The sequence below is a fragment of the Nerophis lumbriciformis genome, linkage group LG26 (genome assembly GCF_033978685.3).
Source record: "Nerophis lumbriciformis linkage group LG26, RoL_Nlum_v2.1, whole genome shotgun sequence".
In the NCBI taxonomy this organism is placed as follows: Eukaryota; Metazoa; Chordata; class Actinopteri; order Syngnathiformes; family Syngnathidae; genus Nerophis; species Nerophis lumbriciformis.
In genome coordinates, this window is record NC_084573.2 from 19,267,692 (window position 1) to 19,339,780 (window position 72,089).

Here is a 72,089-nt window from a genome sequence, read left to right on the forward strand (position 1 = left end):
GAACTGAGGAGACACATTTTTTAAGCTTCTCAGGTGGAATTCTTTCCCATTCTTGCTTGATGTACAGCTTAAGTTGTTCAACAGTCCGGGGGTCTCCGTTGTGGTATTTTAGGCTTATAATGCACCACACATTTTCAATGGGAGACAGGTCTGGACTACAGGCAGGCCAGTCTAGTACCCGCACTCTTTTACTATGAAGCCACGTTGATGTAACACGTGGCTTGGCATTGTCTTGCTGAAATAAGCAGGGGCGTCCATGGTAACGTTGCTTGGATGGCAACATATGTTGCTCCAAAATCTGTATGTACTTTTCAGCATTAATGGTGCCTTCACAGATGTGTAAGTTACCCATGCCTTGGCCACTAATACACCCCCATACCATCACACATGCTGCCTTTTACACGTTGCCCCTATAACAATCCGGATGGTTCTTTTCCTATTTGGTCCGGAGGACACGACGTCCACAGTTTCCAAAAACAATTTGAAATGTGGACTTGTCAGACCACAGAACAGTTTTTCACTTTGTATCAGTCCATCTTAGATGAGCTCAGGCCCAGCGAAGCCGACGGCGTTTCTGGGTGTTGTTGATAAACGGTTTTCGCCTTGCATAGGAGAGTTTTAACTTGCACTTACAGATGTAGCGAACAACTGTAGTTACTGACAGTGGGTTTCTGAAGTGTTCCTGAGCCCATGTGGTGATATCCTTTACACACTGATGTTGCTTGTTGATGCAGTACAGCCTGAGGGATCGAAGGTCACGGGCTTAGCTGCTTACGTGCAGTGATTTCTCCAGATTCTCTGAACCCTTTGATGATATTACGGACCGTAGATGGTGAAATCCCTAAATTCATTGCAATGGCTACTTGAGAAAGGTTTTTTTAAACTGTTCAACAATTTGCTCAGGCATTTGTTGACAAAGTGGTGACCCTCGCCCCATCCTTGTTTGTGAATGACTGAGCATTTCATGGAATCTATTTTTACACCCAATCATGGCACCCACCTGTTCCCAATTAGCCTGCACACCTGTGGGATGTTCCAAATAAGTGTTTGATGACTTTATCAGTATTTATTGCCACCTTTCCCAACTTCTTTGTCACGTGTTGCTGGCATCAAATTCTATAGTTAATGATTATTTGCAAAAAAAAAAAAATGTTTATCAGTTTGAACATCAAATATGTTGTTTTTGTAGCATATTCAACTGAATATGGGTTGAAAATGATTTGCAAATCATTGTATTCTGTTTATATTTACATCTAGCACAATTTCCCAACTCATATGGAAACGGTGTTTGTATATATATACATACACATATATATATATATATATATATATATATATATATATATATATATATATATATATATGTGTGTGTGTGTGTGTGTGTGTGTGTATATAAATGTGTGTATATATATAAATGTATATATGTGTGTGTGTATATATATATATGTATGTATGTACAAACCCCGTTTCCATATGAGTTGGGAAAATGTGTTAAGATGTAAATATAAACGGAATACAATGATTTGCAAATCATTTTCAACCCATATTCAGTTGAATATGCTACAAAGACAACATATTTGATGTTCAAACTCCATCCATCCATCCATTTTCTACCGCTTATTCCCTTCGGGGTCGCGGGGGGTGCTGGAGCCTATCTCAGCTACAATCGGGCGGAAGGCGGGGTACACCGTGGACAACCTCATCGCAGGGCCAACACAGATAGACAGACAACATTCACACTCACATTCACACACTAGGGTCAATTTAGTGTTGCCAATAAACCTATCCCCAGGTGCATGTCTTTGGAGGTGGGAGAAAGCCGGAGTACCCGGAGGGAACCCACGCAACTGATAAACATTTTTTTTTTGCAAATAATCATTAACTTTAGAATTTGATGCCAGCAACACGTGACAAAGAAGTTGGGAAAGGTGGCAATAAATACTTATAAAGTTGAGGAATGCTCATCAAACACTTATTTGGAACATCCAACAGGTGAACAGGCAAATTGGGAACAGGTGGGTGCCATGATTGGGTATAAAAGTAGATTCCATGAAATGCTCAGTCATTCACAAACAAGGATGGGGCGAGGGTCACCACTTTGTCAACAAATGCCTGAGCAAATTGTTGAACAGTTTAAAAAAAACCTTTCTCAAGTAGCCATTGCAAGGAATTTAGGGATTTCACCATCTACGGTCCGTAATATCATCAAAGGGTTCAGAGAATCTGGAGAAATCACTGCACGTAAGCAGCTAAGCCCGTGACCTTCGATCCCTCAGGCTGTACTGCATCAACAAGTGACATCAGTGTGTAAAGGATATCACCACATGGGCTCAGAAACACTTCAGAAACCCACTGTCAGTAACCACAGTTGGTCGCTACATCTATAAGTGCAAGTTAAAACTCTCCTAGGCAAGGCGGAAACCGTTTATCAACAACACCCAGAAACGCCGTCGGCTTCGCTGGGCCTGAGCTCATCTAAGATGGACTGATACAAAGTGGAAAAGTGTTCTGTGGTCTGACAAGTCCACATTTCAAATAGTTTTTTGGAAACTGTGGACGTCGTGTCCTCCGGACCAAAGAGGAAAAGAACCATCCGGATTGTTATAGGCGCAAAGTTGAAAAGGCAGCATGTGTGATGGTATGGGGGTGTATTAGTGGCCAAGGCATGGGTAACTTACACATCTGTGAAGGCGCCATTATTGCTGAAAGGTACATACAGGTTTTGGAGCAACATATGTTGCCATCCAAGCAACGTTACCATGGACGCCCCTGCTTATTTCAGCAAGACAATGCCAAGCCACGTGTTACATCAACGTGGCTTCATAGTAAAAGAGTATATAACACAGTGGTGAACATGCCCTTTCCCAACTACTTTGGCATGTGCTGCAGCCATGAAATTCTAAGTTAATTATTATTTGCAAAAAAAAAAAAAAGATGAGTTTGAACATCAAATATCTTGTCTTTGTAGTGCATTCAATTGAATATGGGTTGAAAAGGATTTGCAAATCATTGTATTCTGTATATATTTACATCTAACACAATTTCCCAAGTCATATGGAAACAGGGTTTGTATGTGTATGTATATATATATATATATATATATATATATATATATATATATATATATACATATATATATATATATATATATATATATATATATATATATATATATATATATGTATGTATGTATGTATGTATATGTATGTATATATGTATATATGTATAAATGTATGTATATATATGTATGTATGTATATATACAGTATATGTATATATACATACCAACAGCATCTCAGTCTGGACTGGAGCCTGCAATGCCTCAGACTGGAAGTCTTTCCAGAGAGTGGTGAGGACGCGGAAAATATCATCAGGACTCCTCTTCCTCCTATCCAGGAGATCGCAAAAAGCCGCTGCCTGACCAGGGCTCAGAAAATCTGCAAAGACTCCTCCCACCCCCACCAAGGACTGTTTTCACTGCTGGACTCTAGAAAGAGGTTCCGCAGCCTCCGAAGCAGAACCTCCAGGTTCTGTAACAGCTTCTTCCCTCAAGCGGTAAGACTCTTGAACGCATCATAATTAAATTATCCCCTCAACTTCCCCCAAAATGGATTAACTCGCTGGAATAAAAAAGACAATATAACATACATCCATAAACGTGGACGCATGTGAAAAAGTGCAATATATTTATCTGTACAGTAATCTATTTATTTATTTATATATATATATTTATTTTATATATATATATTTATATATTATTTATATATATTTATTTATTTATATATGCACCTTATTGCTTTTTTATCCTGCACTACCATGAGCTTATGTAACTAAATTGTGTTCTTATCTGTGCTGTAAAGTTCAAATTTGAATGACAATAAAAAGGAAGTCTAATTCTATATGTATGTATGTATGTATGTATGTATATATATGTATGTATGTTTGTATGTATGTTTATATATATATATATATATATATATGGAAACACCTTCTCATTCAATGTGTTTTCTTTATTTTCATGACTGTTGACATTGTAGATTGTCACTGAAAGCATCAAAACTATGAATGAACACATGTGGAGTTATGCACTTGTTTTATGTATGCACACGTTTTATATTCTAGTTTCTTTAAAATAGCCACCCTTTGCTCTGATTACTGCTTTCCACACTCTTGGCATTCTCTCGATGAGCTTCAAGAGCTAGTCACCTGAAAGGGTTTTCACTTCACAGGTGTCATAGTTGTGATGCCTTCAGTGACAATCCATCCATCCATCCATTTTCTACCGCTTATTCCTTTTGGGGTGACGGGGGGCGCTGGAGCCTATCTCAGCTACAATCGGGCGGAAGGCGGGGTACACCCTGGACAAGTTTCCACCTCATCGCAGGGCCAACACAGATAGACAGACAACATTCACACTCACATTCACACACTAGGGCCAATTTAGTGTTGCCAATCAACTTATCCCCAGGTGCATGTCTTTGGAGGTGGGAGGAAACCGGAGTACCCGGAGGGAACCCACGCAGTCACAGGGAGAACATGCAAACTCCACACAGAAAGATCCCGAGCCCGGGATTGAACCCAAGACTACTCAGGACCTTCGTATTGTGAGGCAGATGCACTAACCCCACTACCACCGTGCTGCCCCCTTCAGTGACAATCGACAATGTAAATAAAGAAAACACACTGAAATGTACTGTATGTATTTTTTTATAAATACATACAAAAACAAACATTGTTTGTTTCTAAAAATACTAACAATTTAAAATAACACACACACACACAAAAAACATAGAAAAGCGTTTTGTGACTTCTTTTAATAAGCTACTTTTAATATTATTTTATGGGGAAAAAATACTTTAAAAAAACTGACTTTAGTATTAACACTTAATTTTATTATTATGAATTGTATACTAGTAATGTAATAAAAATACATACTTTTCTTGTTAGTATGTTACTATATAAAAGTGTTTAAAACTACTATATTGATGTATTACACAATTTTTACAGGTCTGATTTGCTGCTGGTGTAGTTGTTCTGTATTTAAGTAGGATGCAACCAAAAAATAAATAAATAATAATCATTAAAAAGAAATGAAGAAGTATGTTAGTAATTATATACTAATTATAATCCACTTGTCCTAACAGTTTTACTTTAAGATAGTTCCAAGCAACGACTTTAGATGGCGCTCTTGCCCTGACATAAAAACCACTGTACAGTAGCCTCTGAAGACTGATCAAAAACAGAAGCCTGCTTCTGGCATGGACACATGGAAAGTGTCTTGTCAAGATGATGGCACACACACGCTCACAAAGGGGGTCATATGTTCCTGCCCTACGAGAGCGGACCCCCTTTAACCTGAAGTGGCCCCCTGCCTCTGGCCCCCTGCCAGGGATGTTAAGTCAGGCTTCTGACATATGATCCAGCATCTGTGATGTCACCAACAGCTGACTTGTCATAAGACCTTTGTGCAATGAGCAAGGCCTGGCAGAGGGCAAAGCAATAAGGAAAAAAAAAAGGGGGCTCATTTTCTTACAAGGCTGGAACGCCGAGTGCGTTTTTGCATTGAGATTACCAAGTGAATGACTGCCATGAGCGAGTGATTCTATAATCTATTATAATGCCGTAATCCTTGGATTGACAGACTTTGACCCCCTCTCGCAGGTGTATAATACACCCTATTCACTCTTGCACGGATGCATGAGTAAGTGTGCGCACTAATTCCTACCCCCGAGGGCATATGTTTACTTCTTAGTCAACAAAGAATCATATTCAGCGCTCGGGCGTTGAGAGCTCACCTCCAGCCAGTTAACTAACTGACAGCTTAAGGTGTCATTGGGGGTAGTGGGAGGCTTTAGGGAGTGGGTGCATAACAACTTTAGCTCCAACTAACAGTTTCTTAATATTGTCACAACCAGCTAGTGTTGTAACGATACCAATATTTTGGTACCGGTACTAAAATTATTTCGGTACTTTTCTAAACAAAGGGGACCACAAAAAAATTGCATTATTGGCTTTATTTTAACAAAAAATCTTAAGATACAATAAACATATGTTTCTTATTGCAGTTAAGTCCTTAAATAAAATAGTGAACATACAAGACAACTTGTCTTTTATTACTAAGTAAACAAACAAAGGCTCCTAATTAGTCTGCTGATGTATGCAGTAACATATTGTATCATTTATCATCCTATTATTTTGTCAACATTATTAAGGACAAGTGGTAGAAAATTAATTATTAATCTACTTGTTCATTTACTGTTAATATCTGCTTACTTTCTCTTTTAACATGTTCTATCTACACTTCTGTTAAAATGTAATAATCACTTATTCTTTTGTTGTTTGGATGCTTTACATTAGTTTTGGATGATACCACAAATTTGGGTATCAATCCAATACCAAGTCGTTACAGGATCATACATTGGTCATATTCAAAGTCCTCATGTGTCCAGGGACATATTTACTGAGTTTATAAACATAATATACATTTTAAAAAAACGAAATAAGTTTTTTTGATGCCAAAAAATATCAATGTAATCATAGTGGTATCAACTGTACTTTATATCATTACAGTGGATGTTAGGTGTAGATCCACCAATGCCGTTTGTTTACATTTTGATGCCGGTGAGCTACGGTGTGTAGTGAAGCATGTTTAGCTATTCCTCGTCCTGCAGGGATGATACTTGTAAGAGACTTCCTTTATTTGTCACCATGGAGACCAGGATTAGTGATTTAGAAGTAGCTAAAACACTGCCGACGTTAGCCGCTAGCTCGCTAGCCGTGTCTTAAAGCACCTCTTCCTAAGGGCGTTTCAGTGTTATAACTTCACTTTTATCGTTAGTTTTTAAGCCAAGATGCGTCCGTTCTCCCTTCTCTGTCTACACACTGTGTCTGCTTGAAAGTACTCTGTGATTGTGTGCCGCCGAACATGCTCGTCTGCTCATAAAATCAGCAATGTCATGACGTGACGCGGACGCAAAGGGGTGCGGGACCGGTACGTTTCAGAGGCGGTACAATACCGAAAATTATTCATTAGTATCGCGGTACTATACTAATACCGGTATACCGTACAACCCCACAACCAACACAGCAATGGATGCTGAAGGTGGCAAATGTGCACGATTATTAGACAACATTCATGTTATTTAAGCACTACAGTGCTCTCGGCCTATGCAAAAATATTAATCAAGTATTAAAAGTAACACATTAAAGTTTGATAGTGATAATAAGTATATATTGTCAGGTTTTAGTTGTGTGACATTTCACCTTTGGAGATTTTCATCCACTTCCACTAAAGCATGAACTTCAGCACATTTACCTATAATGGAGCAAGCAAACATTTATTACCCATTATTGTCAGCAGAATTATTATTTTTTTGCATCAAATCTGTGTGATTATAGGATTAGTTGTACAATTATTATATGTGGCATTAGGCCCCTGATTAACTCTGGATTTGATTTTTTGTAAAAAGTTAAGTGGAAGTCAATCTGCTACCTGAAACAATATCATCATAACTGCCCATTTTAAGTGCTTAAACATTTAATTTGGGATCAAACATGAATAAATTGTACAGTCAATTAATCAATAAAATGTTATCTCCTTAGCTCTTAATCCCGAGTCACTTGTAACTGGGAAAACGTCGACTAAATGTGCAATGTTGAGGTTTCCAGGCTAAAACATTTGCAATTGTAGGTTCTTATAGGTCACAGGTGTCAAACTAAAGGCCTGGGGACTACATCATCTTATGTGGCATGCAAAAACCTGGAAATATTGTGGGTCAATCATTACATTTATTCATTTTGACAGAAAAAAATACATGTACTGCATGCTGGTTTATATATATTTTTAACTTTAATATGATCTAATAATGCAACAAATATATTATTCCAAAAAATTTGTTAAAATTTAAATAGGTACTCAAATAGCTCCTTGACTTATACTATCCATTAAATTGTACATAATATCAATTACAATAAATGTACGGTAAAAATCTAATTTTACCGTAAAAAAAACCCAATAATATTCTATGGCAAAATGTTGGCTAGGGAGGTGCCAGGTTTTTACCGTAGACGCTACATTGTTTTTTGACAGTGAACGTAAAAAAAATATCTAAAAATAAAATGCGTAGGCAATTGTGTAATATTACAGTGAGGCGACTCCTTATTTATTTATAGTCAATTATTATTCTCTGCCATGTGGCCCTCAAAGAAAATAAGTTGTTTTCAAAGCAATGTCTAAATTTGATTTTTGTCATAATCTGTGAACAACACATTTTTTAATGCTATGATTTCATTGTAGCATAAAAAAATAAATTAAAAATGTTTTTAAAAAAGTGGAACTTACTTGATTTAGAGCAGAAACCCAAGTTTATCTACATGAATGCCAATTAATGGAGGATGACCACATAATAGGTAGACCTTGTGGTACAATAATGCAAACACTACACAATTAATACGTCTTCAACAATGTCCAATTCAGCTGTGTCGTCATCGTGCTAAAGGTAGTGCTTTTGAAATGGATGTCATTAGATTGCGCGGCGTACCTAATGAAGTGGCCACAGGCTGCACAGTGTGGGCCCTCGGGGGGAGGTCGTGAATGTTGTTTGACTTTCAGCCCTGCTTAAGGACCTGGCTTGCCTTGGGGTAAAACAGCAGAGATTAGTGCGAATCTAAGCTGTCATTCTTGAGCCACACACACACACACACACACACACACACACACATACGCCAAAGCAACACACCGTTTTTTCACGCTCCACGCTGGCCGTAAAGGAGCTCATATGACTCGGCGTGTGCGTAATGCTCTTAGCTGATGGGCCGTGGTGGCTACGCTCCATAAGACCAAAAAGCCAAAAAGGAGTTTAACGGCCGAGTATCTTTATCCCACTGTTAGCGATTAGTTGCTAATGACGGAGGAAAAGCCCCAATGCGAGAAACTGGAGGGCGACCACGTTTAAGTGCCTGGAACAAGGACCACAGGTGTGTGGAGGAGGGTACGCCCCGTACTCCGGCATTTCAGCTCTATAATCATACAATATGTACAAAACCCAAATCCAGTGAAGTTGGAAAACAATTTGATTCAATTGAATAGACTGCAAAGACAAAATACTTAATGTTCGAACTGAGAAATGTTTTTTTTGCAAATAATCACTAACTTAGAATTTAATGGCAGCAACAGATTGCAAAAAAGTTGGCACAGGTGCATTTTTACCACTGTGTTACATGGCCTTTCCTTTAAACAACACTCAGTAAACGTTTGGGAACTGAAAAAACACATTTTTGAAGCTTTTCAGGTGGAATTCTTTCCCATTCTTGCTTGATGTACAGCTTAAGTTGTTCAACAGTAGTTTCAATGGTAGACAGGTCTGGACTACAGGCAGGCCAGTCTAATACCCACTGTTTTAACACATGCAGAATGTGGCACAGCATTGTCTTGCTGAAATAAGCAGGGGCGTCCATGAAAAAGACGTTGCTTGGATGGCAACATATGTTGTTTCAAAACCTGTACGTACCGTTCAGCATTAATTACCCTTACACCCCCATACCATCACAGTTGCTGGCTTTTGAACTTTGCGCCTATAACAGTCTGGATGGTTCTTTTCCTCTTCGGTCAGGACACAACGTCCACAGTTTCCAACAACATTTTGAAATGTGGCCTCGTTAGACCACAGAACACTTTTCCACTTCGCATCAGTCCATCTTAGATGAGCGCGGGCCCAGCAAAACCGGCGGCGTTTCTGGGTGTTGTTGATGAATGGCTTTCGCTTTGCATAGTAGAGTTTTAACTTCCACTTACAGACGTAGCGACAAACTGTAGTTACTGACAGTGGTTTTCTTAAGTGTTCCTGAGCCCATGTGGTGATATCCTTTCCACACCGATGTCGCTTTTTGATGCAGTACCGCCTGAGGGATCGAAGGTCACGGTCATTCAATGTTGATTTTCGGAATTGCTTTTGAAACGGTTGCAGGCATCAAATTCCAGATGAGCTAATATTTGCAAAAAATAAAGTTTACAGTTTGAACGTTAAGTATCTTGTCTTTGCAGTCTATTCAATTGAATATAGGTTCAAAAGGATTTGCAAATCATTGTATTCTGTTTTTATTTACGATTTACAAAACGTGCCAACTTCACTGGATTTGGATTTTGTATTATAGTTGGTATGTATTATAACAAATTAAAAAACAAGTATGCATTGTATTGTCATGCATTTACTTTATCATATAATACAGGGGTCTTCAAAGTGCAAAGAAAAATAAAGAAAAACCCATTTTCAAACCTGCTCGATCCAAACAGTGATCGGGATCTCCTCCAAAATGTAATCACTCGTTCCATATCGCATTTCTGGCATTTCCTGAAAGTTTCATCAAAAGCCATCAATCACTTTTTGAGTTACGTTTCAAACAGACAACCCCCAGCGGTGAATACATAACCTCCTGGCAGACGTAATTAATCAAAGGACAAATGAACTTGCCATGTCTGCCACGTGTGTTTGTTTTGTGCACTTGCCGCTTCCATGTAGGCTGCAAGAGGGTTCGCTCTTTGCGTCAGTGTCAGCACCTGGGTGCGTTTGGTCTATAGCGGGATTAAATAAACAGAGTGAAACCTCTTGTCAGTCATCCAATCTCTTTGTCTCTGTGGGTGGAGATGGGGCCGCTAGACACGCACACGCACACACACACACACACACACACACACACACACACACACACACACACACACACACACACACACGCGCACACACTCTTATATTTGTTACCTCCTTGAGACCTCCGAAAAATGCCTACCTCTTTAGGACCACCCTTTCTAGATATATAAAGATTTGCAACATTAATACAATATACATACTGTGCAAATAGAAAAAATATAAACTTTAAGTAAACATTTTTTTTTAATGTTTTGTTTGTAATTGGTTTTTAATCTTCATTATTTAATTCAAGTTATTACAGTATGTCTCTATATACATATTTATTTTTGTTAATTAATGTTGGCCAAAAGGGGGCGTATTTCAATTTCTTACACACAATTGTTATAACATGTGTTGCCCAGAGGGGGAGCACTTTAAATTTTTACACACACTTGTAATTTCATATGTTGACCAGAGGGGGAGCACTTTTAAAACCGACACACATTTGAAAAATCCCTCCTTTTTGCGACCACCCTCACTTTGATAGATTTCACCACCAGGGGTGCAATTGAGATCTCTATTTTTTGTTTTTTGTAATGTGCTTAAGGCTGATGACAAACAAGTCACGGACCACAGATGGCCCCTGTGCCGCACTTTGGGCAACCCAGCTGTAGAAGCTAACTGTTAATGGCCACTATAGTCTTAGTACCGTAGTGTATTTGTTCATCCTATGGTCACATATGGGACGCGGGTTGTCTTACGTCAGCACCGGAAGTCGTAAAATCAGCTGTTCACCTGGCGGGTTTTTTCGAGGATGAATAGGGAAGTCCTTCTTTAGCTGCCGTCTTGTTTTATCATATATTGCTGCCTTTTCACCTGTCAAGGTTTACTTTTGTATGCACATTAAATCAACAAAAAAAAATCCTGACTTTGAAGCAATGTTCACGGACTCTAGTATTTGGCTCTCTATTAGATGCAATGGTTTTCCGTATTGGGACCATGACTTCGGTCCTAACTTCTTCATATGGAAGGTACTTTTCCTTGTTGATGTCTCAAGAAGGGAGGGGGAAGAGAAAAAGAGAGAGAGAGAGAGAGAAATTAAGTCTTGTAAGGTAAACGTAAGGCAACGGATCACCCCCAAAATGTAATCAGGTGTTCTTTTGTTCCCCCTTCTGACATTTCCTGAAAGTTAAATTAATCCGCCCATAACTTTTTGAGTTAAGTTTCAAACTAACTAACTAGTCTAGGGCTGCAACTAACAACTAATTTGATAATCGATTAATCTGTTGATTATTACTTTGATTAATAATCAGATAAAAGAGACAAACTACATTTCTATCCTTTCCAGTATTTTATTGAAAAAAACAGCATACTGGCACCATACTTATTTTGATTATTGTTTCTCAGCTGTTTGTAAATGTTGCAGTTTATAAATAAAGGTTTATAAAATTAAAAAAAAAAGTAGCCTCTGCGCATGCGCATAGCATAGATCCAACGAATCGATGACTAAATTCATCGCCAACTATTTTTATAATCGATTGTAATTGATTTAATCGATTAGTTGTTGCAGCCCTAAACTAGTCAACAAACGAACCACGGCGTGCCCATAACCTCCTGGCCGAGGTATAAGGACTTCATTGGGCAGCTTTCATGACTTACGCCAAATATTTTGAACCAAAAATGATGTCTGCCGGATGGAATTCAGTTATGGTTTGAACAATAGTTACAATATGGTGCATCACGTATTTCCAGTTTGTCAATACAAAAGGTACGAAAAGGACTAGGAAGATGCATATGGAGGGAAATGACTGCCAAAAGTCCACAAACTCATGTTTCACAAACTAATAAAATGTTTTACAAACTGAAAAAAAAAAGTTACACAAACTAAAAAATTTTTTTCGCAAACTGAAAATTTTTTTTTCACAAACACACGTAAAGGATTCGCAAGTAGAACAACTATTTTCTTCAAGTTAATACTTTTGGCACATTTTCCCACTTTTTGTTCCGCGTTTTTTGTTTCACGCGCCGAGGAGCCGTAATTCACAGTCTTCAACGACAGGTGGTGCTGCTGAGTCGATTTAAGGCCGACGGGGCTAGTCATTTTCAACACTGCCGTCAATGAGAAATAACAGAAGAAGAAAAAGAAGGAATAACAAGCAAGGACACTTCACTCAAAACATAATGTAAACATACATTTATTATCAACATCTAGACTTAGACTTAGACAAACTTTTTGAATCCACAAGGGGAATTGTTCCGCACAGTAGCTCAGTTTCAAAGGATGGAAAGGATAATGCACATATGAAGTAGACTAAAAATGTACCATAGTAGCAATATAAAATATAACATAAATGTAACATTTACATATTATATATACTTCACTTCAAGCAGATTCAAATAACTTTGTTTTTCAACAAGATTGGCATCTCTAGGTTCGAACTTATCTGAATGAAAGCGTAGATTTGTAGAAGAAGTGCTAAAGACCTCGCTCTCTGCGCTTGGCCTGCCAGATCCCCGCACCTAACTGTGTGTGATTTTTTCTGTGGGGGTATGTTAAAGACAAATTTATGTTCCACCGTTGCCAGCAAATATTGATGACATGAAAGATTGAATAACAGCAGCAATCAACACGGTGGATCGTGACATTCTGGGGCGCGTTTGGGAGGAATTCTCATAACCTCTTAATGTTGTCCGTGCTGCCAGTGGTGGCCATATTGAGCCCTTGTAAAGCATGAAATAAATACTCAAAAGTTATGTACAACACACGTGTTCAAGCTAGGTTTTCTTTTGTTTTTCATTTTTGAAATATCGAGTGATATATTTTTCTGCGTATTATTTTTGAATCACCCTGTTTCTTGCCACTTTATGTTGTATATTTATATTCCAGTTCATTTTATAATCTATTAATAGGCCCAAACATTTGGTTTATTTTACTCTTTGAATGTTTACTTCATCTATTTGTATTTGACTTTCTCCTCTGCTTATACCGAATAGCATTTTTTTAAAGTTTTACTGTGATTCAAAGATAGTCTGCTTTTTGTCAAACCATCTCTTTAATTCATGAATTTCTTCTGTTATTATCTGTATTAGCTTCTGAACAAAACACAGTCATGTAATCTGCCAGTAGGACTAACTAAGTCCTTTGTAACTTTACAGATGACAGTTACATAGAGACTGAACAATTGTGGTCTTACTATTGATCCCTGGGGTAGGCCGCAAGATACATTTGATGCTATACCGTTTTAATTTGTTGATTAAGATGCAATGGTTAATTGTGTCAAATGCTTTAATTAGATCTATAAACGCTGCAGCTGCACACTCTACAATCTATTGCGTTGGTAATTTCCTCTGTTATTTTCGATTAATGCTATTCACATTGCTCTGTATCCATAATGGTTATAACGTTCCACTTTTCTTTTTCCACTATTTTCATTTTGTTTGGGAATTTACCTGTTTGAAATGATAGGTTACTGATATACTTTAATGGTTCTAATAACCATTTTTATCGTTTCTATATCAATTCTGTTACAATCCATTGAGGTCTTGGATTTACATTTATTCACAAATGTGATTTCTGTCTATGGTATCTCTCAGATCTGGAATCTTTTCCTCCAGATTTGGTCCAATATTTATGAAACAGTTATTGAAGCGTTCAACTTGTTTGGTTATTTTTAGGTGTGGTATTTTTATATTCTGCTATTTTTGCCAGTTTAAATTTCTTAAAAGGCTTTTAAATTCTACTTTGAAAACATCGCACGCACACTACAATTTTCTTTGCATGCTTCTTTTAACCGAACCAAAAATGATGAATAAACTAAATTCTATTTTTAATGAGATTTTGAGGAAATGGAGACGCTCAGAGCTCCCGAGAGGTGACGGGACATTTGTCGCGATTCATAAAGCTAATGTGTAAATATCAGGTCATGAAAATGAATAGAGCCAAACATCAGCTAGAAAAAAAAACAGGCACAAAACACATTATAAGCTTAATGCATCCATAAAAGAGTAATTTTGGGAGAAAGGTAACATCTTCATGCACTTTTTCATTACTGAGTGCTCTCATGACTTATGTCTTGTGGTGTATTTTTTTTTTTTTATAACAAACAGCAGTGATGTGCACCCTCTTCATGAAGCAGACACATGTCACCGCTAATGGACATCAAGTACTTCCTTTTTTATGTGGCTCTCTTCTGGACATGCATTACAGACATAAAACCCATTTCTCGATCCATAACTGCAGCACACACTTGCATTCATTCATGTGCGCACGCACGCACGCACGCACGCACGCACGCACGCACGCACGCACGCACGCACGCACGCACGCACGCACGCACGCACGCCCACACACACACACACACACACACACACACACACACACACACACACACACACACACACACACACACACACACACACAAAATAGTGTGGGATCTTTGTGCAGCAACATGTGTAACTATGTAATTACTAGTCACATACTAAGAAACAACAATCCTGCCTTTTAGAAATAAAGTTAAAATGAGCCACCAGCATAGTAAATTTAATTCATTTTCTATTAAATCTGTGTAGAATGTGTATAAATGTAATAACAGCGCACTAACATTGATAAAGAGGGGAAAATGTAATTTAATGGTGACGCCTGGTTACAACTGCAATAAAAAGTCTTAGGCTATACAGACAAATGTACCGTGTGCGGTTGTTAGATAATCTATATATTAAATATATGAAGGGGAAAAAATGAGCCGAAGTCAAGACTTGATGTGCAATGAAAATTCCAGGAAGTTAATGTGCATCCTTTAAAATACTGACAGGTAAAGGCAGCCCGTGAAAAACAAGCTGCTGTTGGCCCGAGGAGCGTCAAACCTGCAAAATGTACAAAATGATGGATTTTCATCCCGTTGGCTTCAATCAGCTCTGCTTGTCCTGAATGTTCACCAGACTGGAGGAGTAGGACTTCGCCCTCTTGGCTGCAAATGGAAATAATTTATTACACTGGTGTGAGTGCAGTTCTCTAAAGTCATACAAAATGATACATGACATCAGATGAGACTACGGATGTAACGATATGGAAATTTCACATCATGGTTATCGTGACCAGAATGATCACCGTTATCATTATCATAGCGGTATTATTGAATGTGATCAAACTTATACATACACTGAAATCTTTTGACCAACTTATTTTTTTAAACAAGAAAAATACTAAATAGACTGTTAGAAAATCTACTATTTTGCATGATTTGTGTTGCTTATGCTTGACTGATAGTGTTTTATTCTCAGTATTTTATCGGTTTTAATGGCTAAGCTTTTTTTGTTTAAAATATTGGTTTGTACTGTAGCACTTTGAGGGTTTTTTTGAATGAAAAGTGCATAACAATTAAAATCTATTATTATTCATTGTCATGCTTACTCTGTTTAGTGGTCCTTAAATGCACCGGTAAAACACCCCCGTCTTGTATTCCTCTAACTATAGAACAATCACTCTGTTCTAAGAGAGTACAGCTTGTAGTTTCAATGTGCACAATTGATTATCTTAGTTGCGCAGACAGTAATGTGTTTATATAAGTTTAGATGGGGAAAGACGTTAATGTCTCCTGTTTTCATGTTCGCATTTTAAGCTAGTGAGCTAGCGCCAGTCAGTCCGTGAGCTTATCAAAGTGCAGTTATCAATCATAGGGTTTCCATGATTCTGATTTAAAACAGGAGTTTTACCGCAGTTATCATTAATACAGTTACATCTTAGGCCTGGGCGATAAAACGGTATATATATATATATCACGATAGACACGTAACTGATATCAATAAAATGTGTTCGATAAAAGGTGCCATAGTTTGTTTACTTCTTTTTTTGGAAGAAACCAGAAATTGTGAGGCAAGGTTGGTTGCATAAACAAAGGCACTCGCTCTCTGGTGACCGAGAAATGCAGGAAGTGATTACTGATCAGTGGGTGTGACACGCTTACAGCCAATCAGGCAACAGTATCAACTATGTAGTTTGGGTGGGCGATCTTGTTGTGTCGCGGTTGATTCTTTGCATGGAATGAGAAGAGAAAGTAAAAATGAGTGCTTCAGAGAGACAAAAATGTTGATAAAGCAGAAAAAGTCACCTCCACAGTATGGCAGTTTTTTTTTGTTTGTTTGTTTTTTTTAAACGGACCGTAGTCAGACAAAGGTGTTCTGTAAATGATGCAAGGCGCTCGTCCACAACAAGACCAGTAATACCACACCCCCTTAGCCGCGCTCACCCTTTAGAGCACTCCCTGGCACTAAACCTGCAGAAAATAGTTCTCAGGTTTCTCCACATTTACATTTTCACACTTTGCACTATTTTGTTGCATTTTATTTAGCAGTTCTGACATAGTCCTTATTTTTGCACTTTAATTTTAAGAGGATATTGTTAAAGGGGAACTGCACTTTTTTGGGGGGAATGTTGCCCATCGTTCACAATCATTATGAAAGACATGACGACGACCTTATTTTTTTTAATGCATTCTAACTCATTAATAAACATAAATAAAAGTCAGCTTACAGCTTACTCTGCCCATAAAATCCAATAAAACCTTTTACAAAAAGCGCCAACAATAATCCATTTACATTTTGTGACTTGAATATTAACCAAGTATTAGTGATATTGTTATATTAAGTGCTAGCGCAGACATTTACAAGCTTGAGCGGCTACGTTGAAATGATCGACTGATCAGCTGCTTCCTCGTTTCCTTGCTCGTCAAACTTTATTGTAGATCATAAATCATGCCTCTCACCTGGAAAATAGAGGGATGAGGACGTATTCCGACAAGTTGAAACACTTTGACAGCCAATTTAGACCCGAAAATGGCGAGAACGACACAAAAAGATGCTGACTTCCACCCCCCCTTTTCTTCGCAAGGATTATGAGTCATTCTTCATCTAAATGGGAATATATGAGCATCCTAACAGTCGGCATCCTGATGACAGCAGATATTGTACAGTAAGTGATGTTTTATTATGTTTGTCGCAGTGAGTAGAAATCAGTGATGTAGTGGGGGGAAAAAGCAAATGTGATGCTTTTTTAAAAAATAAATGCGCCGCATATACTTGAAATAGGCAAAATACGTAAATATTAAATGTTATTATAAATGTGCCTGTTACTATATTACATATATACTTACATCGTGTACTTAAAACCCTAGTGGAAGTGTGTAGATGTTTTTTAAAGGCTTTAGATGCTCTATTGTAAGTAGACTTTTGATCGCATTTAATTAATACTTAGAATGCAGAAAAAAAATACATTCGTCGTCTTGTCTTTCATAATGATTGTGAACAATACGCATTTAAAAAAAATGCTCTTTCCCATTAAGTGTTTAATGCGGTTTTAGAATTTTGTTAACATTGAGTATTTTTCATGGTTGTGTTGACATTTTCTTTCCTTTCCATCTTGATAGCTGAGGGCATTATAATAAGGGGAAGGTTACATTTTAAATGAACATGTTTACATGTAATGTATTTTTCTCGAGGTGCTTGTTTTCGATAGGTCATAGAAAATATCAATAATTATCAATATTGACCAATATAAGACACTCATATCGGCATACAGTTTTCAACCATATCGCCAAGCCCTATTACATCCTTATACAGAGTAAGCAGTTTGAATGTAAACGTATGCATTATTAACAACAGTTGACTTCTTTTACCACTTAAAAAAGTGAACCACAGTTGTCTTGGGTCAAACGTGCCTTAGCATTACCGCATTCGTGTTTTATTGGTGTGCTTTTCACAGGGGTTAACTTCTTCTTACATTTTTACAATAGTTGATGCTCAAATGTTACTTAGTCTTTTATGATGAACACATTATTTATATTAGCTATGTGAACATTTATTTTGAAATATAATTTTTGAGCAGTAACCCAGAACGGATTGTGTCTGGCCTTAAATGTGCAACATTTGACCAAAAAAAAGTTCCCTCCTATGCTTAATCCTTTTATGATTTTTGCAGGGGTCAGCCTTCACCCCTCCTCTTCCATCCCAAGCCAAAACTCCACGATCACAGTCAGTAAAGGTACGCCCCCCACCCCCCTCTCCTTACGAGCCCACAAAGAGCCCTCAAAACCCTGTCAAAATATCTCGGTGTGACAATGGGGGAATTAAGCTGGTTACTCACGGTGTATGAGCTTGCGTTTCTTTTGTTCCGAGTGAAGGAAGCTGCTCAAGTAGAAGATGATGGGCAGAAAGAGCATGAAGCTGGACACGGCGATGACAGGCACCGTCTCCTCCCGGGGGAAGGAACAATTGAAATTCTTACTCCACAGTCTGCGGGTCATGTTCATCTGAGAAGGAGGCAAAGTGCCAACATAAGCTTTTCGGCTCAGATGACCACAATTATGACACAATATTGCTATTAAGTCGACCCATCTTGGGTTTTCCAGAATCGGAAAGCCTCGATTTGCTGTTTTCTGCAAGGGCTTTCCACATTTGCTGACAAGTCGCTGCACAATTCAATGAATGTAATGTAATGCTGTCGTCAGCGTTGCTCAAATGTGCAACAAACAGGAAAATTGAGCCAAGACTTCAGAAAATGTTAATCACATTCAAATCCTAAAGCTAAAAAAAAAAATAACACCTTTGTGTCGTTGATTGCTTGGCTTTTCGCGACTTTCTCTAGTTATTATTCGACAAAAACGGTCGACAAGGTTGTAATAGTATTCGATTTGATATTACAACAATCAATTTAGAATAGCAGGAGAGGTTATTCAATTTATTTTGTGCTGTAAAGCTTACCTTTTATTTTGGAAGTGCCATTCATATTTCAGCTAGTGTACAAAATACAAATTCACCACAGTAAATGTGCATGTGTTATACCTAGGGCTGTCAAAATCAACAAGTTAACTCATGTGATTAATCACAAATAATTATTGCATTAATCATGTACACCTTACATTATTCATGCAATTGATTTTGACCGTGCAAGGTCTTTTACCTTAACCACTCTACAGTCAGTGATCAGATCAACACATGCGTCAGTACAAAAATGAGTGAGGAGACTCAGACTGGCAAATTGCACTCCAAAATACAGCCTTTAGATAAAACTGCTACCAGGTTCTCTCTTATATACATTTTTTGTTTTGCAATATGCATTTTACTGCGTCTAGATCAGTGTTTTTCAACCTTTTTTGAGCCAAGGCACATTTTTTTCATTGAAAAAATGCGGAGGCACACCACCAGCAGAAATCATTAAAAACTGAAACTCAGCAGCCAATATTGACAATAAAAAGTCGTTGTCGCAATTGTTGGATATGACTTTAAACCATAACCAAGCATGCATCAATATAGCTCTTGTCTCAAATTAGGTGTACTGTCACGACCTGTCACATCACGCCCTGACTTATTTTGAGTTTTTTGCTGTTTTCCTGTGTGTGGTGTTTTAGTTTTTGTCTTGCGCTCCTATTTTGGTGGCTTTTTCTCTTTTTTTTTGGTATTTTCCTGTAGCAGTTTCATGTCTTCCTGGACCGCTATTCCCCACACCTGCTTTGTTTTAGTAATCAAGAATATTTCAGTTGTATTTATCCTTCTTTGTGGGGACATTGTTGATTGTCATGTCATGTTCGGATGTACTTTGTGGACGCTGTCTTTGCTCCACAGTAAGTCTTTGCTGTCGTCCAGCATTCTGTTTTTGTTTACTTTGTAGCCAGTTCAGTTTTTAGTTTTAAGCTTCAATGCCTTTTCTTAGGGATACTCACCTTTTGTTTATTTTTAGTTTAAGCATTAGACACCTTTTTACCTGCACGCTGCCTCCCGCTGTTTCCGACATCTACGAAGCAATTAGCTACCTGCTGCCACCTACTGATACGGAAGAGTAAAACGTGGTAAGTCTGCCGATCTCCAGACAGTACAGACACTCAACAACGGCACATTATTTGCAGATTATAATTACTGGTTTGCAGAAAATATTTTTAACCCAAATAGGTGAAATTAGATAATCTCCCATGGCACACCAGACTGTATCTCACGCACAGTGGTTGAAAAACACTGGTCTAGATCATTGCAGCCATGTTTCGAAGCACACATTGTAGGTGTCGTTATGGATCGCATTGAAGGACAGCAAAAGTCAGAAAAAGTGGTACTTATTATAGTTGTCTGCTGTATGTTTCAAAACATAGCAAAACACCACAGGTAGGAGCATGAAAACATGAATGTGGAGGGAAATGAGTGTCTCCATGGTGACAACCTCATAGTCCACGCAAAATCCTCATTTAAATAGTGCAGTCTGCACCACGTTTACATTTGTACCGCATTTTTGGAACAATAAGGCACACTTAAAATCGTTTCACTTTCTCAAAAATCAACAGTGCGCCTGATGTACGTATTAATTCTGGTTGTGCTTACCAAAATGGTGTAATGATAAGTGTGACCAGTAGATGGCAGTCACACCTAAGATATACCAGAGTGATCTATAAGGAGAGTATGGTCAACTCTGTTTCAGGCGATTTCCTTAAAGTACCAGTAGAGTGGAAAAACAAGTTGACTTTATACGCTTATTTATGTTTCATTGTATCCATTAAATCATATCCAATTGTATTTACAATCTACAAAGTATGTGAAAACACTGTTTAAACATCCCAAAATACCACAAATTCAGTCAGCTATTTAGAATTACTGCGCTCTGAATACTTTCGGAGATTGACATCACAATAGTAACGTTTCTGCACTCTGACAATGTTATCAGATCAGTCATACTGGAAATACGCAAACATTGGAAAGAGATGTGCTGTTTGTCATTCACAATCCCTATGTGAACAAAACCACATATGCCTGGCTTTTTTAATACATTTGAAATCATAAATAAATAGCCAACAATTGATTCTACAGACCGAGGGTCCTATGTTGCGCTCATTATACTCTCTCTAAAAACATCCAGAAACTGTCAACAATATGCCATTTACATGTTGTGAAATGAAAATTAACCAAACATGAGTGATATTGTTATTATAAGCGCCAATGCAGACAAACTTATTTTATTGATAGCAGTGAGCTAATGCTAGCTTACGCTGCTATTGTTGACACACTGAGCCAACGGTGTCATGATCCGTTACCCGGATTATGGCATGATTTATGTTTGGTAGTTTTTCTGTTTTAGTCTGTTTCCTGGGTGCACCCTCTTTCCCTGTTTACTGTTGGTTTCCATGGGCACTGATTCTCCTCAGCTGTCTTAGTTTTGCAATTAAGTGTTCCCACCAGGTGTTTTGGTTAATCACTCCCCTTTATAGTTTCCTGTCACCCGGCAGTAGTTGCTGGGTCAATGTTTGCAACAGGCAACAGTTACGTTTTCCCGGTTTTTTCTCCTTGCTCTAGTGATTTTTGTACAGTCTTGCTTTCCTCGTTTTTTCACCCTTGGTGACATTTTGGTTTTGTTTAGCTTCACGCTTGCTAGCGTCCTCAGTTTGTATTTTTGATCCTGCCTTAAAATAATTAAAGACCTTAATATTACCTGCACGCCGCTCCTGCTTGTCTTCCGCCTTGGAGGGAACGCTACCAGCAAAGCTATGCGACCACGACGTAACAGATTGACCCAGCCAGAAGAAGTGTTCCTTTCCAACAAGGACAAGCAAAGGATCCTCCAGGAGCTCAAGGCGGACACCCAGCCGTGGGAACACGAGGATGAAGCCGAGCTGTCCGTAGAAGATCTTCCGGCCGACATTATGGTAGCATGGGGGCAGCTTATGGATAAGGTGACGGAAGCAGAGACCCGCTTCCTCCCCCACTCTCAAGCCATCCGGACGTCGTCCACGCTACCCGGTACACGAAGGCCCGGGCAGCGGACCAGCTCAGCGCATGAGCATATGTAGAAGGGGTACAAGACGGACACTTTTCCCCCAACGTTGTCTACCAGGCTCTTCCCGTGCGGCTTCTCCTCCCCTCAGACACCACCTGCAGGCAATTGTCCAGAAAGGCGCCAGCGGCGCACACGCACAAGGCCAGCTCCCAGGCTTCCTAGAGCCCACCCGCCCGTGCCCGCTGCTCCCGCCGAACTTGCACAAGCGCTCCCCCCACCAGCTCCATCTAGCATCTGGAATCTGCTTCCTGAGGGGGGGGCCAGAGCTGGTAGCGTGTCAGCGGGGCAAGCAGACCTCTTTCCACTGAGGTTGCTGCCTGCCTCTCCTCCAGCGGGGGCGCTGTCTGCTTCGGCACTACTTCCTGCTCCAGTGCCGCAAAGCAAGTTGGACCCGCCAGAGAAGTACAGCGCAGAGTGGATAGACGAATGGTACCAAGGGGTGCTGAAGGAATGGAGAGGGAGGAACAGTCCTGTTCAGTCCTGCAGCCACCTACCGCTCTGGCCCCGCCCATCACGTCTGAGCCGCCTGCTCCTCTGGCTCCTCCCACGCCGACAGCCCGGACGCATGCTCCTCTGACTCCATCCATTGCTACAGACGCTCCGCCTGCCACTCTGACGCCACCATTAACCCTGGTGGTCCTGCAAACGCCATCCTCTCCACCTCCTGCTCCAGCGCTGCAAAGCACACGGGACCCTCCAGAAATGTACAGTGCAGCATGGATGGAGCAGTGGTACCAGAGGGTGCTAAAAGAGCTGGAGAGTGAGGAACAGTCTGGCTCGGTAGTGGGTCTGCAGACACCTGCTCCTCTGGCTCCGCCCACGCCGACAGACGAGCCGCCTGCGCCGCCCACGCCGGCAGACGAGCCGCCTTCTCCGCCTCTGGCTCCGCCCACGCCGGCAGACGAGCCGCCTGCTTCGCCTCTGGCTTCGCCCACGCCAACAGACGAGCCGCCTGCTTCGCCTCTGGCTCCGCCCACGCCTCGTGCTTCCACGGCTACGACGCCTCCTGCTTCCACGGCGACGCCTCTTCCTGCTTCCACGGCGACGCCTCCTCCTGCTTCCACGGCGACGCCTCCTCCTGCTTCCACGGCGGCGACGCTTCCTCCTGCTTCCACGGCGGCGACGCCTCCTCCTGCTTCAACGGCGGGGACGCCTCCTGCTTCCACTGCGATGCCTCCTGCTTCCACGGCGACGCCTCCTGCTTCCACGGCAACGACATCTCCTGCTTCCAGGACGATGCTTGCTGCTGCCTCGCCTCTGGCTCCGCCCACGCCGGCTTCCACGTCTGCTGCTTCCACGCCAACGACGACGTGCCCACCTTCTCGTGTCCGGCGGGCCGCACCACGCCGCCACCCACCTCCTCGTCTCTGGACTTTTCATGGACGCCTTTGGCGCCAACAGCAGCGACACCCAGGACTTGGGTGCAGGACTCAAAGACTGCTGAGGTTCTGGCGCCAGTCTCGTCCGCCTCCTCCACGGCCACAGGCATGGCCGTTCCGAGGTCGCCCACCTTGACAATGCCACCACCTGACTTGTCCCCGGTGGCTTCAGGGACACATGGCCTGGTGGCCTACCACCAAGTCCTCCCTCCACCCTCCCGTGACTTTGGACTTATTCTGTTTTTATTGGAGGGGGGAGGGGTTTTCTAGTTGGGGACGTCTGGTATCCGTCACTTAAGGGGGGGTTATGTCATGATCCGTTACTCGGGTCATGGCATGATTTATGATTGGTAGTTTTTCTGTTTTAGTCTGTTTCCTGGGTGCACCCTCTTTCCCTGTTTACTGTTGGTTTCCATGGGCACTGATTCTCCTCACCTGTCTTAGTTTTGCAATTAGTGTTCCCACCAGGTGTTTTGGTTAATCACTCCCCTTTATAGTTTCCTGTCACCGAGCAGTAGTTGCTGGGTCAATGTTTGCAACAGGCAACAGTTACGTTCTCCCGTTTTTTTCTCCTCGCTCTAGTGATTTTTGTACAGTCTTGCTTTCCTCGTTTTTTCACCTTAGGTGGCATTTTGGTTTTGTTTAGCTCCACGCTTGCTGGCGTCCTCAGTTTGTATTTTTGATCCTGCCTTAAAATAATTAAAGACCTTAATCTTACCTGCACGCCGCTCCTGCTTGTCTTCTGCCTTGGAGGGAACGCTACCAGCAAAGCTATGCGACCACGACGTAACAAACGGCTGCTTCTGCTTTGTCTCAAACTTGCTAAAAGTATCTTCTAGATTATAATTCATGCAGCTTTCACCTGGTAGTAGACACACGCGGCAATGGTCTGACAAGGCTGGTCGACTTTTACATCCCCCGAGATGGCGAAATAGACCCCACAAGACGCTTCCTGCACAAACTTTTTTTTAACCCTTTGTGAGGATTACGATTGAATCTTCATCTAAACGGAATTGTGTGAGCGTCCCGTCGGTCAGCCTCCCAGCGAGAGTTGAAATATTACAGTAAGTGTTTGTTTTATTATGGTTCGTTATGGTTAGTTATAGAGGTGGGGGAAATACATTTTTTTTAGATGCGTCGCAATTCGGACATGGACGATTAAAAAATCGATTAGTAAACGTCCTTCGATAATCGATTTATTTATTGTAAATAAAATAATGCATACAGTTCTAAAATTTGCCTGACAGCAGCGAGCCACCGCACCGAGATATCCGACCAGCCCCTTTATCATACAGCACTTCTGTTCCAGTTCTGTACACGTTTTCATTAATTTAATAATTGTGATGGGAATTATTTAACTGTTTCTTATTACCATAGCACTGTTTTTAAAGGTTGCAAGTGATAAACGCTTATTTAGTTAAAGTTAATGTACCACTGACAGTCACACAAACACTAGGTGTGGTGAAATTACCCTCTGCATTTGACCCATCCCCTTGTTCCACCCCCTGGGAGGTGAGGCGAGCAGTGAGCAGCAGCGGTGGCCACGCTCGGGAATCATTTTGGTGATTTAACCCCCAATTCCAACTCTTGATGCTGAGTGCCAAGCAGGGAGGTAATGGGTCCCATTTTTATAGTCTTTGGTATGACTCGGCCGAGGTTTGAACTCACGACCTACCGATCTCAAGGCCACTGAAGAAATGTAGGAATGAATCAATTAAAGATGCATCAATAATCGATTTTAATCAAATCATAGCTCCTGAATCGTAATCGTAATCGAATCGTGAGATGCCCAAAGATTCCCACCTCTAGTTAGTTTGTATGTTTAGCCCCTAGCAATGCTGCGGATGCTAGTGTCACAATGAAACTGCATCAATCACTCGGCTTCTAAAACTTATTGCCCATCCTCTTTTTGTTCTGGTGCACAAATATAAGGTCCTGGATCAATTTTTCGCAAAAAGTGATAGTTGCTGGCTCTCCCAAAGTCAGCTTGATTAGCATTGTTGTTGATAGGGAAGGGATGACGTGACTAGCTTCCTAATTATCTCTCAAAATGGCTCAGGAATCTCTGTGAGATTGATACTATTTTGATCATAACTATTTACTCCCAAACTTTGGAAGTCTTTTGGTGTCATAAATCAGACATATATGATAATAGCTTCAATATAGAGGCAACTTGTTTTTCCACTCTATTGGCACTTGAATGAACGGTCAAAAGACACGCACGTGACTGCAGGGCACCAAGACTGCCACTAACTTTGAGCTGATGCTATTTGTTTGTGGCGTTTCCCCATGGCTTTCCCCACAACCTGGAAAGCAGACAAGTATGGTAAGTAGGGATGATGTTCGTTAAGAAATTATCGAGTTTGAGCCCATTATCGAATCCTCTTATCGAACAGATTCGTTATCGATTCTCTTATCGAATCCTGATAGGTTATATGGGCCGGCACGCTGTTTATATGGAGTAAAAGCGGACGTGACTGAGGACAGCATGCGGCCGTTATAGGGTGAAGGTTTCAGGTGAGCATATAGTGCTGTTACGTGCGTTGTAAATAAAAAAAATTGCCGACAAACACATCACCAACATGGACGCTCACTTTCGACATCCCGGTGAAGCCCACTGTGGAGAAGAAGGGGACCAGCGAATCCATATGCACAACGGGGCAAGAGAAGTCGGCTTTTACTGTTGTGCTAGCTTGCTATGCTAATGGACAACGAGACTGACTTTGAAAATGAGGAGAGGGAATATGGCGTGTTTGATGGAGAACTTGCCCAGCTGTTCATTTCGGACACAGAAGATGAGGACTTTGATGGATTTGTGGATGAGGCTTGATCAAAAAATAATGTGAGTACATTGATAAATACTTCAATAAAGTACAACCGAACTCAGCTTTGCTCCTGCTGCCTTTTTAAAACAGCGTCCATGCATGCTAGCGTATGTTTTAAGATAGCGTATGTTCAACCATGCCTGCGCCCAAAAATACGCTGCGCCTTATTTATGCATTAAATACAGAAATAGCACCCGTAACTGACACATGGCCTTTTAATATGGTGCGCTCTATGGTCGCGAAAATACGGTATAGTGGCTTCGATAACGGGAACCGGTTCTCAAAAAGGGATTCAAATCCATGTAATCTGTTCTTTTCTTATCGAACAATCGGGAGAACCGGTTTCGAACATCATCCCTAATGGTAAGTGAAGGTGCGCGATCAACACTGGAGACTGAGAACTTCAGTCTCTTGTCTTGTACGAGGCAACCACTCAATGAACACACAGAAGCTAATACAAATAACAAAAGAAATGAACAAAAATAAAAGAGATGGTACCATTTGACAAAAACAGTCTAATTTTGAATCGCAGAAAAACTAAAATAGTGCAATTCGGTAACAGTAGAAGATAAAGACAAACACAAATAGACAGACATTGAATGAGTAAAAGAAACCACATTTTGGGTGTAATAATAGATAAGAAAATTAACTGGAAATCCCATAAAAAATACACAACATGAAGTGGCAAGAAGTATATCAATAATGCATTAAGCAAAATATGTTCTGGACCAAAAACCCTCCATATTCTCGAGGGGTGCAACAATACATATATTTGTATTGAACCGTTTGATACATGGTCTCGGTCTGGTTTTATCAACTTCTGACAGTACGCTATGTGCTGAAATCTTAGTGGATCTGTGCTCGACTAAGCCAAGTAGATCTACTAAGCTGTGCCTCCCACATTCATTTAGACCAAAACAAGCTGCTGAGACAGAAGCTACATGCAAAGTTATAGCTTCTATAGCTCGTTGCAACATGGCTAATGCCTCAAATATAACTGAAATCCAAGATCCTCCACCATCATTCAGATCTGGCGGGTGGAACTACTTTGGCTAATCCATTATTATTATTATTATTAATCCGGCTCGCTGGCCCGCAAGATAAAATTGCTAAATATAAAAATGAGCTGCATTTTTTTGGTGGAAGAAACTGCTGTTCTAAATGTGTCCACCGGATGTCGCAATAGCACTTCAAATGTAACCCAAGTCACACATGGATCTGGATTGGCTGCTGCTACTCCAATAAGCGCAGGTGTAAGCAATCAGATGCTCCTGTTGTGGCTGGAAACAGATGGCCCAGTATCAAAGACTCAAGTCAACTTGATCATCATCTAGAGTTCCATGCAGCACTCGCAATTGGTTGAGTGTGCACCCTGAACTCCATTGTAAAAATGTGTGTTTCTACATTTGTTGTGTTGCATGGCGTAGTGGGTAGAGCAACCGTGCCAGAAACCTGAGGGTTGCAGGTTCGCTCCCCGCCTCTTACCATCCAAAAAAAAAAAAAAAAAAAAAAATCGCTGCCGTTGTGTCCTTGGGCGGGACACTTGACCCTTTGCCCCCGGTGCCACTCACACCGGTGAATTGAATGATGAATGATAGGTGGTGGTCGGAGGGGCCGTTGGCGCAAATTGCAGCCACGCTTCTGTCAGTCTACCCCAGGGCAGCTGTGGCTATGAAAGTAGCTTACCACCACCAGGTGTGAATGATGGGTTCTACATGTAAAGCGACTTTGGGTACTTAGAAAAGCGCTATATAAATCCCAGTTATTATTATAATTGTAATATTTGAATGATGATAAATTAATCTGTTGTGGCAGTTGTGGATGTCACTAATGTGGCGGTTTGAGGAAACACTTGATTGCTTTTCCAAACGTTTTTAATGGTGAACTGCTAAACAGGAAGTGCTTAAAGCTTATGGCTTTGTAAAAACATTGAGACAATGTCTAAGTTAATTGTGTTCTTCATGGTGTTTTTAGAAACTGCACAATCTTATTCCTCAGAATTTTCAACTAACGAAGTGTTTTGCCAGGGGGATTATTTGTAATATGCACATTTTCAGAATGTGCTTGTTCTATTTTTAGCCAAAGTAAGACAAAGAAAATAATCTGAAGTTGACTTTATTTTTAAATTTTAATGCCATGATTTTACCAGTCTGGCCCACATGAAAAACAATTTTCCTCCATGCGGCTAGGGATGATGTTCGAAACTGGTTCTTCCGGTTGTTCGATAAGAAAAGAACCATGGACTCGAATCCCTTTTTGAGAACCGGTACCCGTTATCGAGGCCACTTTAGTAAAAAAAAAGAGTTGGTTCTTTATTCAAATCCCTGTGAACGAATCCTGTCCAACAAGAAATGCCCCGTGGGACGTCACAAGAAATGGCGTCACATAGCTCAGTCATTAGGCGCAGATAGGGAAAGCAGGAAAAACAATGGACCGGAAAAAGCGCTCCAAGGCATGGCTTCATTTCACAAAAAAATACGAGGAAACAGCAATATGCAATTATTGCCAGGCTTTGCTCTCGTGTAAGGGGGGAAGCACAACAAGCATGTTGAAACATGTTCAGGCTGCGCATAACCTGAAAGTTCGAGAACCGTGTCGTGTCTTCGACACGTTGAGAAGCAGCGACAGAGACAACGAAGAACGCCCCTCTTCTTCTGCCAGCTGCCCCAGTCCCAGTTACAGTGGCGGTGACGCCGGTGAGTAACTAACTTTAACTGATGCCGGTTAATTTCCATATCTGCTCACTTGTAGTAACGTTACCTCTTATGTCAACCAGGACTGCAGTAATGTTAGCTAGACTAACGTTACCTAAGCATATTCAGTGGCTAACGGTAACGTTAACGTTAGCCTTTTTGTATGTGTCTGACAACGTTAACGTTAGCCTTTTTGTATGTGTCTGATAACGTTAACGGTATCTTGTAGCCTACACCACTACAGAGTTTGCAAGTCTGTCTAATAAACTAGTGCTTTCTTTATCTCTTTAGTTTATTTGGAACATGAACACACTTACAGTATAATACATCACAGTTTCATATCATTTCACTTTACAGGAGTAAGAAGAAGTAAAGCTTATTTAATCCTACCCCTTTCCCACTTCATAGCGTTTACAAATATATACATCATTTACTGACCTTTTTATAATAAAATATCTGTGAATTAGTTTATACACAACAGTTTTGTAATATGTAATTAATTAATTCAGTCATTATTAATATACTGAGATGAAGAATATTGTATTTTCAATAAGGTTGAAAGTATTTCTCATAATTCTTCTTCTTTGTACTTTGTAAGCACTATTCATTTGAACAACCTCTTAAACTGGATCATATCAGTACAATGTTTAACTTCTTTACTTAATCCATTCCATCATTTAATTCCACATACAGATATGCTAAAGGTTCTAAGTGTTGTACGTGCATACAAATGTTTTAAATTACATTTTCCTCTAAGGTTACATTTCTCCTCTTCAGTTGAGAAGAATTGTTGTACATTCTTTGGTAGCAGGTTATAGTTTGCTTTGTATCATTTTAGCTGTTTGCAATTTTACCAAATCATCGAACTTTAATGTTTTTGACTCAATAAATAAAGTGTTTGTATGTTCTCTATATCCAACATTATGTATCAGTCTAATTGATCTTTTTTTAACACGGTTAACGAATGTAGCGCACATTTGTAGTTATTTCCCCACATTTCAGCACAATACCTCAGATTTGGTAATACTAGCGAGCAGTAGAGAATGTGAAGTGATTTTTGTGCCAGGATGTATTTTGCTTTATTCATTATTGAAATGAAGATGTGAATTAAGATAATGTTAACGTTATCCACTTATCCTTTTTCATATTATGACAGCCAGAGTCCACCTGCTGTGAAGAAGAAGACTCCCCCCTGCTTGGATTACCTGTTTCCAGCGGAGAACGATAGTGAACTGCAGCCCATGAAACAGAGGAGCATCCCAGACAGAGTAGACCATGAAATACAGGTGTACAGAGGCCTTCCTCGCACCAACATGCAGGCCAACACTGCCATTTGGTGGTTTGGTAAGAGAGACACTCTGCCCCTCCTATATGATCTTGCTCAAACATATTTGTGTGTCCAAGCTAGTTCCACGCCAAGTGAACATGTTTTTTCGACCGCTGGTGACACGATTAGCGAAGAGAGGGTCAGACTTGATCCAGAAAAAGCAGACATGCTAATTTTTTTTAAGAAGAATTGTTGATTGATGACTGTTGCGTTCTTAGTGCCATAGTGTGTGTAGTTAGTATGTTCCAATAGCTGTAGTTAGTATGTTCCAATAGCTGTAGTTAGTATGTTCCCATAGCTGTAGTTAGTATGTTCCAATAGCTGTAGTTAGTATGTTCCAATAGCAGCAGAAGTGCACTTTTTGGAGAGCTGTATTATTTTCAGTTTTGTGCCCAAGGGACTGATTTTATTTAACACTATATTATTATTTATACACCTATAGTGTTCACAGAGACATGTTGTTTTTGTGTTACTGTATACATTTGTTTTTCTGAAAAATCCCACTTAATATACTTTGGGTAACAACAGTCAATATTTATTTTATTTTATTTTTTTAGGGGGGTAACAGTCAATATTTATTTATTTATTAGATTTTATTTTTTTCTTATCTATTAAAAGTGAGCTTTTGTTAAACCAAATATTGTGTGTTTTTTTCATATACAACAACCTATCTGGATTCGATAAGAGAATCGATAAGGAATCGGTTCGATAAGAGGATTCGATAACGGGCTCAAACTCGATAATTTCTTATCAAACATCATCCCTACATGCGGCCCCTGAGCTAAAATGAGTTTGACACTCGTGGTTTAGAGAAAACAATGCCCAAAACCTTAGTTTTTAATTGTTTACTCTGTAAACCAAAATCATAACTGCTCTCTTCATCTACGACGTCCAACACAAACTTAGGAACACACATTAAGTTGAGTTGAGTTCATGAAAGTTTTACTGCGCATAACCATTACCAACTGTTCCCCTGTTTTTTTACTGTAGGTAGTGAAAATGAACAACATTATGGAAGTGAGCCAAAGAAAAGGCAGATTAAAATAAATACATACATGTGGGGTGCGGGGCCCCCTAGAGGTAGTTGTAGGTTAGCCCCAGCTAAGTGACAGATAGTTAATAGTATAGGACCATTTGTACACTCAGTTACACTAACATTGATGTAATACTTGTGGGCCTAAAGATATAAATGCTGTTAAATGTAATGTTCATGTGCAGCTTGCCCATCATTGTATTTAATTGAGACAAATAGTCTATTAGAGGTTAGGCCAATATTATTGAATTGCCTCCTTTTAGCTACTAGACATACTGTTAATAACGTAATAAAAACAGATGTGTATTTACCACAGTAAATGTAGATGTAAGTATTTTGATTAATTTTGGTGCACTCAAAACACACAAACCAAAAACCTACTGTTTACGACATCCTCTGGCATACGTACCCCGTCTTCAATGTCGATACACAAAGTCTGATTGCTCTCCATGCCGCTGTATAGAGCATTGAGGTTCTTGTAGGCGCTCTTACAGTTTGTACACAGTTCTGTGTGGTTCCCCTGTGGAGACATTGCGCGTAAAAGGTCCACACTCTCAGCCCCCAATTATCAATCTGCGAAAGGGATGCAAACCCTTTGTAACATACCAGTTGGTAAATCTCAAAACAGCTGAGTGTTTGGTTGAGGGTGGACATGAAGTATAGCATGTCATTGGTTAGGCTCTGGAATCCATCCATTATACAGCCTGCAGGAAATAAACACCAGTTTGAGTGAGTACTCAGAAGTAGCATCATCTTGCATACAGAAGTAGTTTTCAGTAAGGGTCATAAGAGTGGTATTAGCGATGTAACAATATGATAATGTCATATCAGTTATTGTCATCAAATTATCACGGTTATCATTATTATCACAGTATTGTTGAATGTGCTCAAAATTTTTTATTTTAAAAATTAAATACAATAAATGTATTGCCACACAATATACTTTCTTGGCAGAAGAAATATGTTGTATATAATATTGTTTAAACTACTTAAAAGCCAAATGTATTTATGTATTCAAGTGTTTAAATATGTTTATCTTCTTCTGTTTTAATCTGTAAAAGTTTTAGTGGGGTTGGGTGCGTCACGTCCGTTCATGGGACGTCACACAAATTCGCTTCCTGTTGACATATTGTTTCGACCCTGTAGGTTCAATGTGCACAATTCAATATCTTAGTTGCTCAGACAAAAATGTTTTAATACAAGTTAAGATTGGGGTATGTCGTTTTCTTTAACGGAGAAAGACTTTAATGTATTTTGTTTTCATAATAGCACTTCAAGGTGCCGTTTGCAACTTCCTTACAGTAAAATGTTTCAATGCAAAAAAATATAACAAGCACTTCACTGGCTAGCGTATGTAACCATTAGTGGTTTAGCAGAACACATTTGTTTGACAGTTCGCTATATTTTTCCCAATTCCACAGTTTATGCAATCATTTGTTTTACTTGCACGAATAAAATGATTGGTGTTTACGGCAGTCACTCACCCGGTCTCGTCAACACATACAAAAACTGTCCAAAAGAAGCAACGAACAATTTACAGTCATGTTGTTACTATGATAGAATATACATTTAAAGACAGCTAGCACTAGCTATTCAAATTGCTATTATTAGCTAACAACACCTAAAGCTAATGCGCGTGCATGTGTAACGTAGGTACGTAATTACGTTATTACGTAGGAGAAGCTGTGAGAGCACGGGATATACAGTGTGTCTAAATCACAATGGAAAGTTGGCATCTGTGAAAATGTTGCAAACAACTGCTTTAAACTAAGTAGCACTTGCTTGCTTCTCCAGTAAATGAGAACTGTTATCGGTCCGTGAGTTTATCAGTGTTATCAATTATTGTTTTAAGATCATTTTTCATTTAAAACGGTAATATGAACCGTGTGAAGTTTATCATTATACCGTTTCTTGTTATATCCCCCGCGCAACCAAGAATGCTAAATGCAAAACCCGTAATTAACCACATTTTGGGGCAAAATAAGCCAGTAAGATCGTTGGTCCCCGCAAATTCTCCCCAATTGTTTTTGCTACATTTGTACTGTTAAATGTTTTAGTTCCGGTCGTTGAGGTTTTTAAGTTATTTAAACATACATTTTCTGACTAGTGATGTCATCCAGCCCCCACACCCCAACCCACCTTGTCCAAATCTCCCCAAAATTGTCCCATATGTTTGTGCTGCATTTTTTTTTTGTCTCTTACAGTTTTTAAATTATTAACCTGTTATTATTCATAACCAGACCCCACCTTGTCAAAATCACCCCAAATGTGCTCCATTCGTTTGTGCTGAATTTTTTTGTCTAACTATTATAGTTTTTATGTCATTAACATTTTATTATTCATAAACGGCACACCACTTGTAAAAACCTCCCCAAATGTGTCCAATTTGTTTGTAATACATTTATGCTGCAATTCTTTTTGTCTAACTATCATGGCTTTTGTTATTGTTTTACCGTTTTTATGTTATAAACATGTTATTATTCATAACCAGCCCCCTAACCATGCCAAAACATCCCCAACTTGTCTGTCATTTGTGTTACATTTGTGCGAGTTATAAATCATAAAACATTACTAAAATAAAAAGTACAACATTTAGACAAAAAATGGTTGCAGCACAAAATGTTTTTGTCTATTATAGTTTTTATGTTTTAATTTTTTAAATGTTTTTATTATTAACATTTAATGGGGGCAGCATGGTGGGAGAGGGGTTAGTGCGTCTGCCTCACAATACGAAGGTCCTGAGTAGTCGTGAGTTCAATCCCGGCCTCGGGATCTTTCTGTGTGGAGTTTGCATGTTCTCCCCGTGACTGCGTGGGTTCCCTACGGGTACTCCGGCTTCCTCCCACCTCCAAAGACATGCACCTGGGGATAGGTTGATTGGCAACACTAAAATTGGCCCTAGTGTGTGAATGTGAGTGTGAATGTTGTCTGTCTATCTGTGTTGGCCCTGCGATGAGGTGGCGACTTTGTCACCGCCTGCTGCCACCTTGTGGTTTGTATGCTCAGTTTTCCCTTGGTGCAGCAGACCTGGCTCTTACTTTTTGTCTTCCTCAGAGTTCCTGTGTCTTCCTGTGGGCGGAGCTGCAAGACGTGCACAGCTGTGTCTAATCTCACCAGCACTACTTAAGCAGCACCTGGCCAGCTGGATGGCACTCGGCTATTCCACTTCTTGACTCTGATCGTATGAAGACTCCTATGCTCCTTGTATTTTTGCTACGTTCCATCTTGGCTATTTCCAGTGCCATCCAGCTTGGTATGTACGTTGATAGTTTGCACGTCTTGCAACTTCGACCCAAAGTTTAGTTAGTTTGTATATTATCTTTTGTTCTTTTTGTCACGGTGCTTTTTTTGTGTTCTCTTTTTTCACACCGTCGCTTTTTGTTATATTCTATTTTTGGATCATTGTTGTGATCGCTTCTTTTGTTAAGTAAAGAACTATTTACTCACAAATCCATCTGCATCCTTGGGTTCCTCTGTTCCACATCTAATTGAATTGTGACAGACTTGTCCAGGGTGTACTCCACCTTCCGCCCGATTGTAGCTGAGATAGGCTCCAGCGACCCCGAAGGGAATAAGCGGTAGAAAATGGATGGATGGATGGAACATTTAATGGGTCTGGTTATGAATCATAAAATGTTAACATAAAAACTAACAAAAAATGTTTGCAACACAAACCAGCACAAATGTGGCACAAACGAATGAGACAAGTTTGGGGTGATTTTGACAAGGTGGGGGGCCAGATGACATCACTAGTCAGAAAATGTATTTAAGAATAACTTAAAAACCGCAACGACACAAAATAAAAAATGTACAGAAAAATGAATGGGACAAGTCTGGGGAGATTTTCACAAGGTGGGCTGGAGACCAAACTTCACAAAGGTTGTAAGATCATATAAACTTCAGAGGTACAGCAATATGCTTACTTTTGCCACAACAAAAACCTGGCTATAAATTGGTAACGAATAAACCACAACAGGTAAAATAATAATAATAATAATTGCAATAACAATCAATTTAAATAATAGCAATACAACAAAACAATATAATTTAGTTTTTCCGTTTTAATTGCTTTTAATTCAGATTTTTCCACCATAGAATGTGTGCTTTTTGTGTAAAATGACATTTTATAAAATGTTTATTAATTTAAATGCCAAAATACTCACATTTATTGGTGCAATACATCTTTGGACAATTTTGACCAGTATTTTCGGTCAAAGCCTAATTATTGGGTAAATGTATCAATAAGTGCTCTAGGTACATTATGCTTGTGTAAGGTACTTTTTTGAAACCTTTATTTTGTCAGACCGGATGGTGCATCGCACTATTATTGTGAAGGGAAGAAGTGTGCTGTGTGGTTGTTCTCAGCTTGACAAGTAAAGAGGCGACTCACTCCAGGCTGTTAAAAAAAGAAAAAGAAAAAGAAGAAAAAAAAAAGAGAGCCTCTGAAGTTGCTACTGCTGTCTTGCTTGTACATTGATGTTACATCCATGATGTCGTTCACAACAACACAAGCAGATAGGATGTGTTGTGAGTGCATGGATTGTTCTTGCTAGCTTTAATCTCACCAGCACTACTTAAGCAGCACCTGGCCAGCTGGATGGCACTCGGCTATTCCACTTCTTGACTCTGATCGTATGAAGACTCCTATGCTCCTTGTATTTTTGCTACGTTCCATCTTGGCTATTTCCAGTGCCATCCAGCTTGGTATGTACGTTGATAGTTTGCACGTCTTGCAACTTCGACCCAAAGTTTAGTTAGTTTGTATATTAGCTTTGGTTCTTTTTGTCACGGTGCTCTTTTTGTGTTCTCTTTTTTCGCACTGTCGCTTTTTGTTATATTCTATTTTTGGATCATTGTTGTGATCGCTTCTTTTGTTAAGTAAAGAACTATTTACTCACAAATCCATCTGCATCCTTGGGTTCCTCTGTTCCACATCTAATTGAATTGTGACAGAATAGCCGAGTCGATTATGGAACCCCCAGATGAGAATCAGATTCAGCTGGCCCTCAGGGCTCATGGCCAGCGAATAAGTGATCACGAACAAGCTTTGTTAAAGCTGACCACACTTGTGCAGGAGATGCATACACGCCTGTTTGTCCCTCACCCGCTCCCAGACTCTGAGGCTGCTCAACCTGCAGCTTCTTCTTACCCCATGCCCTCGACATCGGGTTTTCCTACCCGGGAGCCCAGCATACCACATCCGCCCAGGTATGAGGGGGACTTTGGACAATGCAGACTTTTTTTTATATCAATGCTCTTTAGTTTTTGCACAGCAGCCTCACACATACACAACAGACTCTGCCCGTGTGGCATATATACTAAGTTTACTGGCTGGAAGAGCAGCTAGCTGGGCTATGGAGGTGTGTGAGAGTAAACCCGGACTTCGTTCCAGCTTACCCCTATTTTCCGCTGAGTTGCGCAGCGTCTTTGATCACCCCGTGAGGGAACAAGAGGCAGGCAGCCGCCTCCTCGCTACACGCCAGGGGTCCTCCTCTGTCGCGGACCACTCAATCTCCTTCCGAATCCTGGGGGCGGAGAGTGGCTGGGGGGAGAGAGCTTTGCGGGGAATATTCCTGGCTAGCCTTAGCTCCCAGATCCTGCCCGCGACGAGACCCAGACCCTCGAGGAGCTCATCACACTCGCCATCCGATTGGACAACCGCCTACGAGAGCGACACGCCCAGAAGGGGGTGGATCCTTCGTCCACCAGATGGCAGTCATCTACCTGGTCCACACGATCAACATCCAAGCCTCAGGTTTCGTCGCTTCCGCCTTCTGACTGCAGTGCCCCGGAGGAGGGGCTAGAGGGGTCCATCCTATGCAGCTGGATGGCAGTCGCCTGTCCTCTGCAGAGAGGAGTCGTCGGCTGAGATTGCGGCTGTGCCTGTACTGCGGAGCTGCGGACCACGTCGTTGTTCGCTGTCCTGCGCGGCCTACTGGGGGCCGTTCCGCGTCCACCCGAGACCTTCCGCAGGGAAGATTACCAACTTCGCCGCCTGCTCCTGTGGTGACGTCTGCTTCCTCACTCGTGGGAAGACTTCAAGTCGAAGGTACTCTGTCATGGGTGGGGGGTTCTTGTCCTATTAAGGCACTTATTGACTCAGGGGCTGATGAAAACATTATTGACAGTGGTCTTGTGGAATCTCTAAAGATTCCTACTGTGGGTATTGATCGTATTAAGAATGGTAGCTCACTTGACGGGCATCACCTGGCTAATATTACTCATCAGCAAATGCCACATCCCTCCTTATTTCTGGTAATCACTGTGAGGAGGTTAAATTGTTTATAATGCCTTCTCGTTCGGCGCCCTTAGTTCTTGGACTTCCATGGTTGCGACGTCACAGTCCAAGCATAGATTGGACCACTTGTAAAATTACCAATTGGAGTATTTTTTGTCATAGCCACTGTTTGCGCTCCGCTTCGTCTCCGGCTAACCTTGTCACTCTTCCTACTCTTCAGCCCCCTGATCTCGCGCTGATTCCTGAGGAATATCATTCCTTTAGTGAGGTTTTTTGTAAAGACCGGGCTACGACGCTACCCCCCCCCCACCGCCCGTATGACTGTGCCATTGACCTTCTTCCAGGGTCGCCACTACCTTCTTTGCGGCTGTATAATATTTTGCGTCCCGAACAGTAGGCTATGGAGGAATACATCTCCTCTTCTCTCACCGCCGGACACATTCGTCCCTCTTCCGCTCCTGTGGCGGCGGGGTTTTTCTTTGTCAAAAAGAAGGATGGTGGGTTACGACCCTGTATTGACTACCGAGCTCTGAACAAAATTACAATTAAAAATAAATACCCTCTTCCACTACTGGAGTTTTCGTTTGCTCCTTTGCATGGGGCAGTAGTATTTACTAAATTGGATCTACGCAATGCGTATCACCTCGTGCGTATCCGTGAAGGTGATGAATGGCAGACTGCTTTTAACACTCCTCTTGGCCACTTTGAGTATTGCGTCATGCCGTTCGGCCTCACTAATGCTCCCGGGGTGTTCCAGTGTTTAATTAATGATGTCCTCCGTGACATGATAGGCCGTTTCGTGGTAGTCTACTTGGATGATATACTTATTTTTTCACGCTCCATTGATTTACATCATCAGCATGTCCGTTTGGTTTTGCAGAGACTTTTGGAGAACCGATTATTTGTCAAACCCCAAAAGTGCACCTTTCATTCTCCCACAGTGTCGTTTTTGGGGTTGATTATGGAGAGGGGGCAGGTTAAGCCAGACCCAGCTAAGATCCAAGCGGTTGTAGACTGGCCTACGCCGTCCTCCAGGAAGCTGCTGCAAAGGTTTCTGGGGTTTGCTCATTTTTACCGACGTTTTATTAGAGATTTCAGCAAAGTAGCCCAACCTTTAAATAAATTAACGTCCTCCAAGGTTCTTTTCGTGTGGTCTTCGGAGGCTGACCAGGCTTTTCGACGCCTTAAATGCCTCTTTACCTCAGCTCCTGTGTTAGTTCATGCTAATCCTGATCTCCCATTTTTTGTTGAGGTGGACGCATCTGACACTGGGGTAGGGGCTGTTTTGTCCCAGCACTCCAGTTCTGATCAGAAGCTGCACCCCTGCGCCTTCTTCTCCAAACGCCTTTCGCCTGCAGAGAAGAACTATGACATCGGGAACCGAGAGCTTCTTGCAGTGGTCCTCGCCCTTCAAGAATGGAGGCACTGGCTTGAGGGTGCCAAACACCCCTTTATCATATATACTGATCATCGTAACCTAGCCTACCTCCGCTCTGCCCAACGCCTCAATCCCCGCCAGGCTCGGCGGTCCCTGTTCCTTACAAGGTTTGACTTTTGTATCACTTTTCGCCCGGGCTCACTCAATGGTAAACCTGACGCCTTGTCGAGGATGTTCTCTCCTCCTACAGAAGACACTCCCCCAGAGACTATCCTTCCTCAGTCCCGGATTCTGGGCGCAGTACAGTGGGAGGTGGAGAGACGGGTGTCGGAGGCTATCAAGGACTCCCCATCCCCTGCTGGATGTCATCCTGGTCGCCTTTTTGTACCGAGAACCCTCCGTCCAGAGGTCTTGTCGTGGGCTCACACTTCCAAGATTGCTTGCCACCCAGGTGCCAGACGCACTGAGTTCCTGCTCACTCCGCGGTTCTGGTGGCCTACCGTTCACACTGATACTAAGAAGTTTGTGGCTGCATGCCCCGTCTGCGCCAGAAGCAAAGCTTCCCATCAAGCTCCTGCGGGGTTGCTGCAGCCCCTTCCAATCCCCTCTCGCCCATGGTCGCACATTGCTCTGGACTTTGTCACAGGTCTACCCATCTCCAGGGGGTTTTCTGTCATCCTCACCATAGTCGACAGATTTTCTAAATTCACGCATTTTATCCCCCTCCGTAGACTTCCCTCCTCCCTGGAGACCGCCAAGCTTCTGGTAAACCATGTGGTTCGACTTCATGGGATCCCCATGGATGTGGTGTCAGACAGAGGTCCTCAATTTTCATCCGCTACATGGAAAGCTTTCTGCAACTTGTTAGGAGCCACTGTCAGTTTGTCATCAGGGTACCACCCACAATCGAATGGACAATCGGAAAGAGCCAATCAGGACCTAGGGGCGGCCCTGAGATGCGTGTGTCACCAGCATCCATCATTGTGGTCTACCTATCTCCCATGGGTGGAGTATGCCCGTAACACCCTAATCTGTTCATCTACCGGCTTGTCCCCTTTCCATGTGGTGCATGGCTTCCAACCTCCTATCTTCTCCTCTCAAGAGATCGAGTCCACTGTTCCCTCCGTGACTGCCTTCCTGCGCCATGTGCACCATGTGTGGCGTGATACCCGTGCTGCCTTGTCGCGGACAGCCAAACGGAACCAGACCATGGCTAATCGCCATCGCAGACCATCTCCCGACTACAAACCTGGCCAGAGGGTTTGGCTATCATCAAAAGACATTACACTACCAGGAGAGTCGAAGAAACTGGCACCTAAATTCATCGGACCATATGAGGTGGAGCGGATGATAACTCCCGTCACAGCTCGACTCAAGGTACCCAAGTCCTTCAAGTCATATCCTGTTTACCATGTTTCCCCCCTAAAGCCCGTCGAGTCGAGCGACCTTTGTCCTCCATCCGTGTCTCCCCCTGCTCCTCAGCAGGTGGAGGGTCATCCAGCCTTCACTGTCAACACCATTCTGGACGCTAGGAGGCGAGGCAGGGGTATGCAGTTTCTGATTGACTGGGAGGGCTACCCCCCAGAGGATCGCTCCTGGATTTCACGTTCCCTTATAATTGATAAATCCCTAATTTCTGATTTTTATCATAGATTTCCCGGTAAACCAGGAGGTCCGCCAGGTGGCGTCCGTTGATTAGGGGGGGAATATTGTCACTGCCTGCTGCCACCTTCTGGTTTGTATGCTCAGTTTTCCCTTGGTGCAGCAGACCTGGCTCTTACTTTTTGTCTTCCTCAGAGTTCCTGTGTCTTCCTGTGGGCGGAGCTGCAAGACGTGCACAGCTGTGTCTAATCTCACCAGCACTACTTAAGCAGCACCTGGCCAGCTGGATGGCACTCGGCTATTCCACTTCTTGACTCTGATCGTATGAAGACTCCTATGCTCCTTGTATTTTTGCTACGTTCCATCTTGGCTATTTCCAGTGCCATCCAGCTTGGTATGTACGTTGATAGTTTGCACGTCTTGCAACTTCGACCCAAAGTTTAGTTAGTTTGTATATTATCTTTTGTTCTTTTTGTCACGGTGCTTTTTTTGTGTTCTCTTTTTTCACACCGTCGCTTTTTGTTATATTCTATTTTTGGATCATTGTTGTGATCGCTTCTTTTGTTAAGTAAAGAACTATTTACTCACAAATCCATCTGCATCCTTGGGTTCCTCTGTTCCACATCTAATTGAATTGTGACAGACTTGTCCAGGGTGTACTCCACCTTCCGCCCGATTGTAGCTGAGATAGGCTCCAGCGACCCCGAAGGGAATAAGCGGTAGAAAATGGATGGATGGATGGAACATTTAATGGGTCTGGTTATGAATCATAAAATGTTAACATAAAAACTAACAAAAAATGTTTGCAACACAAACCAGCACAAATGTGGCACAAACGAATGAGACAAGTTTGGGGTGATTTTGACAAGGTGGGGGGCCAGATGACATCACTAGTCAGAAAATGTATTTAAGAATAACTTAAAAACCGCAACGACACAAAATAAAAAATGTACAGAAAAATGAATGGGACAAGTCTGGGGAGATTTTCACAAGGTGGGCTGGAGACCAAACTTCACAAAGGTTGTAAGATCATATAAACTTCAGAGGTACAGCAATATGCTTACTTTTGCCACAACAAAAACCTGGCTATAAATTGGTAACGAATAAACCACAACAGGTAAAATAATAATAATAATAATTGCAATAACAATCAATTTAAATAATAGCAATACAACAAAACAATATAATTTAGTTTTTCCGTTTTAATTGCTTTTAATTCAGATTTTTCCACCATAGAATGTGTGCTTTTTGTGTAAAATGACATTTTATAAAATGTTTATTAATTTAAATGCCAAAATACTCACATTTATTGGTGCAATACATCTTTGGACAATTTTGACCAGTATTTTCGGTCAAAGCCTAATTATTGGGTAAATGTATCAATAAGTGCTCTAGGTACATTATGCTTGTGTAAGGTACTTTTTTGAAACCTTTATTTTGTCAGACCGGATGGTGCATCGCACTATTATTGTGAAGGGAAGAAGTGTGCTGTGTGGTTGTTCTCAGCTTGACAAGTAAAGAGGCGACTCACTCCAGGCTGTTAAAAAAAGAAAAAGAAAAAGAAGAAAAAAAAAAGAGAGCCTCTGAAGTTGCTACTGCTGTCTTGCTTGTACATTGATGTTACATCCATGATGTCGTTCACAACAACACAAGCAGATAGGATGTGTTGTGAGTGCATGGATTGTTCTTGCTAGCTTTAGCTTCCAAGTTTAGTCGCTGTTTCAAGTGACCATCTCCACATTGTTTAGTTTAGGACGGGGCGGTTGAGTGTGTCGGGGATAAAAGAGTGCTATTGGACAAACTATTTTCCCAAACAAATGTTTTTCTCTTCACAATAACAAAATGTCACTTACATTTATGTCAATTTCCCTAATATTATTTCGCATTTATCAGCGTATCCCATTTAACTGGCCAATAATGTGACTCCGTCCGCAGTTATGTGAAAACAGAAATTATATGCCTTACTTATTTTGTTGAGTTTAGTGATAATTGATCAGGCATACTTTAGCGCTGTGTCAAAAATAAAATAGCAACCGTGGTGACATCCCAAACTTCTCGGAGACATGCTCTTTTTTCACTCATTCGCTCCTCATCTGTTTTACCGTTATAAGCTCCGAAAATTGTATGCCCCTTGCGTGGTCCATTAATCATGTTTTTTTTTTAGATTATTTTTAGTGCACAGTCATGTTATGCTCCTACCTGTGGCGTTTTGCTAACAGCACACATGGACCACTTTTTAAATGGGCATTTTAGAAGCAGTCGGGTGCAGCTATAATGAAACCCACTTTTATGTGCTGCAGATGCACTCTTGAGGAGCTACACTTACTGAGCTCAAAATGCCCCAAAAAAGTATACTTCAAGGAGTTTTCATAGACTTAAATATCCATCCATCCATCCATTTTCTACCGCTTATTCTTAAATATATATTCTAAAATGAACGTGATTAAAAAACGCCAGCAGACACCAAAATATCAATTGAAATTGTTTTAGTCAGCCCTTTAACTCAACCCTGCATGCAGCTATGAAATTATAAAATGTTGTTGCTGAAATGACGATATGTCTTTTTTATTTCAACAAACCATGCAAATATGTTGACACTGTTCTTCAGTCTTTGCGGCAGAGGCGGCTGGGTGCGCAACTGTCAGTTTGCACGTACCTTTCAAAGTTGCAAAATAGTGCTCGCAAAACAGTCATTTGTCTATAAATCACATTGCGCGTAGACTATATTGGCATCTTCTCCCAGTATTGTGGGTATTTTGCCAATCTGCATGTTAATGATAAAATTAAAATTATTCTGCTCACCTAACTGACAATCAACTTTGCACATTTTTGAGTGTGCTATCAAGTTTGAACGTCTTAGTACACGCAAAACTTTAGTAAATTAGATGCTGAGGGCCACTTTTGGCTCACCAAACACACATTCATACTGACCTATTTTCATAATCGTGAGAAGCCATAATCGAAATAAACAATAATACCTAATTAATTGTCCAGCGCTACCTCCAGGTCATACTTTGGCTATCCCTGATGAAAATGAGGTGTTTAAATATCCTTACGGTCGCAGGCTGATTTGCTCCACAGATCCTTCAGGTTGTTGAAGAGCAGATAAACCAGCATAAGACGGTCTCCTCGCAGAAGGCTGTCCCTGCAGCTTTCATTGCCAGGACCCATCTGGGCACAAAACATGCAGTTTAGTCATGCTTTTTTAAATTTGGGCAACCCAAACATGGCCTTTTTTTTTCTTTCTTTTTTTTCTTTCTTTGTTTAGTTTATTTCGAACATGAACACACTTACAGCATAATACATCACACAATTTTATATAATTTCTCTTTACATCGTGTCCGAAAAGGAGTAGGAAGAAGCAAAGCTTATTAAAGCTTATTTCCCACTTCAGATGTTTACAAATACATACATTCATTTACTGACTTCTTTTTATAGCACAATGACGTCAGTGAATGATTAATACAGCCGTTCTTGTAATAGATAATTAAGTCAGTCATGATAAACATACTGAGATTAAGAATATCCGTTTTCGATAAGATTGAAGGTGTTTCTCATAATTCTTCTTCTTTGTACTTTGTAAATCCTATTAATTTGAATAACCTCTTAAACTGGGTCATATCTGTACATTGTTTAACTGATTTACTTAATCCATTGCATAATTGAATTCCACATACTGATATGCTAAAGGTTTTTACCGATGTACGAGCATACAGTACACATGTTTTAAATTAGTTTTTCCTCTATGGTTATATTTCTCCTTTTTAGTTGAGAAGAATTGTTGTACATTCTTGGGTCGCAGGTTATAGTTTGCTTTGTACATAATTTTAGCTGTTTGCAATTTTACCAAATCATTGGACTTCAATATGTTTGACTCAATAAATAAAGGGTTTGTATGTTCTCTATATCCAATATTATGTATCAGTCTAATTGATCTTTTTTGTAACACGGTTAATGAATGAAGCGCACATTTGTTATTATTTCCCCATATTTCTACACGATAACTCAGATATGGTAACAGTAGCGAGCAGTAGAGAACATGAAGTGATTTTTGGCCCAGGATGTATTTTGCTTTATTCATTATTGAAATGTTTCTTGCCACCTTATGTTGTAAATTTTGTATATGAGATTTCCAGTTCATTTTATCATCTAATACATACTTGCCAACCTTGAGACCTCCGATTTCGGGAGGTGGGGGGGTGGGGTGGGGGGGCGTGGTCGGGGGTGGGGCGGGGGGCGTGGTTGGGGGCGTGGTTAAGATATATATATATATATAAGAAATACTTGACTTTCAGTGAATTCTAGCTATATATATTTTTTTTTTATTACATATATATATATATATATATATATATATATATATATATATATATATAAATAAATAAAAGAAATACTTGAATTTCAGTGTGCATTTATTTACACATATACACACACAACACTCATCTACTCATTGTTGAGTTAAGGGTTGAATTGTCCATCCTTGTTCTATTCTCTGTCACTATTTCAGAACACACACATTATACAAATATACATTATAAAATCAATAAGAAAACGGGAGCTCTAATTTGGGAGTCTGAATTAGGATCAGAAGTTCCTATATAAACATTGCGCACTCACGTCGCCTTTTTGTATTGATTACTGCAGCTGTGCACTGGATTCATTCACAAATACAAACTACAACTCACAAACACTTTAGAGTTAGGCTCCACCATCAGAATGTGTACTTAAACTTATAAAGATCACATGGATATTATTCAGTGAGTTGATTCACCAAAACTAACCTGCTATACAGGAGGAAAAAGCACACAGGACGTTTCAATTGTTCACAGACTGGTCGCGCTCATCAGAATGACAAGACACTTCCGGTCTGCAGGTGATAGCATTCAATTGGGAAGAAACGCCCTACTGACCCCTACTGACCAATGTGAATACTGATAAATGTGTAATTACAGCTCCAAAAACGAATTCAAACCACAAAATAAAATAAATAAATCAACACAAAAATGTGACACATTATGGGTGGGTCACATATGCATGTACAGTAGATGGCAGTATTGTCCTGTTTAAAAGTGTCACAACATTGCTGTTTACGGCAGACGAACTGCTTTACGGGGGACGAAAACTTGACTGCTGTTGTTGTGTGTTGTTACCGCGCTGGGAGGACGTTAATGAAACTGCCTAACAATAAACACACATAAGAAACCAAGAACTCGCCCTCGATCATTAGCTGTTTATATTGTGAGAAAGCGGACGTGAGAACAGGCTGTCAACACGTCACTCAGGTCCGCCTGAATTTCGGGAGAAAATTTGTCCCGGGAGGTTTTCGGGAGAGGCGCTGAATTTCGGGAGTCTCCCGGAAAATCCGTGAGGGTTGGCAAGTATGATCTAATACTCCCAAAAATCTAGTTTATTTTACCCTTTCAGTATCTACTTCGTCTATTTGTAATAGTGTATGTTGCTCTTTTCTACTGTTACCAAATGGCATTATTTTATGGAAGTAGAATTGTCTCACATCAACTTACATATACATATATCAATATGATATTAATACATATGCATATATTAATAACAATACAAATACAAATACAAATGTGATATACAAATAAATAAATCATTTGTATAAATAAACGCGTATCTGTAAATATATTTTTGAGATTTGAATATAAATATGCTTAATTTTGTGTTTGTATTGAATTTGCATATGTGTATTGCTTTTTTGTTGATGAGACATTCCTCCCACAAACCAGATGCACAAATAAATGTGACCTACACCGTCCCCTGAATAACCAGCAGAGGGCACTGCAGCCAGAGCGGTCTGGGTCACAGAGCATCATATGCATTATATGCAAAATGCCCAGAGTTCTCTGCACAAAAACAATCCACGTCTTTACAGAGAGAACACACAATGGGCCTAAGCTAGCTAACGTTAGCGTTGTATTAGCTAATGCTAATTTATCCAGTTAATCTGAAAGACCGTGCTAGCTGCTTATTTTATTGTATCAATGCTGTTTAATGACCTTGTCCCGATGTAGATACTGATCTCTTATCAGGCTGCAGTGCCCTCTGCTGGTTGTTCAGGGGAGTGTGTAGGTCACATTTATTTGTGCATCTGGTTTGTGGGAGGAATGTCTCATCGACACAAAAGCAAAAAAGTGATCTACATATGCAAATTCAATACAAATACAAAATCAAGCATATTTATATTCAAATCTCAAAAATATATTTACAAATACACGTTTATTTATACACAATCTTGATTTATTTGTATGTCACATTTTTGTATTTATAAATTTTATTTGTATATATTTTCAAATCTCAAAATATATTTACAAATATGCGTTTATTTATACAAATTATTTATTTATTTGAAAATCGTATTTGTATATTTATTAATATATACATATGTATTAATATCATATTGATATATATAAGTTGATGTGAGACAATTATACTTCCATATTATTTTAGTCTTATTGAGATTCAAGGAGGGCAGCACGGTGATACAGGGGTTAGTGCATGTGTCTCACAATACGAAGGTCCTGAGTTCAATCCCAGGCTCGGGATCTTTCTGTGTGGAGTTTGCATGTTCTCCCCGTGACTGCGTGGGTTCCCTCCGGGTACTCCGGCTACCTCCCACCTCCAAAGACATGCACCTGGGGATAGGTTGATTGGCAACACTAAAAATTGGCCCTAGTGTGTGAATGTGAGTGTGAATGTTGTCTATCTATCTGTGTTGGCCCTGTGATGAGGTGGCGACTTGTCCAAGGTGTACACCGCCTTCCGCCTGAATGCAGCTGAGATAGGCTCCAGCACCCCCCCCCCCCCCCCCCCCGCGACCCCAAAAGGGACAAGCTGTAGCAAATGGATGGATGAATGTTGATGTGAGACAATTCTACTTCCATATTATTTTAGTCTTATTGAGATTCAAGGATAGTCGTTTTTTTGTCGAACCATCTTTTTAATTTGTTAATTTCTTCTGTTATTATTTGTATTAGCTTCTGTGTGTTCTCTCCTGAACAGAAAGCAGTTGTGTCCTTTGCAAATAAAACTAACTTTAGGTCCTTTGTAACTTTACAAATGTCGTTTATATAAAGATTAAACAATCTTGGTGCCAGTATTGATCCCTGAGGTTTTGGGGTACAGAGTACTGAGATGAACTACGGTCCTTGAATACCCCACAAGGAGGAAGTTAACGGCACGAGGCTGGTGAGTCATGACAATAGAGTTGTTGTTTCGCTACCTGGTCAGAGGAGATGTTCGTGTAGGTTGTCACCAGGCTGCCATAGCTGGCGAAACAGTTCTGGCACACTTTAACCGGCCGTGCCGACGGAACCAGGCAGTTGACATAGGCGACATACCGCTGACCGAAGATGCGGAGCAGCTGGCTGCAGTAGTCGCTGATCTCCAATTCGCCTGGGAAAGCGGACAACAGGAGGGAGGCGGGGGGTTCCACTCGCACGGGGTTAAAAACGGGATAATTTACCACAGTCGGGGTGGAAGGTGTGACGTTGGCGTCCTCGCTTGACGCGGCAGCATAAATACAAAATAAAAAACAGGCTAAAAGTGTATTTTGTTGACAAAGAGGCATGCTTGGCAGCTCGGTGCGACTGTTTTAATTAGTTCCCACTAGAGAACCCATGACTTCCGTGTTTGGCAAGGAGGGGGATCATGTGATTGCTCCTAATCTCGCGAGACTTCAGCAAGCCAACTGAATTCCAAGTACCGCACAGTCCTGTGCTATGCAGATCGGCGCTCAAATAGTGTGGTCATTGTGTTCATGCTATTTTTGCGGTCGTTTGTCAATACATGGAAATATAATGTCTGGATTAAAGAACTATATGAAAAATACACAGCATGCCAGCAAGTATTATTTGAACTTTTGGTGAGCTACTTAAAATCTGGCGGTGGATTACTATTATCTCACCTGTTGTACACCCGTGTTATATATGTAACGACAACTGTTCCATTGGAAAAGTAGAGATGAGGAGGAAAAGGGCAAAGAAAACAAAAGTGCTACTTTATTTACATTGGGAGACCATACACTTGTAAAATACTTTAATATTTAAAAACAGTAAGTCAGTTTATAATAGTGTAACGACCTGCTGAGGTTGATGTTGTGTTCTTGAGTGAGTAATAATAATAATAATAATGATGATAATAATAAAAACGACAAGCGGTAGAAAATAGATGAATGGATGGATAATAATAACAATAGTAATGTTCTTTTTCTCAATTTTTTTAGCTGTGCTTTAAATTAAATGTGTTTGTATTGTTTTTACAATGAAAATAAAGGATAATAATTATTATTTTCTTAGTATTTATGAATTTAATATACCTTTTATGGGTTTCATATTGTGCTCTAAATTAATGTTTCCTTGTATTTATTTACAATGACAATTTACATGACTTCCGGGTTTGGTCAGAGTGGATCATGTGATTGGTTACTAGTCTCGCGAGATTTCATCATACTGCATTGCGAAGTACAGCACAGTGCTGTGCTACTTTATTTACATTGAGAGGCCAAGACCATACACTTGTAAAATACTTTATTTAAAAACATCAAGTCAGTTTATAATACGTTTTGTTATAATAATAATAATAATAATAATAATAATAATAATAATAATTGATGGATGGATAATAATAATAGTAATGTTCTTTTTCTCAGTTTTTATAGCTGTGCTTTAAATTAAATGTGTTTGCATTTATTTTCAATGACAATAAAGGATAAAAAATAATGTTTATTTTCTTAGTATTTATGGATTCAATATACCTTTTATGGGTTTCATATTGTGCTCTAAATTAATTTTTCGTTGTATTTATTTACATTGACAATTTACATGACTTCCGGGTTTGGTCAGAGTGGATCATGTGATTGTTACTAGTCTCGCGAGATACTGCATTGAGAAGTACAGCACAGCCCTGCGCTACTTTATTTACATTGGGAGACCATACACTTGTAAAATACTTTACAATTGTATTAAAACACGTCAATACGTTTTAATTATAATAATAAAAAAATAATGTTTATTTTGTTAGGTTCTATGGATTTTATATACTTCTTATGGGTTTCACATTGTGCTTTAAAATAAATGTTGTATTTATTTACAATGGCAATAAATGAATATAATAATAATAATAATAATAATAATAATATTTATTTTCTTAGTATTTAGTAATTTCATATACTTACGGAGTCACTTTTTGCTTTAAATTAAATGTTGTGTATTTATTTACAATGACAATAAAGGCATTTATCTAAATTGACTGAATTCATAATACCTTGTATTGCACTTTTTTTTTTTTGTTTTCTTTGCCCTTTTCCTCCTCATCTCTACTTTTCCAATGGAACAGTTGCCGTTACATATATAACACGGGTGTACAACAGGTGAGATAATAGTAGTTCACCGCCAAATTTTAAGCAGCTCACCAAAAGGTCAAATAATACTTGCTGAAACGCTGTGTATTTTTCATGTAGCTCTTAATTCAGACATTATATTTCCATGTATTGACAAAGTACCACACAATAGCATAAATACAATGACCCCACTATTTGAGCGGGGATCTGCTTTGTAAACAATTTAAATGTTGCCATACATACGGTAGCTATGAAATAGGTCACATGTTTTTTCAAAGTAGCTCTATTCGTGATAAAAATTTCATTGGAATGCTAATGATCATTTCTTATACACCCAACATTTAAAGTGCATGTACCTATGCTCTGCATTTTTCTGTACTGTTACTTTTTTTTTTGCAAACTCTTCAGGTACAATAAATAGCTATTTTTAAAACGGATTGTAAGTGTCTATCTATCTACATCTATCTCTATTGCATCCTACACCATTGCTGCCGATAATCAGAGCCAGCGTCAACGATCTGGTCCCCCTTCCTGATTGTGATAATTGTCATAAAGCCCTCGAATCAAGCCACCGCAGTCAATGGCCGTTAATGTGAAATTAGTGGCTTTTGATAAGTTGCAGGCCGCTTCAATTCTGCAGTCATCAGCGACTAATGAAAATAAGGGGGAGAGGATGCGCGCGGGATCATCTGCTTATTCTAATGGCCGTGCACCACTCGAGTGGTAAATATGGAGTCTAGCCCCACCAATGCTGCTCCCGCTGCACACAACACCGACAGCTCATTAACTCTTCTCTCGGCCAACTAATTGTTGCCTCATTCCTTTAGCATTTTCCACTGCGGCTCAGAACAAAATAACGACAGCTCATTTTGTTCTTTAAAGAATTCCACTTGGAAGCATGTGCTATAAGTGACAGCCATGATCACCATTATTATCACACATGTCATTAAAGTAGTAACTTGAGAAGTGCTCTGACATATAAGGCAGTGGTAGTGTGGAGTTCATCCTGATTACAGTATTATTTGCCTCTCTTCCTCTTCTGGGATAATCACGAGAGCACCAAGTAAAATCCGCATATGATTATTTGAGATGACCGTTATTGTCAGATAGCGGGGGTGAGAAAAAAATGCATTAATTTGCATGTGCTAGATGAGAAACCAAGAGGACAAAAATCATCAATTAGACTGATAAAATGGATGATGATGATGATAAGGGCTCTTGTGCAACTATACATAGCGAGGCTTGAACTTTCTCTTCATCCACATCTAAAAGTGCCTGAAAATACAAAAGAAATCGACTCACATTCAAAAGGTATCCAACAGCAAATGTACATGAGGTCTATTGCAGCAGAAAATGACCACTAGAACGATTGATAACAGCATTTAATAACATTAGGAAGCCATAAAAAAACGTTAACGTTACCTTTAAACTGGAAAATTCACCAGCAATTTGAGCATCTGTGAGTTCTGTGCACCTTCAAAACATACCACTGGCATGGACAAAAAACATATTTTTTCTACAAAATTGATATATCTACCTCTAGCTTCTTAACAGCTATTTAAGTTAAAGTTAAAGTACCAATGATTGTCACACACACACGAGGTGTGGCGAAATTATTCTCTGCATTTGACCCATCACCCTTGATCACCCCCTGGGAGGTGAGGAGAGCAGTGAGCAGCAGCGGTGGCCACGCCCGGGAATCATTTTTGGTGATTTAACCCCCATTTCCAACCCTTGATGCTGAGTGTTAATAAAGGACAAGTTATTTATCATAAGAATTCAATTGAGTTTCATTTTATTGCGACAGGCTGAAAAGAGTAATTAAAAATGTGTACTAAGGCAACCCTTGCAAAAAGCGAAGACATTTTGCTACATGCTTTGAATGGGTAAAATAAGCACCATCTAGTGGACAAATAGCCAGAAATCAGAATCAAAATGTTCACACAGGGGTGTCCAAAAATCTATCAAATAAAAAACAAAAAAACAACAGAAAAAAAACCCACATATTAAACACTATTTGCATCAAAATATTATCATTATTTCTTTGTTTTTCTTTAAGTATTGGCCTCGACAACAACAACATAGTAGCCCATCATTTACCATTATATTTGTTTTTAAGTGACAACCAAAAAAATTATTTGTTAATTTTTATAAAATTGTAAAAATGTTTAAAAGTAACTGTCCCAAGAAGAAATGTAAAAATAAATACATAAATAAATGTATTAGCCTTTTTAGTATTTGGATTATCAGAAAGAAATCCGACTAAAAATGTTTTTAAAATACTGTTACTTATTCATTAATTATTACATAAATAATACATTATAATTGTTGAGTATAGCGTATTTCTGATCTCATTAATATTTGGATTATCAGGGATGATAATTAATAATTAAATCATTAATTAATTTTAAAAAACGACTTAAAAATGTAATTTAAAAAATGTAAAAAAATAGTGTTATTTATCATCAATCAATCAATCAAAGTTTATTTATATAGCTCTTAATCACCAGTGTCTCAAAGGGCTGCACAAGCCACAACGATATCCTCGGCTCAGATTCCACATCAGGGCAAAAAAAATTACACACAATGAGAAACCTTGGAAGATACCTAAAACCAAGAAAAGCCTAAGTCTAATGTGTTTTGATACAATCTAATATAATGTTGATACAATCTAATATAATGTTATGATCGACAGTATCGAAAGCAGCGTTAAGATCAAGTAGCAGCAACATAGATAGATAGATAGTACTTTATTGATTCCTTCAGGAGAGTTCCCTCAGGAAAATTTAAATTCCAGCAGCAGTGTACAAAATTGTAAAAAGTAAAAAGTAAATAATGGGGGTATAAATGGAAACAAAATAGAAAAATATTACAATAGAATAAAAATAAAAAGCAACAATGAGAATAAAAATATAACAGTAAATTAAGAATATAACAAGATAAACTAGGCAGTAGTGACCATGTTATGAAAAAGTATTGCACTGTTATTGTTTTGCATCCCCTGTCATCCTAGTACCCCCCCTCCCCCCCAGAGATGAGTTGTACAGTCTAATGGCATGTGGGACAAAGGAGTTTTTTAGTCTATTAGTCCTGCACTTGGGATGAGGCAGTCTAGCACTGAACAGGCTCCTCTGGCTACTGACAAAGGTATGCAGAGGGTGACTGGCATCATACAGGATGCTCACTAGTTTTTCCACAGTCCTCTTCTCTGCCACCGTCACCAGTGAGTCTAGTTTATTCCGATCGCAGAACCGGCCTGCCTGATCAGTTTCTCCAGTCTGGAGCTGTCCTTCTTAGATATACTGCCCCCCAGCACACTACGATGTAGTACAGAACACTGGCAACCACAGACTGGTAGTACATCCACAAGAGTTTTTTACAGATGTTGAAGGAGTGCAGCCTCCTCAGGAAGTACAGCCTGCTCTGTCCTTTCCTGTACAAGTGGTCCGTGTTAACATGGATGACACATCAGCATCCACAGTTAGCAACAGATGATTAGTCATTTTTGCGAGGGCTGTCTCTGTAGAGTGATTTGCCCTAAAACCGGACTGAAAGGGTTCACAGAGATTGTTAGACGCTAAATGTTCATTTAGCTGCTGTGCAACAATTTTTTCGAGGATTTTTGAGATAAAGGGAAGGTGGGACACCGGCCGGTAGTTTACCATGAGGTCAGGATTGAGGTTAAGTCTTTTGAGCAAAGGATTAATTTCTGCTTTTTTTAATGTTAGGGGAACAGTGCCAGAGAAAAGTGATAACTTTATAATATTTAGAATTGATTGTCCTAATATTACAAACAGGTCATTGATAAGTTTCCCAGGAAGTGGGTCAAGTAAACATGTTTTTGTTTTGTCCCATTTACAAGTCGCAGGAATGTTACTTCATCAAAAAGAGAGAGATTATTTTGGAGGGCAATATCCATCGTATATACATTCGTATCTGTGTTAATAGAACCCAGTTGTAGCTGGGACGTGTTATCTTTAATCTCCTTTCTAATGAGTTCAATTTTCCTATTAAAGAAATTCATAAATTCATCAGCCAAGTGGGAGGAGTCCGTTGTTGGGTTAGCGATGCTACTGTACTGAACAAATATTTAGGATTGTTTTTATTGAGGCGGATGAGATTGGAGTAGTAATTAGTTTTGGCTAGGGTAAGCGCATGTTTATAAGTTATTAAACTATCACTCCATGCTTGATGGAAACTCAAGTTTAGTCGCACGCCATTTGCGTTCCAGCTTTGTACATGATAGTTTAAGAGCTCTGTTTTCTTCTGTAAACCAAGGGGTACGCCTTTTAGGGTCCTTTAACGGTGCTATACTATCAATGGCGTTGCGTGGGGCATCGTTAAAGTTGTTAGTGAGTTTATCGATGGAGCCCACATAATTTGGTAATGGTGCCATTACCGAAGGCAGTAGGCCAGCAAGAGTCGTAGTTGTGACAGCATTAATGTTGCAGCTGCTACATCAGTGGTTATTAGTAGCTTGTTGACAATGAGTCAAAACATCAAATTTTATGATCGGACATTACTTTAGTGTACGGGAGTACCATAACTTTGAAGGTGGTGACACCCCGGCAAGGACAAGGTCTATTCTATTACCGTTGGGATGCGTGGGTTAATTTATTAATTGTGTAAGACCACAGCTATCAATTATAGTCAGGAGCGCCTCGCACGGAGGGTCTGATGGCGTATTCATATGGATATTAAAACATGAATGAACTACTACCAAAATAATGCATTATAATTGTTTAGTATAGCATCATTTTGGACACTTTAATATTTTGATTATGTCACGACGGGGTTTACACAGCTTACTGCGGGGTTCGTTCTCCCGGAATGCAGACGGACCACTCCGGACAAGGCATGCAGGTAGGAACATGATTTAATTATCAAAAATCAAAGGAGTACAAAACGGAAAACAAGTCAAAGAAAACATGTGCTAATCGCACTCGAAGCTAATGCTACTACTTAGCATGGACTATGGATAAGCAATACTCACGTAACTGTGGCATGAAAAAAACAATGACGCCAGGCCGACTGACCGGCAAAGGCAGGACTTCTCCCCTTTAAATTGTCCAAAATGTCTCTCTTCGTCCCCCACCTGAGGTTGTGTGGGAGGACAAAAGGAAAAAGTCTGTGACGTGGGCGGGGCTTGAGTCTTAGGGGGCGGAGCCTGGAAATTAGGAGGCGGCTGGTACTGACAGGCTCTCATTTTCAGAAACATTTTCTGATAATGTCTTATCTTGGAGCTAACGTCTCTTGGGGGCGGCTGACAGAAAGAAACATAATTTAAAAAAAAACCTTGGTCTCTGACGTCATCAGCAGTGGGCAAGTGGCGTCATCAGGGGAAGGAGAGTGGGCTGCCTGCAGCCTGCTTCGGTCCGGGGGAGGAGCTTGTGGGAGCGATGCGTCCTGACGGCGAGGCGAAGCCCTTCTGGATGGCTTCTGTCTTCGCCGGCGCGTCCGGTACTGCTGTGTGGCAGGGATGTCCTCGGACCAGAGGGAGTAGATAGGAATAAGGGAACTTCCAGGTCCCCACATAAGATTCGACCTCTCCTCGGGCAAATAGCGGAGCGTCTTCACTTCCATCACTCGCAACACCGTGCGCGTACCTTCTTCCATCTCCTCGATGTCTGTTGCGGAAGAACTGTTTGCTGGCGTCATTCTGTCACGACGGGGTTTACACAGCTTACTGTGGGGTTTGTTCTCCCGGAATGCAGACGGACCACTCCGGACAAGGCGTGCAGGTAGGAACATGATTTAATTATCAAAAATCAAAGGAGTACAAAACGGAAAACAAGTCAAAGAAAACACGTGCCAATCGCACTCGAAGCTAATGCTACTACTTAGCATGGACTATGGACAAGCAATACTCACGTAACTGTGGCATGAAACAAACAATGACGCCAGGCTGACTGACCGGCAAAAGCAGGATTAAATAGTCCCTCTGATTAGTGCTCGGGAAACCGGTGAGCGTCCGAGCACCAATCAGAGACAGGTGGAAACAATAAGCACCCATGGTAACTAAAACAAACAAGGGTGCACAAAAACAGGTACTAAAAGAGTCCAAAACTAACAGAACATAACAAAACATGATCCGGACCACAGATGACAGATTATGAGGAATAATAAATAAAAAAATACATAAATAACTAAATAACGATTTGAAAAAATATATTAAAAAAAATAAAAAAGTGTAATTTATTCATTAATTATTAATACAATAATGCACTATAATTGTTGATTGAGTATAGCATCCTTTTGACCTCATAATTTGGTTTATTTGAGCTAAAAAAAAAATATATATATATAGAAATCCATCCATCCATTTCTACCGCTTGTCCCTTTTGGAGTCGCGGGGGGGTGCTGGAGCCTATCTCAGAAATAAATGGCTTAAAAAAAAAGAGTATTAAAAAAAAAGTAAAAAAAATGGTGATATGTGTTCATTAGTTATTTACAAAATAATACATTATAATTGCAGATTATAGCATCATATTGGAGTCTAAAAAATGTTCAAATAAATGTATTGTTTTTTATTGTGCTGTTGTATGTAGTCTGTCAGGAGTTGTAGGTGACGAACCCCAAGATGCAGAGAAGGCGGAAGGCATTGTGCGGGAAAACATGATTTAATGTCCATGAAATAAAGACAAAAAACACAAACCAGGAACTAGGAGGACAAACTGGAAACAGGGAACAGGGATCCAGCAAACAGGGACTAGGAACAAAAAGACAGTAAGCTACAAACAGCTACAGAATATAGCTTACCGCTACTGCATACAGCTACACTGACATCGACACGACAGGTAGGAACGACAATAAACCAGCACTGACTGGAGGGGAAGGCACGTTTGAATAGCAGCTGGCTGATTGACACCAGGTGTGGCCAGGTGTCAATCAGCCGCAGCTGAGGGGAAGCAGCACTCAGGGAGACAATCAGGAAATAACCAAAATAACAGCATTGACAGGAAATTACAGAGGAAAAACCAAAACATAACTAAACTGTCAGGGACAAGCCTGACAGTAGCCCCCCTTCCCATAACGGATTCCAGACGTTCTAGAAAATCCCCCCCCCCCCCCCCCCCCCCCAAAAAAAGAGTCCAAAGTCACGGGAGGGTGGAGGGAGGACAAGGAGGTGGCGACGGCGAGTTGAACGCCGCTGCAATTGGCGAGGCAGTCGCCCATGAAACAACCACATCTGCTGGCCCACCGGAGACGATAGTGGCGCCCTCTGCTGGCCCACCGGAGACGAGGATGGTTGCCCATTGTGCTGGCCCACCGTAGACGAGGATGGTGGCGCCCTCTGCTGGCCCACCGGACACGAGGATGGTGGCGCCCTCTGCTGCTGGCTCACCGGAGACGAGGATGGTGGCGCCCTCTGCTGCTGGCTCACCGGAGACGAGGATGGTGGCGCCCTCTGCTGCAGACCCACCAGAGATGATGGCGCCGTCGGTTGCAGGCCCACCGCAGTGCATGGGGGCGTCTGCCGGCCCACCACAGTGCATGGCGGCGTCTGCCGGCCCACCGGAGTACATGGCGGCGTCTGCCGGCCCACCGGAGTGCATGGCGGCGTCTGCCGGCCCACCGGAGTGCATGGCGGCATCTGCCGGCCCACCGGAGATGATGGCGACGTAGGTTGCAGACCCACCGGAGATGATGGCGCCCTAGGTTGCAGACCCACCGGAGATGATGGTGGCGTCTGCCGGCCCACCGGAAATGATGGTGGCGTTTGTTGCAGACCCACTTGAGATGATGGCACCGTCTTTTGCAGACCCACTGGAGCGAGAAGTAGCTGTGCCTCCGTAGCTGCACAGCTACTCATAGCCCCCCCCCCCCCCTCAAGGGACGGATCCCAGACGTCCCCCGAGAAGCCAACATAGGACAGGGATGGGTGGGAGGGATTGCAAAACGAGGCAAAGCTTTTCTTCGATTTAGCCATCAATTCTAACGCTTTGTTAAGCCTCTCCCGCATGGAAATCTCCGCGAGGTTCGTACTAGGCTGGATTATTATGTCAGGAGTTGTAGGTGACGAACCCCAAGACGCAGAGAAGGCGGAAGGCATTGTGCGGGAAAACATGATTTAATGTCCATGAAATAAAGACAAAAAACACAAACCAGGAACTAGGAGGACAAACTGGAAACAGGGAACAGGGATCCAGCAAACAAGGACTAGGAACAAAAAGACAGTAAGCTACAAACAGCTACAGAATATAGCTTACCGCTACCGCATACAGCTACACTGACATCGACACGACAGGTAGGAACGACAATAATCCAGCACTGACTGGAGTGGAAGGCAGGTTTAAATAGCAGCTGGCTGATTGACACCAGGTGTGGCCAGGTGCCAATCAGCGCAGCTGAGGGGAAGCAGCACTCAGGGAGACAATCAGGAAATAACCGAAATAGGAGCAATGACAGGAAATGACAGAGGAAACAACAAAACATAACTAAACTGTCAGGGACAAGCCTGACATAGTCAACTTCATTTCACAGGCCTGGGCAATTATTTTCACTCGGGGTGGGGGGGGCAAATTTAGACATGAGTCTGGGGGCCGGTTTATCTATTTTTAGGAACACTAATACAAAACCTCACAATAATGTCTCATTGAATGCTAAAAACGCTATGACAGACCGCCTCAAACGGAATGGAATTTAAACATTTTTTACTGAATGAGACACCCAGAATGTACATGAAAATAAAGAATGTGGGATTTACAATATTAACTATGAACGATAAAACACTGAATATTGCCAACATATGAACGTCACACCCCCTTTCGATCGACATATTTTACAATCAAGCGAAATATAACGGCGAAGGGTAAAAAAAAACAACCCACCTATGATCTGATGTATCTGATATATCACTAAGCTTTAGAACTTTGTTGTAAAAATCTCCTTCCACGTCTGTCCCTGACACCCGCATTTCAGGCTGACACTCAGTGTGAACGCTTCCCACCCACACTCCTTGGTGCCTGGTCTGAGCTGCTGTGACTTAGATTACCATAGTAACTAGTATATGATGCAGAAGCGCAGATTCCAACCATTGAAATACTTTGTATAGTTCCAGACTTACGGTCGTTTGAAAACATCACTGCACATCATAATGGCACCTACAGTTTCCATTTAAAGATCTAAAAAAATGATTTGGTATAGTCCGTTGGACCAAATTGAAAAGCTTAACAGGGCGCATGCGGCCCCCGGGGGCCTTAATTTGCCCAGGTCTGGTTTATAGCATAAGTTGACCTACACTGTATCCCCGCGATCCCTTAGGGCAGCGATCTCCAACCACCGGTCCGGGGACCGGCACCGGTCCATGACACGTTTGCTACCGGGCTGCACAGAGACATTAAATCATTTATAACCGACCGCATTTCCTCATACTTAATTTTCGCCAGTCCCACTAGACCAGGGGTCGGGAACCTTTTTGGCTGAGAGAGCCATGAAAGCCAAATATTGTAAAATGTATTTCCGTGAGAGCCATATAATATATTAGTAACACTTTAGTATGGGAAACATATTCACCATTAATTAGTTGCTTATTAACATGCAAATCAGTAACATATTGTTTCTTAATTAGTCATTATTAAGTACTTATTAATGCCTTATTCTGCATGGCCTTATTATACAACCAGTAAGCCATTAACTAAGAGTCTTCCCTCAATAACCTCAGAATTATTGCTTATTAGTAACCCTAATCCTTATATGTTCCCCTAGTGTCCAAATAACTCTAAATCAAGTCTTTGTTACTTAGAATATGTTCCCCATACGAAAGTGTTACCAATATTTTTTAACACTGAATACAACTAAATGCATGCATTTTTAAAGTAAGACTAACATTTTTAGAGTATAATAAGTATCTTATTATTTTCAATAACATTGTTATTCTGAAGTTAACCAAAAATAAATAAAATACTTCTTTCTATTAATGTGACTTCTTGAACAGGTGCGCTAGAAAACGGATGGATGGATTAAAATGCATGAGAATGTTTTATATTTTGAACGTTATTTTTAACACGGTGATTACCAGCTGAATTATTCGTTACTTATCGTGTTAAGCAATGTCAGCTAAGATTTATCTGAGAGCCAGATGCAGTCATCAAAAGAGCCACATCTGGCTCGAGAGCCATAGGTTCCCTACCCCTGCACTAGACAGACCAATAACCTTGTTCATAGATGTATTATAAAACTCCTGATAGGAAGTTGCCATTTGCTAAATTTGTTACATCTTTGTTAAATGGGTCAATGCACATTAATAAACATATAAAATGTAAAGGTGCCAAATTGTAGCCAAAAGCTAGGTTCCATCTGCAATCCGCAGCAGGTTGATGACCTAAGATCCGGGCGGATCAGGAACAAAGTGACCATAGTATTTGGTTTGCATTGTTGCATATAATACTTGTGCTGAAGGTAGAAAATACACATCTCCTTTGGCCTAATAAGTTAAAGTGCTGGTATTATTGCACACAGTCCTATTACACAAGTAGTTAGCAATAACAGATGTATTTAAGCTTGGAAAATTGGACCTAAAAAGCTAACATTAGTGTATTTATGTATGAAATATTGCACAAAATATGATTACATAACTTTTAGAATGGAAATAGTAATCCACAGAAATCTATTGGAACTAATGTCAAGTATTTCTAACTTTATTAAATATCCGTGCTCTTGTCCTTAAATGTGATGTATCTCCTATAACCCATCAGATACTAAAGCCAAAAAAAAGCCCACTACTAGCAAAAATTTGCAAAACACAAAAGTCTATGGATAGCTTTTTTGCAAAGGGTCCAGGGGCTCCCACTAATTGAATGTTATGGTGAGTTTTTTCATGTATTAATTTTTAATGCACTTATTTGCTATACTTATCTGCCACACGTGGAAGGCCTGTCCGTGAAAATAATGCCTACATTAAACCGGTCCCTGGTACAAAAAAGGTTGGGGACCCCTGCCTTAGGGCACCAATTTGCATTAAAGAATGGCATGTAAAATGTCAACTATTAAATGACAGGGTGCTATATGAAATGTATTCCTCGCCCCTTCCTGCTCCGTCACTGGTTTCCACCCTACATCCTCACTGTCCCTCGTGGCGTGCGGCATTAATGCTGGTTTTGTAAAACAGCCATAGGATTTGATCCCAGGTCCAATTTTGATGAAAAAAGTTTTAAAATAAATAAAAAAAGACCTAGTTAAGACTATTATCATCATATTTTGCTTTTTTTTTAGGATCAGCTTTCTCCGTCTTCTATCACACACGGGTTAACTCCCCAGAGGCCTGCAACTTGGCTCTTGGCGTGGTGGAGGGAAAGTAGCTGTAAAGTTATGCAGAAGTTATTCTTCATCCCTCGGGCCGTCCCTAATCCGCCCAAAACCTCATTCTTTCATCGGAGAACTGTGCCTCCTTTCTTGTCCCCCCCTTTCTATACAACATAAAGTCAGACTGCATTTAATGGTTATGTCGCGATGGGAGAGGGGCTTTCTTCTTGCCCCTTTTCTCCCCCGATATCGGCCTTTTTCGTCGTGTGAGTCTCCCAACCCGCGGGGACCCCCATATTCTTCCCTCAGCGTCTGACTCGAATCGCAAACTAACCCTGATTTTCACCACTTTGCTGGGAATCGCGGGGAGTGATAATAGAGATTTCGCTTTCATTTTATACGCTTGACTTGGTTATTGTTGCTTTGCTCCTCTCCCGTGATTCTCCTCTTTTCTAGGGATTAGCCCTGACTTCGCCCGCTATACTGGCCGCTGAAATGGCCCCGGGCCCTGGGATGACAATTGACGCGGATCAAGGCGGTGCCTATTCTGTGCCTTTCAAAAGAAACCCAGTTGAAATGAAGGAGTTGGACCGGACCGAAGCGATGCTCTTCACTTTGCGTGCCACAAATAAACGGAGGCAGCTCAGGTGGCGTTTTTGCTTTTGTTGGATTGCAACGTCAATTGATCGTGAGCCATGTGGGCGAGGGGTGACCATGAAGACCCAAGACCCAAGCAAATGAAAAAGTTAATCATTGTACATCAACACCTAAGTAAATCAAACAAAGACACCTGACTGGTCACTAGGAATCAATTTGATTCAAATTCTTGGGGTGACAGAATCGATTTAGCATGATTCTCATAATATATTATTTGTTGTATAAGTTAGAATAAAACCTTTTCAGATCAGGTCAGAGGTTAAAAAAGCTACTTTTGGCTGCCGACGTACAAATTGTATGTGCAATGTTGGCCTTAAAAATATCTTTAATAATAATAATAATGGTAATAACAATAATAATAATTGTATTTACAAAAATCACAGGATGTTGATTAATTTAATAAAAGAAAACGGAGCAACCCCAACTCCAATCTAATCCCAGGTTTACCATACTTAGGGTAGAAGTTGACAAAGCAAAACTAATGTGAATTGAACTTAGTGCCAAAACTCCACAAACAAACAAAAATAGTTTTATTCACGGCCAACGATTCGCAAGTAAAAAGTTTTTTTTCGTCAATCACAAAACCGAGTCGCAAGTTAAAAAAACAATTTTCGTCAAATAAAACGATTTGCTAGTAAAAAAACAAAACAATTGTCTTCAATTAAAAAATTATTTTCAAGTAAAAAAGCTACTTTCTTCAATTAAAAAAACAATTCACGAGGGGAAAAATCATTTTTGCCAATTAAAAAAAAATGTGCAAATAAAAATAACTATTTTCATCAATATAACCAAGATTCCCAAGTTAAAAATAATTATTTCCTGCATGTCAGAAAACGATTTGCAAGTATAAAAACCATTTTCTACAAGTAAAAAAACGATTTGCAAGTAAAAATATATATATATATTTGCAAGGAAAGCAAAACTATTTCTTCAACTGAAAAAAAAGATTCGCAAGTAAAAAAATTAAAATTTTCATCTATTAAAAAACGATTTGGAAGTGAAAAAAAAGCTACTTTTTGCTAGTAATAAAACGATTTGCAAATGTAAAAACAATTAAATTAACAAAAAGATTTGCGAGTAAAAAAAATGTTTTTGTCAATAAAAAAAAGAATTTGCAAGTAAAAAAAATATTTTCGTCCATAAAACTATGATTCGCAAGTAAAAAAAATACAATATTCTGCAAGTTAAAAAAAAAGATTCACAAGTAAAATAAACAAAACAATTTTCCACAAGTAAAAAAAATCATTTGCAGGTAAAAAAAAAAAAAAAAAAAAAAAAAAAGATCTTCAATCAAAAACAAGAAACAAATTAAGAAATTTTTTGCAAGTGATAAAACGATTCGCAAATGTAGAAACTAAATCCTGCAATTAAAAACGATTTGCAAGTAAAAAAAACTATTTTCATCAATTAAAAAAAAAATTGCAAGTAAAAAAACTAAACAATTTTCTACAAGTAAAAAAAATTATTCGCAAGGGAAAAAAATGTTTGCAGGTAAAAAAAACTATGTGCAAGTAGAAAATAAAATTCTAAAAGTGTAAACAATTCGCAAGTTAAAAAAAAACAATTGTCATCTATTAAAAACGATTTACAAGTTTAAAAAAAGCAATTTTCTGCAAGTTCTAAAACAATCCGTAAGTAAGTGTAAAATCAATATTCCGCAAGTAAAAAACCATTTGCAAGTGAAAAAAAATCAAATTAAAAAAACCATTTGTTAGTAAAAAAACAACAATAATTTTCAATAAAAATACATTTGCAAGCACAACAACTATTTTCATCAATTAAAACCACTATTTGCAATTAAAAAAAAACAAATTTCTGCAGGTAAAAATGATTCACAAATTTAAAAAAAATAATGTTTAGTCTATTAAAAACAATTTGCAGGTTAAAAAAAAGCATCTTTCTGCAAGTAATAAAACCATTTGCTAGTATAAAAACATTTTTTTGCAAGTAAAAAAAAAACATTTTGCAAGTATAAAAACAATTTTCTTCAAGTTAAAACTTTTGGCAGTAATATTCCACCCTGCTCGATCCACACACTTGCACTCCGAGCACCCCTAATTCACACTCTACAACGACAAGGTGGTGCTGCTGAGTCAATTTAAGTTAGAGTTACTGTTATATGTACATGGTGCCGTCCGTAAAAAATAACAAACAAGTAAAAGCAGGTTGGGGAGCAAGCTCAACTTGTAAATTAACCTGTAAGTTTCCCCTCCCTTCTGTCTGCCATTTTACTTTCCACCCTGCTTCTTCTTTATTTTTGGTTATTTTTTCTGCCAAAAGTTTTACCTTGAAAAAAAATTGTTTTTGCATTTAGGAATTGTCTTTTTACTTGCATACATTTTTTTATTTTTTTTATTACTTGCAAATTTTTTTTTTAATTGACGAAAATCTTTTTTTTTTATTTACAAATCGTTGGCCGTGAGTAAAAACATGCGTGTGTGTTTTTGTGGCGTTTTGACAGTATTTTCACTCCATATAGGTGGGTATGGCGTAGTGGGTAGAGCGGCCGTGCCAGAAACCTGAGGGTTGCAGGGTTGCTCCCCGCCTCTTGACATCCAAATCGCTGTCGTTACGTCCTTGGGCAGGACACTTCACCCTTGCCCCCGGTGCTGCTCAAATTGGTGAATGAATGATGAATGAATGATAGGTGGTGGTCGGAGGGGCCGTAGGCGCAAACTGGCAGCCTCGCTTCCGTCAGTCTACCCCAGGGCAGCTGTGGCTACAAATGTAGCTTACCACCACCAGGTGTGAATGAATGATGGGTTCCCACTTCTCTGTGAGCGCTTTGAGTATCTAACAATAGAAAAGCGCGATAAAAAATCTAATCCATTATTATTATTATTACTATATACAAATATAAAATTCAAAGAAAAAATGTCCAATCTGAATTGTGATTCTTATTTGTTCCCATTCTAAATCGGTTCATAATTTTCAAAAATCTTTAATTTAAAGACTTTATTTAAAAAAATTGTTATGTACGCTTGGGGTGGAAGGAGACGACACCACGAAGAAGCTCAGGTTACCGGGTTTATCGTAACCTTTGATGAGTGTGTGGGAGGTGTATGCTACTCTATGTGTTTGTTGCGGGACTATGTGTGATTTTAACCATGTGAATAATACCAGACGATGTTGTAGGTGCGTGATGGATGAATCCTTCGTCAGTCCAAAGGGGCTAGGCAAAGAGGGTATCCGTGGGTAGGCGATCGGTCGGGGGCTGGAGAGAAGCACCAAGGGTCGGGGCTCGGGGAAAGCAGTCCAAAGTCCGGAGGGAGGTCGAGATACACAACTCGAGCACACGGAACAGGGAGGGTACTGTGGGAAGCACAAAGGACATGAGACGCGGGAAAAACAAGGAGGACAGGAAGAGCAAGTACACGAGGGAAGCCAGAGACGGAATGCTTACTGTGAAGAGTAAACAACGTTCCGGTGTAGGCTCTAAGGGTCCACTGGCTTTGATGCCGCAGTCCTGATTACCTCCAGGTGCGCAGATTGCTGATAGTCTGCAGCTTCGTGTTTGCGTGGGCATGAAGTGACTGGCGCGTGCGGGGGCGTGTCCTGGCATGCTGCCAACATGAGTGCTGGAGATACTTGCTGCAGGAGAATTGCGGGTTTGAGGCCGCGCCGTGACAAAAATACTTCTTTAGGCCATCTCCATGCTTGCTTGCTGCACATGTACATTATACATCAGCAACCAAAATGAGTTTTTGTGATCTGTAAACTGTGAACTTTTTGTTATGGTAACTATTTTATCGAAAAAACATTTTTACAAGAATCTGCTTGAATCGAAAATCGTGTTGAATCGAGAGTAGATACTGAATTGAAGCGCCACCCCAAAGAATCGGAATCAGGTCTAATCGTGAGGTGCTCAAATATTCCCACCGCTATTAAATACAATACTACAATTGATAACAGCAATCAATAACGCTAAGACACCATAAATCAATAACGTTAAGACACCATAAAAATGTTACCTTGAAACTGGAGTATTGACTAGCAATTTGAGCATCTGTGAGTTCTATGCGAAAGTGCATACCTTCAAACGTACCACAAACACTAAAACAATATTTTTTCTACAAAAATGTATATATTTACCCTTAGCTTCCAAAGAGCTAATATAGGACAATTTAATCATTAATTTAATTTCATTTTATTGCAACAGGCTGAAGATAATTCAAATGTCAATGTTTGCATGTACTAGGATGACAGGGGATGCAAAACAATAACAATTTTTTTTTAAAGTGCAATACATTTTCATAACATGGTCACTACTGCCTAGTTTCTCTTGTTATATTCTTATTTTTACTGTTATATTTGTATTCTTATTGTTATATGTTCTATTTTATTTCCAAGTATACCCCCATTATTTACTTTTTACTTTTTAAATTCGTTCTCAATTCTGTACACTGCTGCTGGAATTAAAATTTTCCTGAGGGAACTGTCCTGAAGGAATCAATAAAGTACTATCTATCTATCTATTTATCTATCTATCTATCTATCTATCCATCTTTTGGCCTCTTTAATATTTGGATTATGAGGAATTATAAAAAAAAAAAAAACAAGAAATATAATTAAAAAGGTTAAAAAAAATAGTATAATTTATTCACTAATTGTTACCAAAATAATGCATCATATTTTTTGAGTATAGCATCCTTTTGACCTCAGAGTGCCCAAAGATTCCCACCTCCACTAAATACAATACTAAAAAAGGAAAAACCGAAATTGATAAAAGCAACAGTATCATTAATAGTAACAATATCAATGACAGCTTTTTAATATTTTTAATCCAAAAATTGATTCTTAAAATTGTATATACCGGTACCGGTATATTTTTTTAATCGACTCTCAGAAATGTTGAATTAATTCGGAATCTGAATAAATTAAAAATTGCTTCCATAGTCATTGGCCTCTTTGCTAATCCACACTATTGTACACACGGTACCGAGCAGCCCATATACACTTCCAAATAAGTTGCATTCCTCGTTCTGTGGTTATCGTCACACTTGGCAAATCTTTGGCACACCTCGGTGGCGTGAAAATGAAAACACATTCATTGGAGTTAGTGCTCAAGAACACACCCTCAGATAAAACACTTTATCAAAACAAAAAAATCATCAGTGACCCGGGGCAACACTAAATGGTCCCTAGTGTGTGAATGTGAGTGTGAATGTTGTCTGTCTGTCTGTGTTGGCCCTGTGATGAGGTGGCGACTTGTCCAGGGTGTACCCCGCCTTCCGCCCGAATGCAGCTGTGTTAGGCTCCAGCACCCCCCGCGACCCCAAAAGGGACAAGCGGTAGAAAATGGATGGATAGACCTGGGGCCGGTAGCGTCGAACCCAGCATGCAACACTGCACAGCTGTTGCACCCAGCTTATGAAGGATTGCGCAATCAGCCAGTAGGCTCTGCTTGCCTCATCTGAGGCTTCTGCTCTGTATTTGATCAGGAAATGTGCAAATTCAGCGATTTTTATTTGAGAACATTTTTTTTTTTTTAAACGACTAATCGGACACAAAAACATTTTAGCTAGCAAGGTTTTAGTTAGCATAGCATTGCCAACACAAATGTCACAAGTTATTGAAATTGTATGCAGTGCACGTCTATGGTCAGTGCCTTCCTGATCATGCGGTTTTAACCCTGAACAAGCGCATAGAGCAGTGTTATTAAGCTGGCCTGACGGTACACCACTGAGATGATGTTTGACGAGGCTTTTTTGCAGAATGTCTTTAAAAACAGCAGAGCACTCTTGTAACTCTGACAAAAAAATACACCGTAGTCAAACACTGGTTCCACCGAATATACTTAAGATTAATAGTGAAGGGAAAAGTTTGGCCCCCGGTCCTTAGCTGGTTGGAAATGCGAAATAAACTATATTGCCAAAAGTATTTGGCCACCCATCCAAATGATCAAAATCAGGTGTCCTAATCGCTTCCACAGGTGTATAAAATCAAGCACTTAGGCACGGAGACTATTTTCTACAAACATTTGTGAAAATGGGCCGCTCTCAGTGATTTCCAGCGTGAAACTGTCATAGAATGCCACCTGTGCAACAAATCCAGTCGTGAAATGTCCTCGCTCCTAAATATTCCAAAGTCAACTGTGGACTTTATTACAAGAAAATGGAAGAGTTTGAGAACAACAGCAACTCAGCCACCAAGTGGTAGGCCACGTAAACTGACAGAGAGGGGTCAGCGGATGCTGAAGCGCATAGTGCAAAGACTTTTTGCACAGTCAGTTGTTACAGAGCTCCAAACTTCACGTGACCTTCTAGTTAGCCCACGTACAGTACGCAGAGAGCTTCATGGAATGGGTTTCCATGGCCGAGCAGCTGCATCTAAGCCATACATCACCAAGTCCAATGCAAAGCGTTGGATGCAGTGGTGTAAAGCACGTCGCCACTGGACTCTAGAGCAGTGGAGACGCCTTCTCTGGATTGATGAAACACGCTTTTCCATCTGGCAATCTGATGGACAAGTCTGGGTTTGGAGGTTGCCAGGAGAACGGTACATTTCGGACTGCATTGTGCCGAGTGTGAAATTTGGTGGATGACGAATTATGGTGTGAGGTTGTTTTTCAGGAGTTGGGCTTGGCCCCTTAGTTCCAGTGAAAGTAACTTTGAATGCTCCAGGATACCAAAACATTTTGGACAATTCCATGCTCCCAACCTTGTGGGACCATTTTGGAGCGGGCCACTTCCTCTTCCAACATGACTGTGCACCAGTGCACAAAGCAAGGTCTATAAAGACATAGATGACAGAGTCTGGTGTGGATGAACTTGACTGGCCTGCACAGAGTCCTGACCTGAACCCGATGGAACACCTTTGGGATGAATTAGAACGGAGACTGAGAGCCAGGCCTTCTCGACCAACATCAGTGTGTGACCTCACCAATGCGCTTTTGGAAGAATGGTGGAAAATTCCTATAAACACACTCCGCAACCTTGTGGACAGCCTTCCCAGAAGAGTTGAAGCTGTAACACAAGAGTGTCAAAAGTGCGGCGCGGGGGCCATTTGCGGGCCGCAAGTAAATTTTTAACAGCCCCACGACACATTCTAAAAATCTAAAAATACAATTAAAAAAACAAAAAACATAAACAATGGTATAAGAGAGCAAACAGGTGAAATGTAACAAGAAAATGTTGCAATGTTTACTCTAATAACACAAAGTTGTGATACAGGCTGTTTCTTTCTTCAAAAAATAATAATGAATCAAAATCAATGTCATTAGGAATTATTGACCTATTCAAGGCTCCAATAACGTCACATTAAATATTCCACTTTGAGATATTTTTTGGGGAAAATGTTGCATATTTTGTGTTTGCCATATAAAAAACTGTTGTTTTTTAAAGGAGGGTCTAAAACGAACAAACAAAACATAAACAATAATAAAATGTATAATTGACGGATAGATCTGAAGTTGATCTCCAGATTATTGTGGTAAACAGTAACAAAAATGTATAATTTATTTTTTAACACTTTAATGAGTCGGACCCTTTTGAATCCCCAATAATTTTAGTGTGATTTTTGTTTTAAGTGTCATTGCTCAAAAAATAATAATGACTAATAATAATTGACCTTTTTAAGGCTCCAATTATTATATAATCTCAAATATTCCACTTAAAAATGTTATTGGGTGAAAATAATTCATATTTTGTGTTTTTTCCATAAAAAACAGGGTTTTGAGAAAAAGAGCATTTAACTTAAATCTTTAAAGACTTTATATTGACAGATAGACGTAATGTTGATCTAGAGCAGAGGTAGGGAACCTATGGCTCTCGAGCCAGATGTTGTTAGGAACTGGTCAAGGGGGTGACCCCGGGATGCAGAGACGGGAGGCAAGTTTGAATAACAAAAAGGAATACATTTAATGAGTCCAAAAAGTGTAACAAAAAGTGATGGGGCAAAAATGCACACCATGAATACTAAATGGAACAGGTTCCTCAGTGGTCGGCAGGGGAAAAACCAGGGCGCACTAAGCACAGGGTAAAGTCTTTGCTGCCTCAAGGAGGCTAGGAAACAAACACAACAACGTTAGGAAATACAGGATTAAGGAAAATCAACGTACCAGGACTGACGAGACGAAGCAGGCGCATGCACGTGGGAGGTGCAGGGTAAAAATTAACCGACAAGACCAGCTGTGGGTAACAAGCTTAAATACTCCTCGGTAGAAATAGGTTGCAGGTGTGCCTTAGTGTCCGCCCCTCGCTGGAGACTAATGAGCTGAGAAAACAAATCACAACAAAAGAGAAGGCAGGGAAAAAAAACATAACAGATGTGGCTCTTTTGATGACTGCATCTAGCTCTCAGATAATTCTTAGCTGACATTGCTTAACAGGATAAGTAATGAATCATTCCGCTGGTAATCACAATGTTAAAAATAACGTTCAAAATATAAACCATTCTCATGCAATTTAATCCATCCATCCGTTTTCTACCGCACCTGTTCAAGAAGTCGCAAAAATGGTAAGAAGTATTTTATTTAATATTGGTTAGCTTCAGAATAATGTTATTAAAAAGAATAAGTGACTTATCATACTATCATGCACGCGGTTAGTTGTATTCAGTGTTAAAAAATATTATATGGCTCTCACGGAAATATAATTTGAAATATTTGGCTTTCATGGCTCTCTCAGACAAAAAGGTTCCCGACCCCTGATCTAGAGATTGAAACCTTGAATAATAAAATCAAAATAATAATACTAAATAATGACAAATTTTAAATATTTTTTTGACCAAAACCCTTTGGGGATCAAGCCTGAGTGGAGTATTAATGTATATTTTTTTATACATATTTTGTATTGGTTTTTAAAATAAAAAATATCAAAATAGCCCCCGCTTGCTTTGATTTGTCCGTGTGCGGCCCTCAGTGGAAAAAGTTTGGACACCCCTGCTGTAATAGCTGCAAAAGGTGGACTGACATCATATTGAACCCTATGGGTTCGGAATGGGATGGCACTTCAAGTTCATAAGTGAGTCAAGGCAGGTGGCCAAATACTTTTGGCAATATAGTGTAGGTAAATATTCCTGACATAGAGTGTTTATGCCATGAGCCGGCACAGCTTATTTTTACAGTTGATCTGCCGTTTCTTTTCTTTTCTCCTCTGCCCCCGTCTCTCTCTCTCTCCCTTGTGGAGAGGGAGAGACACAGGTCTGGTGGCCATGAATGAAGTGCTGGCTGTCCAGAGTCGGGACCCGGGGTGGACCACTCGCCTGTGCATCGGTTGGGGACATCTCTGCGCTGCTGACCCGTCTTTGCTCGGGATGGTTTCCTGCTGGCCCCACTATGGACTGGACTTTCACTAATATGTTAGATCCACTATGGACTGGACTTTCACAATACTATGTCAGACCCACTCGACATCCATTGCTTTCGGTCTTCCCTAGAGGAGGGGAGGGGGGGTTTCCCACATATGCGGTCCTTTCCAAGGTTTCTCATAGTCATTCACATCGACGTCCCACTGGGGTGAGTTTTTCCTTGCGCTTATGTGGGCTCTGTACCGAGGATGTCGTTGTGGCTTGTGCAGCCTTTTGAGACACTTGTGATTTAGGGCTTTATAAATAAACATTGATTGATTGATTTGTTATGCACCATCAGAGCTGCTTGGCATCAATCTGACATCAGCGTCACACAACACCAGAGTTCACATATTGACTGTGTCACCCTCAATCAGGCGCCTCCTTAATGCCGGCTGACGGAGTGTTGTGCACGCCCTCCCGCGGGTCACTTGGGTCGGATCCCTCTTGGGAGAGCCGCTCTGCGCTCACACAGCGAAAAGGGGGGGGGGGATGATTACCAAACGCAGACGACTGCACAGGCGCACAAAAGCCGCTTTGACTTCCTCACTGCCGGTCGCCCCCGGAGGGGACGGTCCCGGCTCCCCGCTCGCCCAGAACACCTCTCATGGCTCCCGAGGAGCCCAGACGTCTTGTTCCA

At 40.3% G+C, this 72,089-nt stretch overlaps 1 protein-coding gene across 1 annotated transcript; it reads right to left on the reverse strand.

Moving 5' to 3' along the window:
* Positions 1–15,145: 15,145 nt before the first annotated feature.
* On the reverse strand, positions 15,146–48,601 carry ostm1 (osteoclastogenesis associated transmembrane protein 1). Its single transcript, XM_061987265.2, has 6 exons — positions 48,143–48,601; positions 43,959–44,073; positions 32,291–32,388; positions 32,094–32,204; positions 18,759–18,924; positions 15,146–15,588 (listed from the first exon to the last, which is right to left on the reverse strand). Exons 1-6 carry the CDS (start codon positions 48,488–48,490, stop codon positions 15,530–15,532), a joined length of 897 nt encoding a protein of 298 aa, XP_061843249.1. The 5' UTR covers positions 48,491–48,601; the 3' UTR covers positions 15,146–15,529.
* Positions 48,602–72,089: the final 23,488 nt, after the last annotated feature.

What these genes read in the sequence shown, in the direction of transcription:
- ostm1 (XM_061987265.2), bottom strand. Translation starts at nt 48,490, where the DNA reads ATGCCTCTTTGTCAACAAAATACACTTTTAGCCTGTTTTTTATTTTGT. An exon ending in GTATCGACATTGAAGACGGG is followed by an intron (nt 18,925 to 32,093) that starts GTACGTATGCCA and finishes CCTCCTTCTCAG; the next exon opens with ATGAACATGACCCGCAGACT. An exon ending in GAAACGCAAGCTCATACACC is followed by an intron (nt 15,589 to 18,758) that starts GTGAGTAACCAG and finishes TTCCATTTGCAG; the next exon opens with CCAAGAGGGCGAAGTCCTAC.